This window comes from Pseudocercospora fijiensis (genome assembly GCF_000340215.1).
Source record: "Pseudocercospora fijiensis CIRAD86 unplaced genomic scaffold MYCFIscaffold_8, whole genome shotgun sequence".
NCBI lineage: Eukaryota > Fungi > Ascomycota > Dothideomycetes > Mycosphaerellales > Mycosphaerellaceae > Pseudocercospora > Pseudocercospora fijiensis.
In genome coordinates, this window is record NW_006921539.1 from 1,594,031 (window position 1) to 1,658,662 (window position 64,632).

Below are 64,632 nucleotides of genomic sequence, written 5' to 3' on the forward strand. Positions count from 1 at the left end.
AAGTTTATTAACTTCGCTCGGAAACACCGCATTCTAATCTTTACCCTTCTACTATATACCTTACACTTCCTATAGCTAGTAGATATAGTCTTATTCTAGGTCTATAAGCACTACTACCGCTAGGCAGTAATATAATATACTAGGCTCGGCATAGGCGAATTTAGGGTGACTTAGTTTATAGACGCTATTAACACTATCCGGCGGAAGACCTTTAAAAGCGATAACATTCGCTCGGCCTTCCGGAAGACTAGAATTGCCCCTATAAGCGCTTAACGAGCGCTCGACTTCCTCCGAGACGAGTACGGTACGTATATAGTCGCCTATATAAAGCGTAAAATTAACGAGAAGGCGGACCTCTTAGTATAGGACCTAGACAGGCTCTGCGAGGCCTACGAAATAGGCAAGCTGTTCGAGGTCTTACACCTACTAGATTTGCCGCCTCTAGTAGATACAAGCCTATTTAATCTAGCCTTAACTATCCGCACTATAAAGCGATAGGTTAACGCACTTAACGAGCGATTAAATAGGCATAGACCGCTATCGTTACTAATATAAGGTCTTCTCGACGGCGTAACGTCTTCGGTGCTATTCTATGCTAATACTAGAGTATAAGCCCTTTACGACCTCTTAGAGATAGAGATAGCTACTAAGGTACGTAAGGCACGGAAAGCTAATACCGGCAAATAGTAGAAGATTAGAATAGCCTATACTTATAAGGTCTAGTCGCGGATAGCTTACCGCGAGTTGTCAGCTATTAAGAAGGCTTAGAAGTTAGTTAATAGCAAGGCGGCGAAGATAAGGAAGCAGTAGAAGGTCTATTATAAGCGCTAGCGGAAGACAATCGGCACTATAGTAACTAGAAGAGGCCGCAATAAGGATAAGAAGAAGCCCCTTCTTAGGCGTACCTTATAGTTACTACTTAAGCCATTTCTACCGTTGCTTCTAGGTAGTGTCTATAAGACCGGACCGCTTACTAGTAAAGGACGGAAACCAAAACCACTACCACTACCTGCAGTAATAGTATAGGCTACCGAGGGTAACATGACCTATAGCAATATAGGCAGCTATGTTTAGTATAATAGGATAACAAGACGGTTGCTTAGGCTAATAACTAGAGCCCTGCAACATAGGCATTATAGAAGTGTGACATAAACAATATGCTGTACGAGGTTGGTGCTCTATCTATAATGTAGAAGGAGGCCTCTTATATAGGCTCAAAACTTAGCCCAGGTATATAGGGCCGGTTACTAGCCAATATCCCTCCCTTTCTTCGTATCTGACTAGACACGCTTCACATTGTGCGCTTAAAACAAACAGTTATACAGTAACCTTAGGCATCTTAGCTAAGGCTATCTTTTAGAGACTCCGCAATAACACCCCCGGGGTAGCATTGTTCCTAGATTCTATTAACATGTAAAAACAACTTCCTAAGCATCCAATCCACTACGCTAACTTACTACTACTTCAATGCACCGTAATCCTTACTAGCAATAACCTTATTAGCTAGTCGACTGTCCTAAACTCCTCCGTAGGTATTAAAGCTGTTAGCACTAAAGTACTCTACCTCGAAGCGAGCTTGATTAACGAGGAGATTAGTAGCCTTCTCCTATATAGCGTTCTCCTACTCGCGTAGATAGTCCTTAAGCTCCTCCTTACTAAACTAGAGGATTTATTCAACTTCGTTCTAAATAACGTAACTTGACTAAGGAATTCTACCGACTAGGGCATCGGAAATATAACTAAGGCCTTCGACTAAGATAGCGGTAGGGAAGGCGAACGGTACGAAGGTGTTAGAACCTAGAAGGGCGGTTAGATTGCGGTACGCCTTAGCAACCTTAGCGACGGTTAAGTTGTCGTAGCCCTTAATCTTAGTGCCGTCGATAATACGAGAGTAGCTAGGGTCGATTGATATACGGTCGCTCTTAGGCTTTAGATCGCTATACGGAAGGTATAGCATCTAAATAGAGACTTCGCATTCCTTAAGAGGGTTGAGGATCTACTAAGCTGCCTCGCCTTCGTTAGGCTAACTATCGAATATATAGCCGAGGTCGTCGTTAGTAAGGTGCTTGTTAGTAAGCTTGCTAATCTTGTTTAGTAGAACTAGGCTACGGGCATTGAGCTTCTCAACCTAGTTCTCGAAGACCTCTAGTTCGTATATGCCCTCGACAACAGTTAAACAGGCGGTCTTATCTTTAGACATAAGAGAAACCTTAATACGCAGATAGCTAGCACCCTTACTAGCTGCGAGCTTAACTATATCTTGTCCGAGACGAGAAGTCTCCTTAGTAGGGCAGTTCTTATAACCGCTATTACCTACCTTAAAGTACTTAGCAGGCTTAGGGACGGAGATAAGCTCGTATACGTAATCAGGTCGAAGGGCAACGGCTAAGAGCTACAAGGCGGGATACTAACGGACGATTTAGTTACTTACTCTATAGGTCTAAAGGGCATTACGGCCTTCCTGCTTAGATTTAGGCAGTTTACGCATATGCTAGAAGAATATGCGAAACTCCTCCTATATTAGGTCGACGACAAGAGGAAGGTGCGCTCTACGAGGCGACTATATCTAACCGAAGACTCGAGGGAAGATAGCATTGCTAGTCTAACGAAAGCGGTCGAAGGAGGTGCCTTATCCGAGAATGCTAGTAATTAACTTGTAGCGACGCTTAGTTAGTGTAAGATCGCGAGTAATAGTGCTAGTAGGGTTAAATACGTAGAGTCCTAGGGAGGTCGGGGCGGCAGTAGGACGTCTAGGAAACTAGTTAGCATAACTAGTCTTAAGGGTAGTAAAGGCATCCTAATTAGCAACCTCGCGACTAATCTTTAATAGGCGACCGACGAGGACACTCGCCTTAGTACTAGCATAGAGACTATAGACCTTGGTAGCCTTCTTGATATAGTTAGCATATATAGTGAACCGCTCTTTACCTAGCTTGCTAAGGTCGTCGAGCTGTTAACAGATAGATAGGGCGGCAGGAGCTTTGCCTATATCGGCTTTAGGAACTATATCGATGTTAGTAATAAGGTACGCAATAGAGTCGCCCTTATAAGAACTATAGATATTCTTAGTTAATAGGATCGGCGAGAGGCCTCTATCTCTACGCTCGCTAAAGGAGCCTTCGGAGGAGACATCTTCTAGTAGTGTATCTAGTATGTTAATATCCGAGTCACTATAGTTAGTACTATAGTTAGTACCCTAGTCGGTACTAGAAGGAGTGCTATACTTCTTAGTAGCCTTACGGAGGGCCTAGCGAGTATGCAATGCCTTCTTGCGCGCTGCTTCGGCCTTAGCGCGCTCGTCTTGAACTTCTTAAGGGACCTTGCGGTTACGGGTCGAGCGACGATCTTTAGCCTGTATTTCTATAGCGAGCGCAAGACTAGTAGCCGTATCGGCCTCGGTTTCTAGGCGAAGAGCCTTGCGTTTAAGGACATTAACGATAGGAGCCTCTTAACCCTTAACAATAAAGCCTATACTATTAATGCGACAGCCCTTCTCTTTTAGTAGATCTTTAGTTGTCTATACGTTAAGATCGACCTAGACAATCGCATCGTAGTACTTCTTCTAGTAGGCTGTCGTAAAGTCGTTAAGCGCAAAGGACAAGTTAAGTAGCTACTTGCCTACCTTCTTGCTAGCGGTAGATACGCGATAGATTATAGTACAGGAAAGATACTCGGCGCCTTAACGACGGACCTTATACTTATTAACGAACGAAGAGACCTGCTTAGTACGCTCTTATCTACCGTAGGCGAAGTTAATAAGGCTCTTAGGAAGACTGCTTAGTCCTCCCTAATGTTCGAAGGCCTAGTCGAGGGTCTTAAAGCGTAAGCGAATCTAGGTACCGGCAGTCTCGAGGCTATAGACGATAGGAAAGGCTTGTTTAATATCTATATCGTTAAGAACCTCGCGCTTAAAGATACGCTTACCGATAGACTAACGCAAGTTGTTTATACCGTACGTAACTAAGATAGCAGCCTTCTTAATGTTCCTATTAATAACGCGTAGCAGGGTACGAGCGTTCTAGATCTTCTCTTAAGGGTCTTTAAGGGCAGTAACGATCTAGAAGCAGTGCTCGAGGCTAGTTACAGTAGCTAAGGCGCTGTCGGATAGGGCTTCGATCGGAACTAGGGCGGCTAGGCTTAGGTTAATAGGGGTAGGTAGGTCGTTACTACTACTAGCGCCTAGCGGATTCGGGGCGCCGGAAGACATAGTCGACCGAAGCGGAAGTAGGTTGTAAACGAGTTTGCAAGTGTATTCGTTGCTTAACAATAATAATTAAAGGGTTCGGATAGAAGGGGGGTAGTTAGGCGATAGCGAGTTAGTTAGTAACCGAGTAGAAGAAGGAGCTTAGGAAGCTCGCTTTAAATATAGTACGAAGGTAACGTAGTCCGTATGTTCCGCGCTAGTAAAGCAAACGGATAACGGCTACATGTAAAAGTAAAGCTATATACGAGGCTTCTTTATTGTTAGGGTAGGCTAAAGTTTAACAATCGATCTAGCTAATTGCTAGTAGCGACTACGCGCCTTTATTAACCTTTAGCTATCGTAGATTCTCGCGCACTCGAAATGTAACTAGTCAGTTCGAGTCCTTAGTAGAAATCTATAGTAGTGAAGCTAGCGGGACTAATAACACCCCCGGGGTAGCATTGGCTTTTCTCTAGAGATGCTCGGTAACGAGGAGCAAGTCGCCTAGGCCTAGCGCAGCTAATTCGTTAGTGCGTTAGCCTATAGCACTGCCGTTATAGATGTAGCATCACCTTTTATATTAGCAAGCACGTAAAGGTAGTCTGTGCGTTTACCTTCTTCCTTCTTCCTTCTTCTAAACGCTAAGCTTAATAGCCTAAGGTCCCTATTCTTAGAGGCTATCGGCCTAGGTTGCTATATCTATCTAAGAGCTAGGAAGGGAGAGGGTTAGGTTCGGCCGTTTTCCTAATGCTACCCTTAGGGTGTTATTAGGAAAACACGCCTCGTATAGTTCTATCTAAGGAAACAAGAGCAAAGGAATAAGGTTATAGCAACATCTCGAAGGTTAAAGAGCAAAACAATAGACAAAGTAAAAGCAAAAGAGGGCAATAACTATAAGTATCAACACCGTAGGAACAAGTAGTAAGGACTAAAGCTATAGGGCGGCACTACATTAATAGCGCGGAGAACGATTGATAAGAGTAAGGAAGTAACGTAGCAGAGGTAGACAGAGGCAAGGAAGAGCAAGCAATTATTTAGTCTCGGGATCTAGCTATAATTCTAGGCGGTCTCTGTCGCTAGACTAGTCGAGCTCCTCCTCGGAGTTAGAGTTAGATAGCTAGAAGTCTAGTTTACTATCGGAATCAATATCGGAAATGCTCTGCGCGCAATTAATACGTATATAACCCTCCCTTTGTTTATAAGTCATTCCTAATAGCTTACTAAGATGTATCTAGGGATGCGTATAGTTGTCGGGCAGAATAGGATCTATAATCGCGGTAGGATCCTCCTCTCGATAGGCATCTAAGGTCGGTAGAGGGTCTATAGAGGTATTAACTTCCTCCTCGGTCGGGGGAGGACGGGTAGGCTCTCTCAACTCGACGACCTTCTTTAGGTTAGCCCAGGGGTGCGAGTGCTTTAAGGTAGCACTATTAAGTTCCTAAAGCCGGTACGCAGAACCATCGTAAAGGACCTCCTATACTCTATAAGGCCCTTTCTATTTAAAGGCTAGCTTATAGGAGTAACTGTACTCTAACTCGGACCGGTATAGGAGAACTATATCGCTAACCTTTAGAGGCTCCTAATTAATAGCATTATAGTTATCAAAATACTACTTAGCCTCTTTACGAAGGCGCCGTTGTCGAGCAAGTCCCTCCTAAGAAGTAGTAGTTATATCCTTAAGAGCCTTAGCGCGTAGGGTAAGGAGATCCGCTCTAGTACGAATAGACCCCTAATCGTAAACGCTATACGTGCGATAGTACAACTTAATAGGAAGAACGGCGTCCCTCCTAATTATAAGCTCTGCTAGCGTAAGTCTAGTCGTGTCGATAATAGTAGTTCGATCCGCTTAGAGAAGGGCCGGGACCCGGGTAGAGATAGGAACCGACCTGTCCCCTCTATTAGTTATCTTAGATAGGGCATCAATTAAAGACCGATAGCTACGTTTAACAATAGCATTCGACTAGGGATAGTACGGGGAGATGCGAACGTTTTTCGCCCTATACGAAACAAGCAGTGCTTAAACTTCTTTAGCTATGTTATTCGTAGCGTTGTCTAAGATAATCTCGTAGGGCGTTCCCTAGCGGCAAAAGAGATCTTTAAATAGGAAGGTAGCTATGTTACGAGCATTAATAGCGCCGTAGCCCTTATAGAAATAATAGGCTTTAGGCTATCGAGAAAGACCTTCCCGAATAATATAGAGGCTGTTGTTCCGGCTTAGATAAACCCTATTACCGTACTATCGCTTACTAACTAATTAGGCAGCGGGGATACGTAGCTCGCCTAGCCGACGGTAGCTATTCCTAAAATTGCACTTAGGACAGCTCTTATAGTAGCGAGAGACATCGGCCTATACGCTATCCTACTAGTAGCGCCGACGAAGGACATCGAAGGTGCCCTCCGCCGCCCGGTAGCCGAGCTTATCGTAAACGGAACGAAGGATCTCTTGTCGGGCTGCTAGGTCGTTAATAACACGCTAGAGAGGCGCATTAACTATCGCTTGTCGCTAAAGGATTCGATCTTTAACTAGGAATCGTCGAGAATAGCGAATAACCCGACGGTATTAACTCTTTAACAGGCTAGGCGCTTTCTTCGTATAGGTTAGGAAGTAGGCGATGTAATAGGAGTCGTCGGAGTAGACCCTATTAAGGATATCATCCCTCTCTAGTTTATCCGCCTTAGCTTTAGCCTAGTCGTTATCGTTAGCAGTAGGGCTCTCGTCGGGCTAGTTACTAGGTTAGTCGCTAGGTTAGTCGTCGGCAGTAGGCCTAGTAATCGCTAGCATAGCATTGATATAGAAGGTAGCGAAGAAGATGCGGTTAATAACCGCGTCGATATCTTCTTCTTCTATCATTTCGGCAATGTCCTCTTCTATAGCAGGCCTCCTAGAAAGGCTATCCGGTCTAGTATGCTTCTTCCTAGGAACGTAGAAGACGTCGAAGTTAAACAAATAGATCTAGGCAACCTACCGAGCTATCGTAGAGTTTGGTAGGTCGGAGGCTATACGGTTAAGCTAATAGACTAGCGTCTAAGCATCGATTTCTAGACGAAAGAATACACTAAAGAGCTATAGCCGGAACTTCTTTAGAGCCTTATAGACTCTAAGGCATTCTCGCTTGCTAGTATCGTATCGGGCCTCGATCGGTTTCTATAGTCCGGAGTCGTACCTAATAGGATAACGCAAGGATAGCTCCTTACGGTTACACTGCATTAGTATCTCGCTATAGCCTTCCCCGCTCGAGTCGATAGCAACAATTATCAAACCCGCACCCTCTAAGTAGTTAATAGATGTTAGTGCAGGTACGCTAACGAGCGCCTTAGTTACCGTGTCCTTAGCCGCTTAGTAAACGGAGGTCTATTCGAATTCAGCATCCTTCTTAAGTAAGGCGTATAAGGGCTTGTATACTAATGCAAAGTTCTCGACCTAGATACGGAAGTAGGAGACTACTCTAAGCTAGGTTCGGACATCCTTCTAATAGGTAGGATCCGGCTAGGACACTATCTTTAGGACCCGTATATTATTAGGATAGCGGCCGTTCTTATTAGTTATAAACCCGACAATGTTCATTCGTTTGTATAGGAGCTAAAGCTTTTCCCTATACACCGTTAGGTTAGCTCGCTCTAGGTCGTAGAGGATACCGTCGAGGTTCTAAATGTATTCGAGAAAGAACCTACGGATACTAGGCTCTACTTCTTTATTGTCGTATCTGGTTTTAGGGCCCTTAATGCCGATATCGTCGAGGAAAGGCATCGCTATATAGGAGATATAGGCCGCGAGGACTTAGTTTATAATGCGAACGAACTAGGCCACTAAGTTAGTTGCCCCTTAGGGGAGGGTAGTTTGTCTATACAGCCTAAGAGGTATCTCGAAACTAGTAAGGTCGCGGCTATTAGGATAGAGAGGGATCTGGTCGTAGCCCGAGAAAACATTAACTAGTAAGGCTACAATATAGTTAGTAAAAGCTTCCGAGAACCTATTAGTCTCTAGGGGAAGGTTAGCATCTCTAATCGTAACTACGTTGAACTTTTGTATAGCGTTAATTAGACGGTACTTCTTTAGTTCCCTAGGAGCTATCTTCTTTTAAACTAGGAAGTATGGATTGCGATACGAGGCATAGGAAGGTTCTAAGGTGCTAGCCTTTACACGCTGTCGTATTATGTCCTTAACTATACCTCGTAGGCTTAGGTTTAGCTTAAAACCTAGATAGGCCTAAGGCTTATGCTCGATCGTACGGATCTTCTGCGGAGGGGCAACCTCCGGATTTATTCTGCCTAGGTAAGTGAAGTTATATGCTAATACGGCCTCGCGATTGTACAGAAGCTCGTATAGCAAATCTAGCTTACGATCCGAAAGCTCGATGCTAGGTTTGATTTTCGCAAGCCTCTCCTCTATTAGCCTTAACCCCCTAGGGATAGTAGAGAACTTTTTGGTAATGTATTTCTAATCGTACGGACCATCCCTAGGTAGTAGTATCGCCTCCTAATCAAGGCACTTTTGTCGCTAGTTAGGATTTCCGCTAGGATTTAACCTATCGGTAATGTATACGCTACCCTTTACGGGCTTAATCTTATCGGCTACCCTCTTATATAGGGTATATATACTAATCGATTGTCGAACCCGAGCTCTCTCTCTTTGTCGCTAGGCCTAGAGATTAGCGTAACAAAATAGCGCGTAAACCTCTTTAGAAGTTTCCTTAAGTCGATAGGTATATAACTAGTAGTCCTAATTTATAACGCCGGCGAAAACGTTGGATTCGTAATAACACCCCCGGGGTAGCATTAGACTCGCGCTCTAATTGGTTAGTTCGGGTAGACCCGCGTCCGGTAGTAATGCCTCCGGCGACGACGTATAAGATAGCATTATTACCTTAACTCGTGCTTTAGGTAGTCGTTATATTATACTCGCTATCGCTTCGAGCACTCGTCTTCTTAGTATAGAGCCTAGAAACTTGCCTTAACGTACGGAGCGGCGCACTTCTAGAAATGACCTATTTAAGCTATACTAACTTATAGCGCAGATTGCCGGTCTTATAACCGCGCCGTAGCGTTTCCCGAAGACCGTCTAGAAGCAGTAAGGATATCCTCGTAGGATTTGTAGCTAGTATTGCCGATATAACTAGTGAATACGACTCGGTTGCCCTTCTAGTTAGCGATAGTTCCCTCCTAGGAACCATCGTCGCAGTTGCGCTAGACACCTCGAGTTATACGAGACTATAGTCGACCTAGAATAATCGGCGTGTTTAGGTCGGCGGCAATCTAGAAGGTAAAGGAAAAGCATATGCCGAAGGCGTCTACTATAACATTATAGCAAGCACCTACTAGCGCAACCTCCCTATTTACTCCCTATATACCTAGGGAAATGTCTCTGTTTATTAGCAGCCTAAGTTGTTTAGCCTAACGCTCACTTATAATAAGTAACTCCGAACTATTATTAAGCATTGCTAGCATCTGTTAACTATAGCTCCCGATAGTAACCTAAATATAGATAGTAGGGACGACGGCGAAGGAACGGGTAACTGCGGAAAGGTCTATATTATTAGGGATAGAGTAAAGTTCTTTAGGTCGAGGAGGTCCTACTCGACCGATTTATTAGCTAGTAAACCGGATAGCTTTAATAGAAACTGAAACCGGAGTAGGGTCGGGATTATTACTATCCCCTCGGCCTATCTCCTTAACTCCCTCTTCGTTAGTATTATCGATAGTCTCTTAGTTCTCGTAGGTCACCGATTCGCCTTCTGCTAACTCTTAGGCACCTGAAAATTCAGGAAGGAACTGCAGGGAAGAGACGTCGATATAGTCTTCTCGTCCCTATTTCCTTCGGAGGGTAGCGAGGTCTTTTATAAAGGTAGCATCGTTAGGGATTCGGCTCTAGAACAGGTTAGTAGGCAAACCGTATACTAGCAGCTCTCCTATAGATACATTAGACTTAAGGTCTAGGAACTATAAAGCCTAGAAGAGAGCGTTTGCCTTCGTGTCTAAGGAGTTAGCTAGGCTAGTACTATACTTTTTTATATACCTATTAAAGCGAAAGCTCTTTAGGTCGGATAACTTCCGTTTGTAGGCAGGTAGGTTAGCTAGGCCTAGGGTACCACTAATGTCGGTAGTAATATCCTCTATATCGACCTCTAGAGTCTCTAGGACGACTAGGCTTTCTATAGGTAGGGTGCTAGGGGCGGTACTAGGTACGGTGCTAGATCGGGCAGCGCGGTCTGCAGCTGTCTAGAGAGTCTTAGTTTTAGCGGTTAACTCTCGCTATTGCTTAGCCTTGTCGGCCGCCTTGTTCTTTAGTACCCTAGTAGGGGCTGCCGTACTAGGGCGAGTAGGGTTCTAAGGGCTCTTGCCCTTGCTTTAGGACTAGGTCTAAGACCGTATAGTAGCGTAGACATCTACACTATTCTTAGTAACCGCGTAAACATTAGTAACTGCGTCCGGATCCTAAGAAACAAAGTTGACTTTGACAGGCTTAGTAGTACCGTTACTGCTTCGCTCCTCAACCTGTTTTGCCCTAACCTTCTAAGTTTCTCGTTTAGTAATAGCGGCGAGGGTACTGTTCCTAGTGTCCTTAAACTCGATCTTGCCGCCGTACTTCTTTTCTAGAAGGGTCTTTAGCTAAGGCAGCTTCGGGGCTCTCCGATCCTATTCGAAATCAATCTTGTCGCCGGTATCTATATAGTAGAATCGGCCATTTACTTGCATAATAAGCTTCCTTTTAAGAAGCTCTTTCTAGATAGGGTAGGACGATTAGACATGTTTGAACCCGCTATATATCTAGCACTTACTATCTAAGTTAGAATAGATCTTCCGCATAGCGTAGACATCTACTAAAGGGGCTTTAGGGTAGTTAGGATCTAAAACCTAGTAGACTAGCGGTACATCGCCTAGTATAGTAGCATTAATAACCTCCCTAACTCGCTGCAATGCTTTCGCATTTAGGTTTAGTTAGGCTAGGGATTCAGCTAAGTCCGCAACGTCTTAAGAGTACTTAGTAATAGTGGGAGTTACGGTCTTAGGACCACTTTGCGATTTAGGAAGGAACTTAGGTCCCTTATTTCCTAAGGCCTCTTTCCTAACCTATGCGCTAGGTTATTCCGGTCTTCGCTATAGATGAACTTCCTCGCATCGGCTGTACTATTAATGTCGGCCTTAACACACACTAGGACCTCTTTGTATTTCCTAAAACTCTTAGGATCGGACTCGCTAAGCTTGCAGCGACGGAAGATACGCTAAGCTATAGGCTACGGCAATCCCTAGAGGAGCAGCCTTGTTCTCTAAGAGTTTTCGAGGTTACTCTATTCGATGCTATCCGCTAACTCGATAAACTCGCGGATATACCCCTTTAGGTCGTTATCCTTAGTGCGCCTTACTAAGTAGAGGGACTCGAGCTACGCACGACTACCTTTAATACGACGGCTATCGCGCTCCCGATACTCCCTTATAAAGGCTATCTTAAAGGTCTCCTAGTTGGTATCGGACTTGTCGTCCCTTTCTAGGTAGCTAACTAGGGTTTTAAGGGTTTAGTAAAGCTTAGAGGAGGTAGTCCTCGTAAAGGACCGAATCTTGTACTAGTCGGATTCTCTATCGAGCTCGTAATCAACTAAGCCTTCCTTAAAGCGCTCAATATGTGCTATAGCGTTCTACCCTTCAAATAGGGGATTTGTAGTGCTCCCTAGTTCTAGCGGGCGACGCTTACTTTAACGGAGAAGTTCAGTTTGCTTCTCTATTATCTTTATAATAATATTGTAGAGCGCCTCTAGCGTAGAGGGCGCAGGAGGCTTACTTATATTGACTAGTCGCTGCCTAATTTCTTCGTTGATAGGATTAGGGGCGTTTTCGGATTTAGAGGATTCCGCTAATTCTCGATGTTCGTTTTCGCTAGAGCTAGAGCTTATTCGATTGTTGTAAAATAGTTGAAATAGCTAAAATAGAATGCTATATAAAGTTGAAATGGAATGCTGTATGAATGTATTTTTAGTGTCTGTTTGGTTTGTTGTAATGTTGCTATACGAGAGAGTAGTGTATTAGGCGGTTTCTCCTAGTATTACCCCCGGGGTATTATTAGGATTTGGCCTCCTAGGGGTCGCCTAACTACCTCTAGGAGCTTAGTTTAGTAGATTTTGGACAAAAGCCGCTCGGAGGGAGAGACTACAATCTCTATTTATACCTAGATCCTAGAAACTAGCTCGTATCTCCTTTAGCTAGGCGGGGGGGGCGGTGGCCTTCTTTTTCTAGTAGAAGGCTAAGCACTGTCTAAGCGAGGCTGCGAATCTAGGATCGCCCTACCCGATTAATAGGGGGCTCCCCGGCTATCCGACCTGCAAGCCGTATTTGCTATTAATTGATGGTCTTAGCAAACTAAGCAAGGCCGATAGGTAATTAGTCTATCTCCTCCTTAGGCGGGGCTTATCTCGAGCAAGCGGTACTAAATAGGTCTTCGACCCGGAGCCGAGTCCTTAGAAGCTAGCTATAGCTATAGACTAGGCCCTAAGCTGTAACAGTCCTAAGGGTTTGCAGCTTTTCGGGGTTAAAGCGATGCCCTCGTTAAGAGGTTTCTCTGCTTGTCGTAATAGCCCCTTAAGATACTTCGGTATCGTCCGTATCGTAGGCTCTTATCGTACCCTCGCTTTAGTTATAGCTATTCGTGCCTAGAGACTACCTTCAACATACCCGAACCTGTTAGATATAAAGAGATAGCCCTACCTTCGGCTCTAATAAAGGACGGAAACTAAAACCACTACTACCACCTATAGTAATAGTATAGGCTACCGAGGGTAACATAACCTATAGCAATATAGGCAGCTATGTTTAGCATAATAGGATAACAAGACGGTTGCTTAGGCTGATAACTAGAGCCCTACAATATAGGCATTATAGAAGTGTGACATAAACAATGTGCTATACGAGGTTGGTGCTCTATCTACAATACAGAAGGAGGCCTCTTATGTAGGCTCAAAACTCAGCCTAGGTATGTAGGGCCGGTTACCAGCTAATACTAGTTGTTACAAACAAGGTCCGATTAAGAAGGTCTTCTAACCTAAGAGGCGCGAGTTAAGGCTAGTTAAATATAGCGCTAGTGCTAGCCGCTATTTGCCTAACAACTTAGAAGACAAGGCTCTATTGAAAGTGTTCAAATTAGCTAATTTAATAGGTAGCAACGAGTCTATACTGTCTATTAGTAATCTATATCCTTACTTCGCTACTACTATACCTTCGAAGCTACTACGCCGGAAGAAGGCCGCTCGGTTTAAACTAGTAGATACGTTGCTATTAGACTAACGAGTATTGCTAGAAGATAGCAATTAGGCTTAGTTATCTATAAAGGACAAGGGTATAGAAGAAGCTACTTTTAATAGAAGTTGTCGCTATAGCTAGTAGTTGTCCTTCTTCGAGAATAACGACTCGCTAATTAGTATAGAAGTGGACGACCGAGCGCTGTCTAATAAGGAAGACTTATTAGACTCGTAGTACTATAGGACCTTATTTCTATTAAGAATAAGGCTAAAGGACCTTGCCTTACTTGCTAAGGAGATATAGAGGCAACGCACGGCCGAAGACCTTATTAAAGAAGAGTCTAATAGCGACAATAAGGTGTTATATACACAGTCTATAGGTCTTGGCTCTTAGTCGCAGCTATACGAGATAGAAGGGGAGATAGGGTTAGGTTAGGTACTAGATCTATTACTCGAGGAGGATACGGAGCTGCCGGAAGTGTTAGATAATGATTAATAGGCCTTATAACTACGTTATTTAATGCTTCTTAATATATAGATATACTACTAGAACGAGCTAATCTCTCGTGTTAGTATAGGAAGTAGAAAGTAGTAGATTTATGCCTACTACGCCCGCTAAAGCCGCATATACCGACTTTCTACGTATCTACTAAACACTAGCTATATTAACACTATATAGATATATACGATATACAGTCTCAATCTACTTACTCCGGGCTTTTATATAATATAAAAATCATATATATACGATATATAGTTGTCTTATAAATAGGGGGTAAAGGGTCGACTCGGTAGGCTATAAAGCCGACCTAAAAGCGACTTTATACTACTATATAATAATACCCTTACTATATACAATTACAGAACGCTCTAGCACCGTTAGAATAACCTAGAATCGGGCAGATACTAAGATAACTATATAAAATGACTGCCTGCACGATCTGTAGGCATTTTATAGATAGGTGTTAGTTCTAGGGCTAGTTTTACAGATAGGTGTGGACTGCTTACGGAGTGAGCGGCGTTTGCCTCCAATTCAGCTGCGGATAAGTTGTGATTGCTTATCATTATGCTTTTACGTTCGACGCCCTTGCTGTTGCTAGTAGATCTAAGGCCCTTGTCGCTCCCTTAGATGCGTAATAGGTACTAGCGCAGTGCGTGCAGGCTCGCTGGTCTTACGGCCGTTTGCTTCCCTTGCAGAGCCCTGCGAGCTGAACTTGATCAACATTGCAGGAAAGCCTCTATTAGCCTCGTCGCAGGATGCGGAATCTCATTTAGTAGAAGTCCTGCACTATAATCTATCGACTCTTGCTTGTCTAGATCGAAGCTCTATTCTACTAAAAAAGAAACTCTACAAATACTACCTCCTTCCTATACCCTTTATAGTAGCTTAATAAAGAGCCTAAAAATAAATATCGCAACATTTAGTTAGGTCTATCTCTGTAGGTATATATTTCTGTTAAAAGTCATATTAGAGTTATATCTAGCTACAATTTAAGTAGGGTAATGTATTTATATAACGAAGACTATATTTTTAAAAATTTAACCACTCGGTGCAAATCTTTGCGATAGAGAAAAAACAAAGATTGCAAAGTGGTTTCGGACCGGCTTCCTGTACGCAGCTGACACTCTGTCGACAATGCATCGCAACGCAGGCTTGCCGCTACGAAGAACCTGGCCTGGAAGGTGAAGTCTTGCCCTTAAGATCGGCGCTCTATTGCTCGCCCGGATCTAGCCTACAGTCTTGCGGCGTCTTGCACTTGATGTCGATCGAGGAAAGTTCCAGGTTGCTGTCCTGGGCGAGGACCATGTCTGTGAGCCGTCAATTGCCTGATTCGATGAGATTCTGACGGTCAGAAAACAAGGCAGTTGATCTGTTTCCAATTGCATAGTTCTATCCTATCTGGTTCAGGCCAAAAATTTTGAACCAAGAGCCTTAAACTTTCTGCCTCAAGCGCAAGGCATGAGGTTAGAAGAAGGGAACGTAGCGCGCACGCGATAATAATGACGCAGGAGGAAAAAAAAAGAGTGCGGCTGAACGCCAAAGGGTACTGTAGTATATCTAGGCCGAAAGGAGAAGCAATAAACCAATAATGCAGGAAAAGGGTGGCTTGAAGGAGAGAAGTGGTCGGATAGGAAAATCCGGCAATTGATCTCATTCCAACTGCCGTGCTGCTCTCTCTCTCGTACAAGGAGAAATGCCATACGAGCTTCCCTTCCCATCAAGCAAGCAAGCAAGCCTCGGCCCTCACAGAATTTTCCAAGCATCCTATCGACCGGGCTTCACGTTTGGTTGACTTTCTTCTCCGGTCGTCCCAGCCAGATATGGAAGGGCAGGGCCTTGTGCCACTCATGTCGCTTCCCAGCTCTTTGAAACGCTAGCAAAGTGCACAAAAGCCGTTGGATCATGGATCTAATGAAGTCACAACCTGTTCTGCCAGATCGGCCACAATTCCTTCCTACACCGGTTCCCATCTCCGAGCTGGCGCTCCACTTCATCAGGCAGAATCAGACCGCTCCAAAATCCCGAGAATTCCCAGAGCCCGCGTGAGACATTGAGAGCTCGATTATTGCATCTGCCGGTCTGGTGAAGTAGTGTGCTGCTTCGGAGACAGACCCGACATGTCTGGCCAACTTTGATCGTGCTTTGACGCGTTTCAATTCCCCTCCATCTGCACTGTACGTTTGTGGATGGTGTTGGTGAAACTTGTGGCGTTTGCGTGGTCCAATGCTGGAGCTATCGAGTTTGGTTCGACATTGTTGCAGAAGTGCATTTATGCGGCATGGTCAGAGCCACGCTTGTCAGGCCTGATGAGTATACGAGCTGGCCACGAGGAGTCGTCGCAGTGAATATCGTTTGGTATTGCTTCATGTCCGATCACTGTCATTACTCAAGTCCATGGCTGTTCTGGGCTGGTTCCGTGCACCAAGGGGCTGACACTTCCCTCGATAGATTCTGTCCCTACGCTCTTCAAGTCGTCGGAGAATCCATGCTCGTCGATGTTGAGCGATCGGAATATACCACTCATGTTGCTTATGCCAGTACCCAAGGCGTCGGTGGGTCTCGTAGCTCTGTATTCAACAAAATCGCGAATCGTGCGGATGCTGGTTGGGTATCCTTCGTCGTTGGGAAGCCACCACCCAGTCACATCCTCCCCCCAGTGCTCGCTCATTCGACTGCGGAAGTTGCTTGGGTAGATATAGCTGTGAATATCGATTAGTACTTTGTCGCTGTGCAATGGATGTGAACGTACCCAAGCTGTTCGATGAGTGCGAACTTCCGCCGGCACCAGGTCATATAGGCAGGGTCCTTTGGAAGAAAGAGTGCCATGATTCCCAAGCTGGCCTGACAGCCCAGAACCGCTGTGTGTTGACTTGATACGCCATATTGTATCGCTTCAAACATCTTCGCCTTTTTCAGTGCGATGCTAGTCAGCTCCACTCCCGGTTCTCTGCCCATGGCAAGGCTAGTCTGGTATTTGAACATCAAATCTATGGCCCAGTGATCGATGAGGACGAAGTTCATGGTCGAAAGCTCGCCGGCATACAGGAAATCCGGTTCGCGAAAGTCGAACAAGTCATCGCTCTGCGGTTCGGGCGCGTCTGGAAAGGACTTGACAAAGCATTTCGAATCAGTGAAGGCATGCTCTAATTCTTCGCCAAAATCCGCGAATTGAGTCGACAGCTTTTGTATGCCCGTGACGAAATCCTCGTCGCTTATCGTGTTCTTGGTCTTGCCGGCAAACAGCAGCGCGACATCCGTTGCAAGTAACCGTGAAGTAGCAAAGTACTTCTCGAATCGTGCTCCCAGGTCCGTCGGCTTGTCTCGAGTCTGTCGTTCGTAGAATTCTGCAGATGCTGCGAACCACTCACGGCTCAGCTGCGTCTCTCCTCCTGCCATGATACCGGCAAAGAGATCGAAACGGATGTACCAGGTAATGATCTTACGCCGTGTTTCGTCCTGCATGATTGTTTGTGGAGTAAATAGATCTGTCAAAATCGAAGAAGCGGCTTTTTGGTGTCCCAGCAGATTCACCCAGTCTCCTAGAAACTCCTGCCGCATTATCAGCATGTCGCACGTACTCATGGCATGCAAGTTCATACCTCGATCGTAGCCAGCTGAAGAATGGATAAGAGTGTGGCTACACTATGCCGCTGCCGTTTCAGCGATTGTTGAAGGAATGCGATGGACTTGTTGTAGTATGACAGAAACACAGATATGTTGCCATCATCGTGTGCAATAGAGTGATGGTATGCCGCGAAAGCGACGATTGCATACAGCAGTGCTGCACTGCCATCGTTCATCGCAATCTCCAGGAACGTCGTTTTGAGAAAGTCACCCCCATCATACTTGAAGGCGTAATGGTGGTGCGACATATGCTCGTGGTGGAAACGAAGGTAGGTTTGCACTTCTTTTGGTAGACCTGCCCAACGTGGATTTTGAAATATCTCCGATCTCATCGATTGTCTGGAGCTGTTGCGTTGAGCCTGCGGCCTTCTCGAGGCAGAAGCCATATCTCGTGGCGGAGGGCTTGCGTTAGGTGCCTTTTGAGAATCTGAAGCAGAGGAGGCAGGTACGCTGTCATTGTCTTCCTCGTCGGGAATGCTCGGGAGAACCTCCTTCTCGTCGAAATCGTCCTCGCTTCCCGAGAGACTTGAAGCACCTGGTGAGTCCTTCAACCGACTGCTGTTCTTGGATGATTTTGACGTTGTTATGGGTGTCGCTGCGCTGCCTGGATAGGTGCACTCTCGCTTGCCCTTTCGACATCCTGCGACAGGAGTCAGCGATGATGGAGCGACGCATAAAGAACAATCACGTACTGTCGCATGTCGGATGCGTTTCGTCGCACTACAAAACGCGGGATCAGTCAAGTGCCTGTTGACATTGCGAAGGCACTCTCACCTTCACTCTCCGTTGTCGACAGGTATAACATCCGCTCCTCGTACGCCGGTGCTTCACATGTTCTGCGCCTTGCGGTTGCCTTCGCCGAGCTCGTGGTGGTGCTTGAGGTGGAAGCATTGTCCGGTTTGGGTCGTCATAATCCGAGTAACTACCAAGACTTTCCATGGACATAGTTTGGATCTGCTGCAATCTCTGTGGTTGTTGCAGGGCTTCGGGCGGCATCATTGGAGGGTAGGCAGAGGGATAATATGCTCCAAGTGGTGGTATCGCTGGTGGGTACTGGCCTTCCATATCGAATAGTGTTTCGCCGGTTCGATGGCAATATATTGGCGTGTATCGAAGTCATTCAGTCCGGCAACGTCCGTTTAGATGTCAATTGTCACGTCGTCAACCAAAGTGGAGGCGTTGGCAAGGGTCACGATAAAGCGTCTCGACGAAGGTTGCACGGAAGGCAGCAAATGTCAGCAAGTCGTGGCGGCAGGCTTCGACGGGGAATTTGTGGAGTCGTTGGTCTTCGATTGTTCGAGCGTGTAGCACTTGCGGCGATGATATGAAACTCGATACACTGACATTGGACAGTCGATAGCATGTTCATATGACTAGGCCGTGATCGACGACTACTCGGTAGGGAAGGGCATTCGCCGCCAACCAGTATTCACCCCTTTGCAGGCCAGAAGATGCAGCTGTTCGCTCGCGTGCAATCAGGGTAACGTGGTGGTAGCAAGGGCGCGGCGGGGCGGGGCGGTACTCAATCGGAGCTTCTGCCTTTTCGAACAGCATGAACAGATCGACGCCGGGAGTTGTGGGTGAGCATGTGTGCTTGGACTGCGGGTGGACTTGTACGCAGCAACGGTCTCTCACCGCGCAGCAACTGTCTCATGCATGTTGTTGCTGGATGAGCAGTGCATCTTCTTGGAATGGCCCGCTGATGCACGGAGGACAGTTGGTGCATCCTTCGCTTCGGGAATTTCTTGTCTCCCAGGCGTGCCGTCCCCGCTCACATGCGTGGAAGCGCGCATGTTTCACGCCTGCGTTAGCATATTTTCTTGCCTAGAAGAGCACCAAGGAAGAATTGCACTAGGGAATCAGATTGGCAGGCGTAAAAGCCGTATACTGTAGAACGGCCCTTACCGCCATGCCATTCCAAGGACAGCCGCCATGCGAGACAATACAATAGCGTTGGGAACGGCATAGCGTAGGGAAGCGTACATTCGGCGTGGTCGTGCTTCGTTCTTCGTTCTTCAGGATATCCGCCACCCAGGAGTTTGCCGCGCCGCCTATATCTCGGGGTGAGATGATTCCTGCTTGTATGTACCTGTGCCTTGTTTCCTTTCGGTGCCGAGGAGATTCGAATCATGCATCTCACACTCACACCGGACGCTTGCATGGTCGCTGGAGCAGAGACAACACGCTTGGCCCAGAGCTGAAGCCAGTGGCCATCATATGTACTACTACTGCATCAAGTAACCGGGAACCCATGTCGTCGGAGGCACGTGGGCTCAAGGATTGCTGCTGCGGGTTACATATGCACATACATATTACCAGCAGCGTCAGGAGGATACGGGATGCTCTCAGACGGAACGGATACCAGGGATGTACATAGGTATTCCAGAAGACTTGCCTGCCACTGCATGTGCACGACTCCATCGTGTGCCCTACGAGCCGCCGTGGATGTGGATGCTGTTCACCGTACAAAGGACTGTAGGCTACGGCGCGCAGGAGTCGAAGACGCAATACCGAGCCTCGCGTCGTACCGCACTTTGTCCCATGATCGGCACATCCTTTCCTTGGCAGCACATGGCTTCCGCACGCCACAAGCCTGAGAGGAACCTCACATGGCTGGATGGATTGGAAGGAAGAAGCACATGGTATGCACCTCTCGCTGCGTACATTAATAATTCGCTAGGCAGCTGGCATGATTTTCGCATTCAAACTGGCTAGTGATGAGACAGGAGTGCAGCGACGGCGCATCATGCACCGACCTTCACATTCATTGCTGCACACAGCACAGACCAACACTTTATGCGAAAGTGCGAAAGTGCGAACTCGCCAGACAGACAGCAGTGGAGTCTTGGTATGGCTTGAAAATGATTATCAGCTTTGCTTTGGCCGTCCTCGAATGGCTGCCTTGGCTATCAAGCATCAACAGACCGGTCGTGGAACACACAAGCTTAATAATTAGTTTCACTCATCATGCCATTTCCATATGCCGCGTTGACGTACGTATGCGCAGACAGAGGTCGGTCAAGCCAAATGCAGAAGTATGCCCGAACGAAATCTTCACCAAGTTGTCACCACGAATACCAGCTTCCTCCGCCCCGCAGAACACGTCCCGAACTGCGCCCGAGTCGGCGTTCCTGGTAGAAGGCTAGGAAAGAAGTCTTCACGCAGCCAGCATCACATAAATAACGTTATTACGCAAGGGGTAGAGTCTTAGGAGCTTAAACGGGGGTGTCGTAACAATACGAGTCCTATAATAACGAGCAACCGGAGGCTTTTATTAAGACACGCATCCCTTTAAGGCCCTATATACTTCTATAGATTGTAGATTGTAGATTATAGGTTAATAACCTGTCGCTATAATCTGTAGATTACGCGGTTATTAAGTAAACGGTTTTATAGTAGATTGTAGGTTATTACGGCTCTATTAGGTTATTAGTCTTAGCTCTTCTACGGACGTGTCCTATCGCGTTACTAGCACTATAGATTGCCTTGTCTATCTCTTATTTATTTAATTCAAGCTCTTATAATAGCTCCGAAGCGTAAACGTCGTCTAGCGAAGAAGAATAAAGCCTCGGAGGCGACGAAGTATCTAGAGCTTAAGCGCTATACGAATAAGCACCTCTAGTTCTATCTCGACTAGTTAATTAAAATTAAGGCGAAGTAGACCGATAGTAGAAACTTCTAGTTAAAGGACCTCCGGCCTATTACGGCGATAATAAGTAAGAAGTTTTAGCTCTAGTTTAAAGACATAGCTCTTAAGAATAAATAGGCTATAATAAAGCGAGAATAGGGTTTCTAGGTTATCTATTTAACTTATATTAGCGGCTAGAATAGACAGCCTCCTCGAGGGACTACCGAAGCTAAAGATACTTATAATAAGGCATATCTAGAGTATACTATCTTTCTCGAGTAGGAGCCGGCGTAGAAGATAGAAATAGAGGCGCTCGTAGGCGTAGATATTACGACAGGTAATAGCGCTAAGACGGCGGCTTCGTTAGCGGAAGATAAGCTAACTAATACGATAGGCAGTTAAGGGTCGGACGAAGAGGATAAGGACTCGAGCGATAGTAGTAGCGACGGCGGCGAAGAATCTAAGGACAACGATTAGCTAAGCGAGTACGAACGACAAGTAAAGCGCGTAGCGAAGAAGCAGAAAATAAATAAGAAGAAGTCTCTAAAGGCGAAGGCGGAAGGCAAGCGTATCTACTGCCGCTAGACAGCCGAGGCTACTACTAATAAGGATATTATTACGAAGGCGTTTAATCCGCTAAAGGATATACTAGCTAATTTCCTTTACAAGTCTAACGCTAGGTCTTCTATACTAACACTACGAGTTAAGGATCCTTTAGAGCTAGTATATAAGCGGCTGTTTAATCCGGAAGTGCTAAAGGAGTAGCCGTTTGCTATAAAGAACAATATAGCGAAGGAGGTTAGAAAGGTGCTATACCGCGCAAATATTGCTATCTTAATAATACGACCTAAACGGCAAGCGGACTTCGAAGCCTTCTTCGTAGAGCTTTAAAACGAGGTTAATAGCATACCTCGACTATAGGGATAGTATCTAGATATACCTGTATATAGCTAGCCGTCGCCCTTTACCCCTTTGCCTAGTTTAGGGTATCTATAGAGCTAGCGATAGGTTGTTGTTTATAGAAGAGTTAGTATAGACTAAAGGTTAGAGGTCAAATTTAGCTAATCCGAGTCCGAGTCTAATTTCTTAGTTTAGGAGGTCGGAGAGGTGCGTACTTATATATATAGTAACTCTGCATTAGTAATTAATTCGACTTTGTTAGTATTTTATTATATATCGACGAATCGTACGTAACTAGCTTTTATATAAAGTATAAGTTCTAAACTCTTTATATCCTAAACCCTACCCTGCTAAGACTGTACTAATATAACGTTAACTTACCTCGAGATATCGATATAGAGACGTAGAAAGGCAGTCTATATACCGTTGCTATAGCTAGAAGGGAAGAAACAGCGGAAACCTTACTAAAAACGCCCCCTATATCCCCTACTAGATAGCCTCCGGTAATAACTAAACTTTACCCTACTCCTATAGGCGCTAATCGAGCCGTTTCCGCTCTAAATACTCGAGATAGTCCTACTACATTTCCTCCGCTAGTTCATTACGAAACTTAATTATTACATCGTCTTTAATACTACCTTATATCTCGTTTACGGACCTATCGGGGTTTCTAATTATACTATTGCTTCTAGTAAGCTTAGGCTCGCTCTCGAGAGGCTGTCCGCTATAGCTAAGGATAAAGTTATAGAGTACGAAACAGGCTATTAAGATGCGCTTCTAATCGATAAGTTTATAACCTTAGTATAGACCTTAAGCGACGATTTCGAAGCGCTTCTTAATAATGCTAAATATCCGCTTTATATAGTTACGAAGCTACGCGTAGCGGAGGTTGAATAGCTCTTCCTTTGTCTCTAGTCGCCGAGAAGAAGCGTACTGCTTACAAAGATAATATCTTATTCTTTAGTATAGTACTAGAAGGCGCTTATCGAGTAGTAAATAGCTACCGTTAGCGAGATAATATCGACCTTTAGGTACGCTAAATCTACCGCTCTTAAAGGCGCGACCTAATACCGTTCTATCGTTTATAGAGCCTTTGTAACCGATAAACGCGTATAAGAACTTACAGTCGAAGTCGTACGCCGCTATTACATTCTACGCGATAAAATTCTTCCTATAACGCTAGGCGCTCTGTTCTTAGTATAGTATTTAAGCGTAGATATAGGTGCTATTAAGGGCGCCGAGCGCGCCTAAGAAGTACTTAAATAGAGGATCTTTTAGCTTCTCGTAGATCGAGTCCGCCTCTAGTAACGATATATATTTATCCGCTATCCTATAGAGCGCTTTGCTAACTCGCTTAATAATTAACTTAAAGGTGCTAAACGAGTGCTAATATTCCTTTCTTAGCTGCCTTATAGACAGGTTGTACGCTACGAAGTCTAAGAATATAACTACCTACTTCTCGACCGAGACCTTAATCGCGCTATATAAATCTAAATCGCCGCCTTCCTTTAGCTCCTATATTAACTTATACAGTACTAGCTATCTAAGACGTATTATATTATAACAATCCTACTCTAGACTATATAGCACTCGAAAGGTCTCCTTTATGCCTTTATTTAGCTCTATAAGGGTCTCGGTCTTACTAGATAGCTAGTACTACCGTCTACGCGTATTTCGTTAAAAGAGGGGGATCGAGGCGGCGAGGGTCGCTCCGGCGATAAGAACGACGACTGCGGCGACTTAGATAGAGTCTATATTAGATATATAATAATAGTTAGAAAGGAGAGCTACTTTAGAAGCGACGAGAAGTCTATTATTTAGGGGCTAAAAGCACCTCTCGAGGTGTTTAGCAGGTTATTCGTATATAACTGCCGCAATTAGTATCCCTAATAATCTCTTTACGATAACCTACAATCTATAATAGTCGTACGATTAAGAAGTATATAGTATTTAAGAAGCTATAGATTATAGATTATTGCTAATAATCTATAGGAAATAAGCCGATAATCTACAGAAGTATACAGGGCCTGAAAACTCGTAGGCTACGGAATTTAAACCCTTTCGAGTTAGCGCCCGCAGGCTGGCCGTACTGTCTCCGAGCGGTCTGTGAGCTCTACGGCGGGCGAAAGTTGCGAGACCCAAGAGGAGCCCCACTTTTCCACCGACCGGGCTGGTAAAGGGATGCTTTTCTCACATCATACAAGAATGGACACCTGGAGCCTACCGCATTCTAGAACGAAGCGCATCCTTGTCACCGGCCAGAAGATCAAGTCCCAGAAATTTAGAATCAAGTTCCACACCGGGCTTGGGCCATTGAAAGTAATGATTCGCGGAAGGACAGCATCTGGTCAGACCGGCTCCAGGTTGTCGACAACGTCGGTATATCTCCTGCCGCATGTTCGCGCGGGTGTCTGCTTAGCCGCGCCTTCGATCGGGCCTGCCTGTTCCGTGGCCAAAAGGCCCTTCGAATGCCTGCTGAAGATTTTGCTCCACAGGCATGAATACAGTAGTCGATGTGCCCATCTAATGCTTGCTCTCTGTCCGGTCCAGGTCCCGAACGCGAAGTCGTGCAAGCCTCCTGAACCACAAGGCTCCGTCGGCCCTTGCGCCTGGGCCCATCAGACCGGTAGCCTGTCAGCACACACGCATTGATCCTAGCAGCATTGTGCCATGATAATGATTGTCCTCTGGGATGCCTTCGCTGCAGAATGCGCCGGCCCAAGTCGTGGCCTTCGTCTTTGGATGCTATTGAATAGGTAATAATAAGTCACCCCCTTTCCACGGCTGACGCGGCTTGTTCATACCTCTTGGCTTGGTTTGTGACCCTGGCCCGCCAATATTCTCCAGCAGCTCCGAGTTCTGCTTAGCGCTCATAAGCTGCAACACGAACCCACCACAGAACTCATTTCGGTATCTGCAACGACGGTACTATGTACACCCTTCGGCGCCGTTGAGCCAGCCTTTCGGCGAGGGATCTGGTCGAAGCTGATGCCCGAGCAGCCCGACATTTCCGTTCTGTTCACACCTTGAGCAGTGGTTCCGTGCAATGGCGAAGTTCATCCATGCCGAAGACGAACCTTACGATCTCGGAGCAGCTCCCCGAAACTCTCAGATCTTGACCCGACCCCGACCTTTAGGATAACATCTTCCGAGCACCTTGCTCCTGCACGCCCCGGACTTGCGAGCACTATGTACGAGGCTTATCACATGCTATCGCCCTGCTCTACGGCCGGGTGTTCGTGCTGAGCGTTCGCTCTTACTCGCTGCCTTCTCATTCTGGAAATAGCGATCGAGATCTTCACGAACGACTCGACAAGCCGTACTCATTCGGCACGGTATTTCTCCGCAGAGTTGAGCAAGCCGTAACGGCTCAGGCCAGCACCTTTCAACAACACACGAGCCTGTCGAGGTTTCTGTCATGCCTTCATGCTTTTCACCAAGACCAATAGTGCTGTCAATAGTATGCTGTCGATCTCAGATGCGAATGGCTTGTGATTCGATGCCTCGTCGCTGTCTCGCGACTCAAGTCGAAGCGGCAATATATATCGAAGTCAACGGTACTAGCGAGCAATAGCTTTGCGTTCCGCTTGACGGTGCACTAAGATCGTAATTCGTCAGCACCATTAGACGCTGCAGAGTCCGCATCTAGTCTTATGAGTATTTGATATAGGCTATTCATGCACAATGAGGACGGATGTCTGATACTCTGTTGCCAGTTTTGCTCGGCGAGCAGGGCAGCATAGCATTCGTGAGGACTGTAAGCGAAAAAAGTAGACTGTGGCGCAGACAACGCCACACAGGTTTAAAGTTCTGCTCCACGTTCGCGAATTTCGATATTAGCTACACATTTTAACAGACACAACTAACACCACGCAGTTCTGGAGACGCAACTGACAAACACAACACCACATCGCACGCAAACATGGCAGCAGCAGCTGTACAGAACCCGCTAGGGCGCACCGACTGGGCGGAAGATGAAGAAGACTCCGGACTCACGCAAACTATTCCACCACCACAAATTACCAAGAACAAGGACGGCACAGAGACAATAGTGACGGTGTTCATCAACGAAGATGGCAAAAAGGTCAAGCGCACGCAGCGCATCCGGCGGACCGTCGTCAAGAAGCGAGAGAATCCGCGCGTCGCTGAGCGAAGAGCATGGCCAAAGATGGGCCCCGAAGCAGGCAAGCCACCAGGCCCACAAGCAGACACAACCACTCTCGGCGAGAACATCATCTTCAAGCCCGTCGTCGGCTTCAAGGCCAGTGGCGCTCAGCAGGAGAAGAACCCAGAGGAAGACAAGAAGGCAGATGCGCTGAAGAAGATGCAAATCAAGTGTCGTATCTGTCAGGGAGACCACTTCACCACCAAGTGTCCTTTCAAGGATACCATGAAGCCAGAGGGAGACGACGCAGCACCGGCGGATATGGACTCCATTGCAGGCGACACTGGAGGCGGTGGTGGAGGCATCGGTGGTAGCTACGTTCCGCCCCATCTGCGCAAGGGAGCAGGTGCGACTGGAGAGCGGATGGGAGGCAAATACGAGCGCGATGATCTTGCGACGCTCCGTGTCACGAACGTAGGTTTCAAATCTGCCCCGAAAGTGGCAACCCATAGCTGACATATTTTGTAGGTCTCCGAGTTCGCAGAAGAAGGCGACCTCCGCGACATGTTCGAGCGCTACGGTCGCGTCACACGCGTGTTCTTGGCCAAGGATCGGGAGACCGGCAGAGCGAAGGGCTTTGCGTTCGTTAGTTACGCGGATCGCTCTGATGCTGCCAGGGCGTGCGAGAAGATGGATGGATATGGTTTTGGTCACTTGATCTTGAAGGTAGAGTTTGCGAAGAAAAGCACTACTTAGACGGTAGTGGTAGTAATTGAGGCTACTGGCATGAAGCCGGCGCATCACGACAAGGTGCTAGATAGGGAATGATATACTCATTTCGGAAGCGCTTATGGACTGCACAGATTTCACACTTCACTGCTGGGTTTTGTCGACACCTTCTTGCGCGAGATAGCAATGCTCACACGTGAAGAGGCCGAGACCGAATTTGACACCCTCCCGGTCGATTGCTGGACTCCATGGAGCAGCTTAAGCACTGTGCTTTCATGTAGACGTTGACATCTCGGCTTCCTTGCAAGAACAAACTCCAGGAGGATAAGGTAACGAAGCACCGCCTGCGCATGGAAAGGAGGTGGGCGTTGGATGAGAAGAGTATATATAGAAGAGAGGCAGATAGAATCGAAGAAGATGTGAAATGGCACGCAATCCCACGTTCTGGTTCATCGAAAAGGAGCCCATTCATGTACCTCTTCACCCTCGTTTTCCAAGCTTGCTTCGACGTTGAGGGCATTGCTGTCATGTGCACGCAGTCACGAATCTGCCGCTTGCCGTTGAACTCATCCTGGCGAGACTCCAGCCCTGGATGAAGAAAGATGGCACATGCACGAGAGAATCTGCTTCCCAACTGCTTTTGTCTTCGGGTATACATAAACATAAAGCTTTCTATCACTGTTGGCCTCAAGACCTGACTTACTCAGCATCAATCTTCTCCGCCGTATCCGCAACCTCAGCAGCAACTTGGGCAGGCGCCTCCGCACCGTTCGTCGCAGGTTCGCTAACATCAATCAAATCCGCATGACTCCCACCCTCAGCCTCCAATTTCAAAACACTATCCCACTCAGGGAACATCTCCTCATCTTCGCCCGGAACACCAACCAATCTCGCGACCTTACCTTTGCCGCTCTTCTCCAGGCTGCCTTTCCATTGCTTCGTGATGTCTTGTGCTCTTGAGGGCTTGTAAGTGTGCGCTGTAAATGCGGCCTCCGCGAGACGTCCTGTCTTGATTTGGAGATCGAGACAGCCGTCCACGTCGCCGAGGAGAAGTAAGCAGTCGTATGCGATGTTGTAAAGGCCGGAGTCCTGGGCTTTCTCGGCCACCCATCTTAGGCCTTCTTCATTGAGCGAGGATGAGTAGAACATGAGTAAACTGCTCAGGTCCTTGGCGTTTCGGAAGCATTCCTCAGCGACGACGAAGTCCCAGCCGGTGAGTGCTGCGTCGCCGACAAGTTTCCACTTGTGCTCTGCGTTTGCGTCGCGTGCTAATTCGAGTGCCGTGTTGAGTTCATTGAGCGATAGTGCCAGTTCGAAGCGGTGCTCGTTGTCTGTGGATACCTCGAGAGCTTGTTCCTTGTAGCCTTGTCCTTCGAGGAACCTGGCGATCTTGGTCTTTTGGTCTTCAGGGATGTCGCCTTGTTCGAGCATTTCTAACGCACTTTCGAGCTCACCACGGAGTACAAGAGTCTGGAATTCGATGACGCTGACAGAGAGGGCGAAGGATGTGACGTTGACGTCCTTGTCACAGATGTATACTCTGCCATCTCTGGGCAGGTATCCGAGGACGTAGTAGGGCTGATCGAAGTGTGAGACCGTGTAGATTTGGTCACCGACGAGGTAATTGAGGCGGTTAGTGCTGTTGGTGTAGACGAAGCAGTCGCCAACCCATTGACCAGTGCGGACGCTAGACGAAACGTTAGTGATATGAACCGAAGGGTGTAGGCAAGCAAGCAAGCATACCTTTCGTTGATATCGCACACAACCTCGAAAGCATCTTCAACACCATCTTCGTCAACGCTGCCAGACTGCAGAGCAGCGACATACTGTTCTCGCGAGTATCGTAAGACATAATATGTGTCCTCGCAAGCCAAGCACACGAGCTCGCCAGATTCTGACCAGTAGACATTGCGAGGCTCGACCTCAATTCGGCGCACAAGCTTGCCAGTCTCCCAGTCGAAGAAGCCGACACCACCTTGACCTTTGACACCAAGCAGAACGCCGCCACTTAAGCCCTCAGCAGTGAAGCCAACATTCACAGTGCCATCTCCAGCTTTTGGCTTGAAGTTGCGGAAGATCTTCACCGAGTACTGTGATTCCCGGATAGCATAGTCCTTGTCATTCTCTTTCGATGCCCAGGCAAAGTCCAAAGCGGAGCCGAAAGCCTGGTTACGAAGGGCAAGAGCAGTGTAGATGATGTATTCTCCATCTCCACAGACTGCGACGAATCTGCCATTGGGCGAGTGGATGAGTGTTTGGGGGTATATTTCTGTGCTTCCAAGGTCTTTTGATGCGAGTGAGACGGGTTGGTTGTCCTTGAGATTCTTGTCACCACCCTTGATGACTGATGTGAGGATTTCGGAATGTCGTGCCCAGATAATCTTGCCAGATGCGTCCATGGAAACTGCCGGCTCCTCGCGACCCATCTTCACCACAACGGCACCATCGTCGAAACCCATGGCAATGCCCTGCTTGCCTCGCTGGTACGAAACACACCATGCTCGCTCCAGACCGTATGACAAAGACTGCTCGAGACGATACGTGTTCGCATGCCAGATTTTGACTGTGCCATCTTCTGAACCAGAAATGATAACTGGTAGTTCTGGGTGGTAGCATGCGAACGAGACATTCGATGTGTGTCCTTCCAGAGTCGCGATCAATGCTTTTGTGGTGTAATCCCAAATCTTGACTGTCCGATCATCTGAGGTAGTGAGGAGGTATGGCTTGTCGGATTGTGGGTAGTAGTCGACGTGGTTCACGCCTTTTGTCTCGTGTGCTTCGAGGGTGAAATTGGGAGTGCTTGATCCGAGACTCCAGATCTTGACTGTTCGATCTAGACATGCGGATGCAAATGTGTTGGTATCTTTTGGATTGATGGCCAGTCCCATGACATAGTGACTGTGTCCCTCAAAGACTTGCACACACTTCCAACCCTTCTCCCAATCCCACAGCTTGATGGTCATGTCATCGCTGGCAGTAAGCACGAAGGGCTGGGTCGGATGTACGACGATCGCTCGGATGTAGTCTGGGTGTGCTTCGAAGGAGGTGATCTTCTCGGACGTGTTGTAGTTGTATACTCGCAATTGGAAGTCATCGCTGCCACACACAATCCAGTTCTTGCGGGCGACGAATCGTCCGGCGCGCACAGGCACATCAGTCAATTCAAAGGTCTTGATAATGCTCTGTGTTTCGTAGGACCATATGTAGACGTGGCCGCTGTAGAGAGTGGTGAGGATCCATGGCTCCGAGGCGTGGAAGTCGATGCCCTTAACACGCTCACTGCGCGCAAACAGTTGGCGCTGCAAATCGAGGTTAGCCACGAACGTTGACATCTTCTCCTCCGCCATGGCATGGCTTTGTTCAGCATATACCTTTACGTCGAGCCTCATTGCGTCTGCCTGCTAATTCTGAATTGCTGTAATGCCGCTCGAAGCAAGGGACTGTCGAAGTGGAAGTGGAACAGCCCACTTGTCCCTTTCTGCCTTTCTCCCTGAACTCCTTCCCCTTCCCCTTCCCGATTCTTCCTGTATGCAGGTTCGTACAGAGCGACTCTGAGATGGAGCGGAAGAATCCGTCAAGGCAATGTAGAGGAAAAGCGTGGTGTAGAATGGCAGCAACTTCTTAACTTCTTGTTCTGTGCCCAGCTGTCCCGTCTGAGCTTCAATGTCTGCCTGAGACCCTTCCCGCGTCCGTCAGGCACGAACAGCGGATCTGCCCGCACATGGCACGTGAGACTGAAACATATCGTCATGAGGCTGAGGCTCTTCCATCCGCATTAGCGCCATTCCCTGGCCACCGCCATCACTACCACCACCTTCCAGCCACCACATCTCCTCCTTGCCGTGCACCATACCGCTCACAACAACCATCCTCCACCGCCCGAAGGTCCGGGCATTCACACAGCTGCAATTATGAAGTTTCTCAGCTTCGCCGCCTCGGCACTCCTCGCCGCAATCGTCGCTGCACACTCGACAATCGCAAAGCGCGAAGATCCACTCTCAGTACCAGGCGAGAACCCACTCCTGCACTGTGAAGATCCCAAAGACGATATCCTGGCATTGAAGAGCGTAGACCTCACCCCCAACCCACCCAAGGCGTAAGTTCCAGCTCTCATCCACTCTCTCGTGTCTTCCACTTACTCACATCTATTCCCAGTGGCAGCAAACTAGAAGTCGTCGCCTCCGGTGTCCTCGCCGACGATGTTGAAGACGGCGCCCAAGTCCATCTCACCGTGAAGTACGGCCTCATCACCATCATCCGACAGACCGCCAACCTGTGCGACACGGTCAAGAACGTCGACCTCGAATGTCCGATCAAGAAGGGTGATATCAAATTGTCTAAGGATGTGGATCTTCCCAAGGAAATCCCGCCTGGAAAATACACTGTGCTTGCGGATGTGAGGACGAAGGATGATGAGAGGATTACGTGCTTGACTGCGACTGTTCAATTCAGCAGAGGTGGAAGTATGCTGGGTGGCTTGTTTAAGCAGGAGCCGAAGCAGGATATTTAGGAGGACTGATGAAGCAACGAGGAGGTGTGATGAGAGAAGATTGCGAGCGTGCAGCATTTGATTATACCAAGCGAAGCGAAACGGCGAAGTAGGCGTCGGTCAAACCTTTCCTACCAGAATCTGTAATGTTTCTAGAGAAACTGTGCATAGCCTATCGTGAATGAATCCTAGGATACGATCATCGCCTTATTTCTTGTATCTCGTACATGCATATGGTATCTCGTCTGCCTCGCCGCATTTCCCTCCCCAGCCACCTCAACGTATCGCCCATGCCCTTGAACACCATGTCTCGCCTCTCGTTTCATGAGATGTCTGTCTACTCTCCAAACAACTTCCTAACCCTCTTCATAACACTATCCTTCTCAGGATCATACGGGTGATCTTTGCTCGGAATCTCCAACACCGAAGGAAATGCTTCTGCGAATCCGTCTACTTGTCCTCGTATTCTGTCCGCGATCTGCATGACACGAGCGTAAGCGAGTGTATCTTACCGAGCGCAATCCAGCAAGCAGACTCTTCCTTTCGAATAATTATATGGGTTCGCTGCGCTTACGGCTCGTGTCGATCGGACTTACATGTTGGTTTATTAGCAAAATCGCAATATCCTTCCTCTCTTTCGTAAAAGCCTTGAAAGCCGATTCGATTGTCGAATCTTCGGTTTTGGCGTCGACAACGAGGTAATTCTTTTGACTGTCGGGAGGTTCGGTGACGTGCTATATTCGAGCGTAAGCGAAGCTCAGCGAAGAGCATGGTTCGGCTGGACTTACGCCCACACCAGCGAGAAGGATACCGGTTACTGAGTCCTGAAGAGAAGACATTAGAAGAATTCAGGGAGGGGGGAAGGGATCGTTACTTCATCGCCTATCACTGCGAGGAATTCTCGATCTTTATACTCTGAGATTGGGGCGGCCATTGGTGGTGTTGGTGTGATGCTGCAGCTCAAATGGCGAAGCTCTGGATGCTTGCTTGATGCTGTTCCGCATTCGGGTTCGGGTTCGGCAGAACTGCCGAGATGCTATCCCACGCGTCTTCCGCCATCGCGAACCATTCAACTCCCATCTATTCCTCCATCAACTTCTCAACTCGAGATGACCACCCGTAATGGGCATCTCAGCGCTACCGCAGGCCACCGTGCGGACGCTGGGCGCGTCTCAAGTCTTGACTGACCCTGCTGCTCTTGTCAAAGAGCTGGTGGATAACGCTCTCGACGCGAACGCCACATCTATTTCGATCGAGATCAGCAACAACACTGTCGATGTCATCCAAGTCAGAGATAATGGCCATGGAGTTGCCCCTGAAGACCGATCATTAGTAGCGAGACGCTATTGCACAAGCAAGATATCTCATGACGACGATCTGAAAGACATTGGCGGCTCATCGCTAGGGTTTCGTGGTGAAGCGCTTGCGAGTGCAGCAGAGCTGAGTGGCACCTTGACCATCAGCACTCGAGTTGAGGGCGAAGCTGTCGCAGCAGCTTTGAAGATCAATCAGAAAGGCGAAGTTACAGGCCAAGACAAGGCATCTCTGCCTGTGGGCACTACTGTGCGAATCACTGACTTCACCAAGAACAATCCTGTCAGAAGGCAAGTAGTGTTGAAAAGTGCAGAGAACTGCTTGAAGAAGATCAAGCGCACCTTGCAAGCCTACGCTTTCGCTCGCTCCCATGTTCGATTATCCTTACGCGTGCTAAAGGCCAAAGACAACAAGGCCGGCTGGATATATGCACCAAAGCCGAAAGGCAATGCTGAAGACGTGGCTTTCAAGGTCGTCGGCGCTGCGTGCACTCAACAGTGCACCTGGTCCGTTCTTGAAGATTCAGGCTTCACAGTTCAAACCTTCTTGCCGCATTGCGATGCTGATGGAAGCAAGATTGCCAACCATGGAGCCTTTATCTCAGTCGACCATCGACCAGTCAATGCATCCAGAGGCACATTCAAGCAAATCTGCAAAATTTATCGCGAGAATTTGAAGAATAGCAGTCCTGCCTTGGCCGATGTCAAGGACCCATTCCTCTATCTGGAGCTCAGCTGTCCACCTGGAAGTTACGATGCAAACCTAGAGCCAAGCAAGGACGACTTGCTGTTTGAAGACTCTACTCTGATCACTGATGCTGCGAGAAAGCTCTTCTCGGCAGTATATGCAAAGGAGCTTCCTCGACATGAAGATCCTGAACAGCCCGTTGCAGAGCTTAATGCAATGCCATCCTGCAGTCTTGGTCTCGCGGCCGCTCCCGAGGCAGTAGCGCTGGACATGCCGCATAAACAGGCTAGAGTGTTGGAAGAGTCAGAAGATGAGATTGGACTGATGCGACCTGCCTCTCAGCTCATCGACGAAGAAGAATCCTCTCAGCCATCATATCGAAAGACTCGGTCAAACATGTATGGTTGTGACGAGGATGACCTAGACTTGCTGGATCAAAGGCCATCCACAGGCCGGACTGAAGACGATTTTGAAGAGCTGCGTCAGGCCAGAAAGGATGTCAATGTTTCCAATCCTTGGGTCATGGCAAAGCTGAACGCATCTGTTGGACGGCGTTTGCCCACACCAACGACATATGATCTCACGAATACTCCTCGCGATGAAACACTTCCCAATGTCCCGAGCTCTCCCATCAAGCATGGTCAGATCTATTTAGACTCCGAGATATTACCGACGCCTCGCCCTTCTTCGCCGACTCCTCCAGCGGAGACATTTCATCCTTCTGATCATGTGCCAAACTTGCGGCTGGCACGAGATGGTCGAGTCGTGCAATCTTCCGCCTTGCCGGAACCGCAACCATACATGCCCGGCGTGGCTCTCGATCTGAATAAGGCCTTCGCTGAAGCGCCGAGACAGCAACGGCCACAGTACAGCTACGAACCATCTTCTCAGCCCGAACCTGCTGCTGGCACTCCTCTTGAGGCGATTGCAGATGTCAGCACTCGGCCTCGGCGGAGTCCTAGAAAGCAGCCCCTGCAAAGCAGCTTGATGAAGCCTTTTGTGTCACCACTCATAAGTCAATCGCCCAGAGACAGAACATGGTTTGAGTTTCCACAGAATGCGGGCAGGTCTCGTGCCCGAGCACGAAATCGACAGCAAGAGGACTCCGACGGTCTGATTATGCAAGGCGAGCTCGGCGATTTGGACCAGCTACCACATCCGTTGACGCCTCCAAGACAGAACCGCGATATTCGAGAATTCGTAGGTCGCAGTAATGACAGCAATATTGCCGCCATGATTGAAAGCCGCAATTATGGCCGGACTACGAACGAGCAAAGTACACGCACGCAGCGAAAGGAGGACGCAGAGCAGGAGAACCTTGGAACAGCAGAGTCACGACCAGAACCAGAACAGCGCGGATTCATACCTGCTAGCGAGCTCGCTGGCTTCGGAGAACGAGTCGGCGCTTTCGAACAGCCAGAAAAACGCACAACGAAACGTCGTAAGACCAGTGAGCGTCGAGCACTTCGAGAAATGAGCACGAATGCTCACGCTGCCGAACCAGAACCAGATTTTATCAATCTTGCAGCAGAAGATGGAGATCGCCCGCCGACGAGCAGGAGACGCAAGAGTTCGAACAAGCTCGCGCGCACAAAGTCCTCGCGTCTGCCACTTGAGCGTATCCCGGCTGGACAAGGTACACATCATTTGATGTTACCTCTAACGACTGACTCGATCAAGACTTTGGCCGACAAGATTGATGACGCCTCCTTCCTTGGCTTCAATGAGCCAGCCCTTCCGGCACCAAAGGATCTGGATGCCGCGTCTTCGCATATTTTATCTTTGACGGCCAACTTGCACAAGTTACTTGTGACTGCTGGTGGTAATGTGGACGCGACAGGTCCTGGTGAGTTGCTGAAAGAGCTGAAAGCGGCTTTCGCTTCACGAAAGGATGTGTACGAAGAGGATGTCATGGCATTTTCACCATGATCGTGTACTTACCAACATCGCTCTTCTTACTGGCGCGGCGCGGGCGGGTGATTGCTTCTGATGATACCCAATTCGCTGGAACCAGGACTGCGAAAGCATCTCTTATCATGATAGATGTACAATTGCTACAAGTAGCTGATTACATCGAAAGTGATTTTCACGCATTCGTTGTCCATGGTTCTATCTATCTCTATTCCTTTCCTTTCTTACTAGCAGTCTCCTCATCCTCGGGACCATCTCCAGCATCAAAAGGATCTCGCTCCACAGCATCTTCTTCATCTGTAAACTCATCTCTATACCCAGTATCCAGATCATCCTCATAGACAGTGGTATGCAAGCTCATCATATCATCATCTCCCCTCTCCACCTCTCCATCATCAATATACTCTCCCGCACTACTATTCCTCCTCCTGGGTTGCCCCTCGTCAGCCGTCTCCAACTCCTTCGCCCTCGCCGCCGTCCTCGCATAAATCAAATACCCCGTCAAGCCCCCAACCACAATCCCAACAAGCGCACTCACATAACTCACAACTTTCGTCTTCGTATCCATCGAAGCCCCATTCTCCGCAATATCCCCTAATCGCGCGCCCACAAAAACATGCAACAACAACTTCGGACTCGCAATCGCCGTCGCAATCGCGAAATTGCGCCACGAAACCGTCGGAATCGTAGAAATGGCTCCATTCGCAAAAGAATACGGTAACGGACACAATCTTATCATCACCAAAAGTTTCAATCCATCGTGTTTCAACACCAGCGACAAAGCCGCGAAACGTTTATTCTTCTCCGTCATGCGACTCACGTATTTTTTCAAAACGGTTCGGCTGACGATGAAGGAGGTGGTCGAGCCGATCACCGTTGCGCTTGCCATGATGAACCAGCCTTGCATCCCGAAGACGAAGCCGGCGATTGTGACGCATGTGCTGTAGCCGATCATGGGTGGGAAGGAGACGAAGAATGCCATGACCCAGAGGATCAACCATCCGGCTGGGAGATTTCGCCATTTTTTCGCGGCGGGGGCGAAGTAGGCGAAGAATTTCTCGTTGTAGATTACTATGAGTAGGGTGATTGTCAGGGATGTGAGGCTGAAGAGGACGAGGAGAGATTTTTGGAGGAGCGTGAGTTTGGACCAGAGTCGTGATGCTTGACGGTTGTATTTCTCCGCGGTTTGTAGCCATCGGTCTTTTGTTGTGCGTGGGCGAGTGCTGCCGGAGTCGAGGGAGCGTCGCGACCATAGTGGACTGTTTATTCGGCGGGGGTGGGAGGTCGGGGTGATGGGCTCGTCGGAGGAGTCGTTGTAATCGAAGTCGGCGGCGAGCGCTCGCGCTGTGGAGTCGTAGTGCTCTGCGTCTCCCATTGCTCGAAGGAGATGCGGCTGCTAGGCAGCTATTGTGGGAGGACTATGCAGCAGGATAGTCGGGTGGTTAAAGAGCTGATGGTTGGTATGCGCTCCGGCTAGGCAGTAGGATTGGTTGTAGGATTGGTTGTAGGATGTTGGTAAGGATGCATTGGGAAGGTAGGACATAGTTCACACCGGATGTGTGAGGCTCATTGCTGACTTAAGATATGGTAACTAAGGCATGCGACGAGTCGTGCATCGTAATCGTAAAGTTGGGCGCAGCCTCATCGTGTCGCGCATAGGGCATCGTATCCAGGGTTCCGTCAGGACCGTCACACACTTCACGCCCGCTGATCGCGGGGTTTCTAGCCATACGTAAAATCGCACTTTGTTAGTAGACTATACGTAAAACTCGATAAATAGTAGTTTCCGGTCCTATTCGGATATCCAGTTATATATAGTATAAAACCGCGAGTCTAAATATTATATATATAACCGTATCTAAGTAGGTAGTAGTTATAGACCTCGCTGCCGCTATTTCCTTATATAATCGCTTAGCAGGCGCGTCTACCTCATTCTAAAACGCGTATTCCTCGTGCTCCCCCTGTTTCTCTTATTCCTTCTATTCTACTATACGTATTATATAGAAAATTCGGTATAGGGCGTAAGAAGGTCGAAAATGTAAAGAGGAGGATACGCGCCGAGCGGTTAACCGAGACAGAGAGGGCAGAGAGGGTAGTAGACCGCGTTATTGCGAAATACCGCGAGTTAGAGGCTATCTTATTAGTTAAAATTAGCCTTCGAGCGCTTTATAAGAGTAAGAAGGCAACTAACCTATATTTACATATATACTAGCGGATTAGGGGTCGTAGATTACTGCTAGATCGACCGGCAACTAATACTAAACTAGACTAGTCGCAGGAGCTAGCGCTAGCGGATTATTGTCGAGAAAGAGACGCAATAGGTATATTCTTACTAGTAGCGCTAATCGTTATAGTAGCGATAGATATACTAGCGAGTCTACTACTAGATTATATATTAAGAGACATAATCGCGCCGTTTAGAGTAGACTAGGCGGATAGGTTTCTTAAGCGCTATAGACTTAGCAAAGTTAAGTCTAAACCGATTAAGGTTTAGCGTAAGGAGGCTTACGACCCTTCTATAATAAGAGGCTAGTTTAACCGGTTTAAGGCGATATTATTGCGACTAAAGGTAAAGCCGCAGAACCTATAGAATTTCGATAAGACTAGTTTCCGAGTTAGAATTAGTAGCAACGAGTATATCGTTATAATAGACACTAAGCGCCGCGCCTAGACCGAGTATAATAGCAACCGGACGTATATAACCGTCGTCGAGACTATTAATGCCTATAGTGTAGTAATAGACTATTAGTTAATTATTAAGGCAGTAATAGTTTAAGAGAGGTAGATTCCTTCGTAAGGTTAGTCTCGTAGATTGCCTTAGGCAAGAATAACGTTACTGCTAGCAACGTTACCTACTAATAATAATAGGCAAAGACAACTTCTTAATTACTGTTAACGAGTCTAGCTATATAACAGATAATACTGCTATGTATTATATCCGCTAGTTTAAGCGTAAGATAAGGCCTAAGGATCTAAATAAATAGAGGGTGCTTCTATGCGACAATTACGGCTCTTACTGCTTTAAGGAATTCGCGGCCTTTACGAAGCGATATAGGATTCAATTATAGGGCCTATAACTATATACTTCGCACTTTATATAGCCTCTAGACGTTATATTATTCTAAGTATATAAGTTAAGGTATAGATAGGCGGTTTTAGAAGCTATATACCGTAGCGTTAGCGAGTTTAGTATACCTAAGTTTATAGAGGCGCTAGCATCTATTCGGGCGAAGACATTTACTAACTATAACGTATAGTCGGCATTCCGTAAGATAGGTATATTCCTAACGAATAGGGAGGTGCCTTGTAAGTATATTCGAGATTAGTATAGTACTATAGACTAGAATTAGAACTAGTAAGTAATTGAGGGCGAATTAGTATAGGAGGAAACCTAGTATATAGAATCGCTAGCGATAGCGGAGATTGCTTAGTAGGAATATATCGCCTCGGTCGAGTAAGGCTATTCCGCCGAGCCTACTATTATCGATCTAAATAGCCTATTTCGCGCTAATAATCGTTACTACCTAGGGGATCTCGAGAACATAATTGCTTAAGATATACCGTCGTTACCTCCTTAGCGAATCCGGACCCCTACCCCTGAATTGCCGTAATAGCTTCTAAATACTACGACTAGCCCTCGTACGATTAAGACGTCTCGTAGTACTATATAAGCTCGTAAGGACTTTCGACGCTCGTATCTAAAGCTAACCCTACTCGGTATCGACTATATATTTAACCTATTTTCCTCTTTACCTATAAAGGATACAAAGAGGGCATACGAGTTGTTAGTTAATATAGCTATTTATAAGGGCAAAGAATACAAGCGTAAATATTAGTCTATAAGTATCGTTAAACGCGTAAAGAAGCGATAGAAGGAGTAGCTAAATCGGCTTATAAGAGCAGGTGCTATCGAGGCCGATAAATTGCGCTCGCAACTTACCTAATAGGATAAGGACCTAGCTAATAACGACCGCCGGAAGATACTCTATAAGGTAGAGAATGCTTGTAATAAAGTACGCACCTATCGACTTAAGTATAGTAAAGCCTTCCGAGTAGTATTTAATAACAATAGCAAGACTAAGTAGATAGACGTTAAGCTCTAGTCTATCGATAAGCCGCTATAACGAGTCTTTAACCTACGACTTTTCGCTACCGATAACAACCTTATATTAAAGAAGACTAGCGATCCGTACGCTAACGTTATCTACTTCTATAGGCGGTATACTAATACTACCGAGAGCGGCGATATTACTTACACTTAGTTACTAATAAGCACGTTATTACTACTAACTCGTACCTACGACTATAAAGACGATATTATAGTATAGACCGTTAAGTCGAAGCGACGACTAAATAGCCTATTCGCGCAAGAACCTAACACTCGGTTAGACTAGCTACAATAAGACGAAGCGCTGCCTAATAAAGATACTATACACACCGCAATCTAGCCTTATTTAGTATCTCCTCGCCGCTGCTATAAGTCTATATAAAGCAAGCGCTACTTCTACGAGCCTCCGAAGAAATCTAGCCGTTATAATAGCGCTATTGCTAGTAGTAAGAACAACCTAATTAAGCTAGAAGAGGTAGATAGTATAGATAGTAGACATAATAGTAATAGGCTATTTACCTAGTAAGAAGAGGTAGCAGTTATATAATAGATATATAGGCCGACTAGTAAAGTAGTTGATTATATAGTAGACTCGAGGTTTGCTAAGAGGCCGGATTGAGGTCCTACGGTCGCAATTTAGTCGCTAATATACCGGAAATCTACTGTCTCTTAACCCTTATCGTACTTATATTTAGTTTCCTATCACATATGCTCTACAACATCGCCGTTATCGACTTTTACGTATAGCTTACTAGGAAAGTGCGATTTTACGTATAGTTTAATTCCCCGAGCTAGGGCGAGGGGTGAAGTAGGCTGACGCAACCCCGGATATTGGCACCAAACAACAACCGCAGCCAAGCATGAGATGAGGTCATTCAGTGGCTGGGATCGCACGTGCTCTGGCTAACGCGTGTGAATAAGTCGCGGTATATTTCAACCACAACACGTACATACAAAGCCCACTCATCATCAGACTCTCCTGCTTCTTCGTGTCGACCGCAACAATATCCAACCAGGCATTCCCATGCTATTGAGGAGTTGAAGAACTCCAATAGCACGGTCAGTACGATATCATCAGAGGTGTGGTGTTCTCTTCTTACTTATTTCTTGTCAAACTTCATTCTGCACGACCACCTCAAAATGCCCGTCAGTGCGATAGATTCCTTCCTTTTCAGAGATCTCTTCGGAACACAAGCAATCCGAGACATTTTCGAAGACCAGCAATACGTTCGATATTGTCTAGTAGTAGAAGCAGCGTTAGCTCGTGCACAGGCACAATGCGGTGTCATCCCAGAACAAGCAGCACGCGAAATCTCAAGAACTGCAGCCGAACTGGAACTAGACCACGATCGACTCGCCAAAGAAACAGAAATCGTAGGCTATCCCATCCTCCCTCTAGTCCGCCAGCTCTCAGCAGCATGTGGTGAAGAAGCCGGAGCATACGTGCACTGGGGAGCCACAACCCAAGACATCCAAGACACAGCATCAATGCTCCAGATAAAATCCGGTCTCGTCCTCATCGAAGAAAAACTCCGAACCATCATCAAAACCCTCTCCTCCCTATCCTCAAATCACAAAAACACCCCCATGCCAGGCCGAACCCATCTCCAACACGCCCTACCCGTGACTTTCGGCTACAAATGCGCCGTCTACCTCTCCTCCCTCCACCGCCACCTCGAACGCCTCGACCAACTCAAACCCCGCTGCCTCCTCGTCCAATTCGGCGGCGCAGCAGGAACCCTCGCATCTCTCGGCCCAGACCCCGAAACCTCACTATCCGTCCGCTCCTCTCTCGCCAAAATCCTAAATCTCAAAGATCCACATATAACCTGGCACAGCGCGCGCGACGGCATCGCAGAAATCCTCTCGTTCCTAGCGCTCGTGGGCGGAACGTTGGGAAAAATCGCCACAGATATGATTTTCATGTCCGCGAACGAAGTTTCGGAAATCAGGGAACCTTTCGTTCCTCACCGGGGAGCGAGTTCTACAATGCCTCAGAAACGGAACCCGATTTCTAGTGAGATCATCCTAGCTTCGGCGAAAATTTTAAGGAATACTGCGAGTCTGGGTTTCGATGCTATGCTGACGGATTTCGAGAGGGCGACGGGGCCTTGGCATTTGGAATGGGCTGCTGTGCCGGAAGCTTTTGTGGTTGCTGTGGGAGCTTTAGCGCAGACTGATTTTGCGCTTTCGGGACTTGTGGTTAATACTGATGCTATGAAGAGGAATTTGGAATCTACGCGCGGACTGATTGTGGCTGAGGCTGTGATGATGGAATTGGCGAAGTCGGTGGGGAGACAGAAGGCTCATGAGATTGTGTATGAGAGTTGTAAGGAGACGATTGAAGGGGAAGATGGCAAGAGGACGTTGTGTGATGTTTTGGTTGAGAAGGAGGAGGTTGTGAAGGTTTTGGAGAGGGAGAGGATTGAGGAGTTGTGTACGCCGACGAATTATTTGGGTGCAGCAGAGGCGATGGTTGAGCAGGTTTTGGCGTTGAATCAGAGGTTTGGGTTGTAGAATTGGAACATTTTGGGTATGGATAGAGTCTAGAGATACATATGTCATGATCATGGAATTCGTCTCTTTCGTGGTCTCTGACTGAGGGACTTCGACTCGACCTGCTTACGCTCGGTCCTGGTATGACGCATCCGAGTCAATGCTCTCCATTTTCCTATGCTGATGCTGCTGTGGCACGATGTCGTCCATCGTCTCATCAGTGAATCTCAAGTCATCTTCGAGTGAGACAGTATCACGGATCTTCCAGAACATCACTGGGGCAGCGATGACTAAGGATCCTGCAAGGAGGACCCAATTGCTGATGAACAGAGTCATATACTCTGGTGCATTGTCAAGACCATCCAATCGCCAGATGATGGCTGCTCCGGCTGACTGAATGCCTTTGTAGAAGCCGGCAAAATTCGCTAGCTTGCGGCCATTGTTTGTCATGGCACCCATGAACCTGTGATGTGTTAGTGCTGGACACATTGAATGTAGTGACGATGCTCACCAGTACACGCACGTCTGCCACGCAGCGTCGTAGAAGCCGTAGAAGATGTACAGGAACATAGGGCCAATATAGTCGCTGTCGGTCCAATCTCTTCTGCGCTCATCTGGAGTAGCCTTGACCTGAGCACGGGTGTAGCCCATTTGGAAGGCATACCCGCCGCCCCAGATCGCGAACGTTAGAACTAGAAGAGCTACCCATGCGAGAATTGCCCGCGTTGCTCTTCGAATCTTGTTGATATCGAGGGCAAATCCAAACATGCCTGAGCCGGCAATTTGTGCGAGCCAGTACAGGGTGTTGTTCAAAGACCTTGTTCGGATGTTGAATTGTGCAAGGTTGACATCGTTGAATTGATAGGTGTAGAACCAGTTACTCGCAAAGAACATGGGGAAAAGGCACAGGATATAGGGATCTGTAAAGATGGTCTCCCACAGCCCGAGCAATTCGGTCTTCCATGTTGGATTCTTCATGAGAATGACGCGAGAGCCATCCATCCTCACGACGTGCTTCGCATCGACAAGTGTCCAGGCCAGCAAGGCACCAGCAAAAGTCAAGCACAGGAAGCCGATGTAGGTTCCATCGCTCACTCTCTCACTTGAGGTGTTGTGAATATTCTGGGCCAAGGGCACAAGGCTACCAATCACGCCTCCAAGGTTGAAGATTGCCCAGAACCACGAGATGTATCGTCCTTTCGAGGCTTCGTTCGGGTAAGACATCATGATCTGACCTTGAGCGCTCCAGAGAACTCCCGCGCAACATCCTAAGAAGAATCCTGCGAATACAATATAGCCGTAGTTGAAAGTATGGTTGTAACAGAGATAGGCCGAGATGTAGACTGAGTATCCGATGCCACCGAAGCCCAGAGCAAACTTTATACCAAGGGTATTGGTGATGGTTCCGGCGAAGAAGCCGACGACTGCAAATGTGGCATACAGAGCGCTGTTGGAGTCAGAGCTTGCAGGAGACTGATCGAAGGCCTGACCACCGCCGCCTAAGCCATTGACGGCATTGAACATGCCTGTTTCTAGGTCAGTCGCGGTTCGTGAAATCATTAGACGCCAAGCCTACTGACCTGGGCATAGAAAGCAAATGAATGCCACGAGAACCAGCTGAAGCTGTGGAGAGGCATAATATGGCAGACCAAAGAACTGCTTGTACTTCCAGCCAAGCGGGATCAAGGCGTCGTCGCGCGGTGGCTCTCGTCCGCGTGGAGCAGTGTCGTGTGTTCTGAGCTGCAATGGCACCTTCTCTGGTTGATGAGCCATGGTCAGTAGAATAAGGCAATCGATGTCGTTGACTTTTGTGCAGCTGTGTGTGATGGGAATAAGATGAAGAGGACGATAGCGGTCAACAACAATGCTGGCTGAAAGTGAAGTACAACACGACCTCATCGCATGCTGTGCGAACGTTGAGCTGATCATGGATAGCGCTGCCCATAGCTCACAAGGCCCTGGCCTCCATGAGACTCAGGTACGTAAGGCAGCACAACGGCTGTGAGGGCTGCTGCCACCACATTGCTTGCGCCAGGACAATGCCGCCCGCGAGGGAGCTGAGATGTTCGGCGTCCAATCAATGAGCCGGCCTTACGCAAGGTCCAGGCGGGTGTGAAGCAAGGCGGCACCTTTGCCTGCTTCCGTGGAATGGAACATTAAGATTTCAGCCTTGCGGGCGCAGATGGAGAGCTCCATGTGCCAGGCATGCATGCTTGAGAGCTGTCAAGCCGTGCCGTATGTGCATTCAGACCAAGAATAAGTAGGACGAAGCTGTAGCTGCAGCTGTGTCTCTGCAAGGATCGCCGGGTGGCTGGACGGAAGCAGGGAATGGCAGAATGGTGCTCGACGATAAGCCAGTGATGTTGTGTAGCAGAGAGAGCATTGACGCCTAACGTTATGGACATGTGTTGTCGCCTACAAAATCCGTGGTGCAGATCCAACATGAAAGTCAGCCTCAGGGAACACAAGCCAAGACTCTGACAGCCACGTGATCTGCGGCTGTGATGGAACTAGCCTGATAGAGTCTAGTTCGATTGTGGTCAATGTTCTCACATGCCGTCCGCCTGCGGCAAGAGACAAGGTCCTGCATATGGATCAAGAATCGTTCTCAGACCCGCTCCATCAAAGAAATATGCTGACAGACCCCGGGATACTGCAGCAGCTTACTTTGCCATAGACGGGTCTGCTTCTGAAATACTGCAGACATTGCTGCATCGACTGGTCGCTCTCGTTTGACTTCACTTTGGCCCATCACTTGGGCAATCTTTGCCTGCAATGGATCCTATGTCAGCCGTCAACGATGTGCAGAACACGAAAGCCTTGGCGCATAAGCTGTACTGTCAATGTATGCCTCTCCTCCATATCACAGCTGTCAGAGCATGACGACTGACCGGATCCATCGACTAGGTCAGAGATCCACTAGTCCTTACCGACCATTAGCAAGAAGTGTTAGAATTCTGCGAAACAAGCTCGAAGAAGCTGATAATGTACTCAACGAAATCGCCCTCAGACCCGAGGAAATACGAGTGCTTTGTGCTGTCGATGCGAGCACCAACGTTCTGGATAAGCTGGATCAGCTTTTGCAAAGAGCAGACCTTCACACCATTGCACAGGACGACATTCCTATACACTAGTACGTGGATGCCTTTCCCAACTAGATAGATATAGCACTAAAGGAACTCTCTGACGCTATCGAGTCTCTCGAGCGTAGCACTAGCCGAATAGACATGCTATCGAATACTCTAATGCGCTCTTCTGTACAGCCAACGCCCGTCGATACACCCATATTTTTTGCAAGCACTCGTCATTCGCATATATCTGCGAGCCGTGATTTGCACGTTCGCTCTACAGGTCGGGAAGTTCAGCCTGGTCTGAACGATGTTCACAGGATGTCATCGAATACTTCCGACAGCTGGAGATCCCCGTTCGCATCGCCTGATCCCATGTCGATCGACATCGATGCGGCCTCTTCGATGATTCTCAGCGATATGCCAATCTTGCTGTCCAACAAGCAAGAGCGTGCTTCTCACCAAGCAAAGTCAACGCAATCCATCTCTCCACTAAATCAACAGGCGTCAACAAGGGCAAACGAAGCACCGGAAGCTGTATTGGCCCCTTTAGTGCGGACCAGTGTGGACGAGGTTCATGAAGCCAAGCAAACCGAGCTCCAACAATCACTAGCGATGTTCGTTGAAAATCCAATGCAGAGTAACGCAGAACAATCCACCACCTCTGCGGTCGAGAAGGACTCTTATGCAATACCTCTTCGTCGGCAAATATCTCACAAACGTGCTCAAGGTTGGCCGCCCCCTTCCACGAGCCATATGGAAACGCAGACACCAATATTCCGGCCTGGGAAGCATGCACCATCGTCCTCGCTTGTCGCCTCGCCAGTATCTGCAAGCAAGCAGCAGTCCACTCTTGGACGAGGAATATATCCTCGAGCCATACTGGAGTCATCGGCTAATGATAGTACTCATTCAAAATTCGGACAAAGGGACTCTGAGCTCATTACAACGAGCTTTCAACTGGGTCGAGAAAGCAATGATTCTCCAGGAATGGCCATTGCTCCGTCACAAGCTCCCTCAAGAACTTCCAGAGAGGCGCACGGATCGAGAGCCGGCCTGACTCAGATCCATCATGTTCCTCGTGCTGCGCCCAAATTAATTTCGGCCATCATACTGGCCTCGGAATATCCAGCATCACAAAACCTCAAATCATTACTGATCATAGCGGAAGCGGAAAATGCTCTCCACCGAACAACGATCGCTTGCCGTCTCCCTCACAGCAGCGTGCATCACAAGGACAAGTGATGACCAAAAGACCGGCCGCTCGATCACGGCCGTCAACGCGCAACTCAGATCTTGGATTCGAAATCGACAAAGAGGAAATAATAAAGGCTATCGTGAACTGTTGGAATGATGGTCGCTGGAACGAGGCCGACCTATGTATCAAATCTACCCTCAAGAAAATGCCGGTTCAAGCTGTACCTTGCACCATCACGAGACGGCTTCACCACCTCCGAGGAGTGATTCCCAGCTTGACTGGAGAATGGAACGAAGCGTTGACTAAATTCCTGTCCGTGCTGAAGACACCGCTGCGCGACTCAGCGCAGCTCGACGTGCCGCTGCGATATGGCTAGGCGATACTTATGCTGTTCTCGGTCGTAGCGCTGAAGCTCATCTATCCCACACGATTGCAGAGCAGGGCGCGATCTTCGACAGTGCCGACGCCTACCAGCTCCATCAACGCATTTCGGTGAGGAAAAATGGGAGCTTTATGTGATATATCTAGAACAACTAGTCTAGTCCCAACTCTCCACCGCCCTCTCAATAATCGGCCGTATAACCTTCCTCCCCGCATCCTCCCTCTCATGCCTCCACACCATCTGCCTCTTTCCCAACTCCCTCGCTCGATGCCAAGCTTTCGCCTTCAACGTCGGTTCCTTCTCAATCGCCTCACTCACAGTTTGGAAAAGCGCATCGGCCTGTACCTCATCAATCCTCACATCACTTCTCACCACAAGTACGATTTCTCGAATTTTGTGTTTCTTTCCAGTCTTCTTGTCTTTCACGTTGTACTTGTTGAGTGCGACGCTGATATCGGTGCCTTCTTGAGCCGTCCATGCGGCTTCGATGGCAAACCAGTCGAAAAGTTCTTCGAATTCTGTCTTGGCGATCTGCTCGTCTAAGGAATAAGGGATCGAAGAGAATCCCAGCATGACGGTGGGTGTGCGTGGGGATGGGGTGTCGACATAGTCTCCTTTCCAGTCTCGACGGAGGAGATCTCGGACGTTTAGATGATCAAGATCTTTTTTCGCGTCACTTAATTTTTCGTCGAGGTCGTGCATGGCCTTGTCGAGTTTGCGGCCAGACCAACGACTGCGTGCCAGAATGCGGGATGCGGTTTCGATGTCTTCGTCGGTGGTGTTTTCGTCTTCAAGACCTCCGGAGTCGATCGCGATGGCGCCGAGGATGAGTTCCAGCATTTCGTGGGGGAGGTGGTATTCTTCTGGAAGTTGCTCTAATTCATTGAGCATTTGGCGAGCTACGAGTGTAGTGCAGCTCGCCACTTTCTCAAAGACTCGCGGGTGGGCATCTTTTCCTGCGCCGGCGTCTTGATGATGGTCGAAGATGCTGAGGATTGGTGCCGAGCCCCATTTTCGTAATGGTTTTGGATGGTCGACAATTACGATGCCCTTCAAAACTCGGGCCAGAGTTTCCGGATCTTCAGGCAGTTCGTCCAGAGTCAGAAGATCCGAATGTCCAGTGCTCATCTTCGCATTTCGCAAAGCCAGCTTGTTCTCAGGTCGGAGATCGAGGGCATCCGTCGGAGTTTGTAGCAATGCTATAGCTTTGATCGGGTGGGACGTGTTCTGTGTTGAATGCTCGAGGTGGTAGGCCCAAGTAAGAGCAGCGATCATAGAATCCAGATCGCCTCCCTCGTTGCCTTGCACGATGGTCCATCCTGAGATGTTGCCCTCTTGCCAGTCGATGAGGAATTCTTTCTTGGTTGCTCGACTCCATTCGCTGAAATGGCCGACTCCTGTCTCGACTGCATTTGCTGCTTGGATTCGAGAAGGGTGAAGTGGAGCTTGTGCATCCTTCTGGTGCGTGGATGGAGCTGCATGCACCGACGTAAGGAGGAGCACTCCGGTGCTGATTCCGGCGAGAACATGCATACGCATAGCTTTCGATGTTATATCACGCGATGGTGGAGTGTAATGAATAAGTGAAGTGCTTCAGATGATATAGGTACCTACTGCCTCCGGAACCACGTTCTTGCATGTCGTGCGGTCCTTGGCTGGCGCCGACGATGCCTCGGAGTGATGTCAGCGGTTCAATAGACACCTTTTGCCGGCGGAAGGGGTGTTGTAGACTGCTTACTACTACCCTGCTTACTACTCTTAATATAGTATAGCGCTCTTGCCTTAGGCTCTTGCTAAGTTATCAAATCTTCTAAATTGCCCGTACGCGGCGCGTAGACGTATTCTTATCTCTTTCTCGTATTATTATCGCGATATATAGTCGTCGGTATAGCGGGTAACCTATTAGATAATATAACGTTAGTTGCTAGACTCGTACTCGCTATTTGCGAGGAAATAGGGCTTCTCGAGCGTACTAGGTTAAAGCCGCCGTCTATTCTATTTAGGCCGTTCGTATAAACGCTTAATATATAGCCGGATAAGTAGGTAGAGCGATATATAAGGTAAGTCGTATAGGAAGTGGATGTTAGTGTAGGAAGTTGGGTTATTAAAGCGAGGTTGCCGCCTTAATACTACTACTACTAGGTATATCCGCATATTAGCTTCTAGTATAGTACTAACTATTTCCTAGGTTTACGAAGGCAGAAATACGCTAACACTTAATGTAACTAATAATTGTATTTAGAAGAAGGGCTAATTATAGAAAGCCTAAAGATAAAGTATAGTAGTTATAGCCTTAGGCATTAGGCACGTAATAAACCCTAATACTATATACTCTAAGTTACCCTCTTAGTACGTATATATCGCTATAGAATAAAGGAAACACAATAGCTATTTAGTTAGCAAAGCAAACAAGGGGTATTAGGTAAGCAGGAACAACTAGACTAGGCTATTTAAACAAAGCAAACAAGAGCAAACAAGACCCTCCTTAGTACTTAGTAGCTAGCTTTATAGCGCTCTTAATAGTAGCCTTACAATCTACTAGGTTTAGTTGTTTAACAAAGCGGCTGTGCTTAATTTTATTAAGTAGCTTAGTAAAGCTATTAGCAATCTAATCGTGTATACTAACCTATTAAACGACAATAGAGCTATTAGCAATCTTCTCTCGGATATAGTAGATACGAGCATCTATATGCTTCGTACGGCTATTAATGCTAGTCGACTTAGTAATAGCGATAGCCGACTAATTGTCCTCGTAGAGCGTAACTAGAAAAATGTAGCCCTTATAGCCGATTTCCTTTAAGGAACGAGCTAAGGCAATCGCCTCCTTAGCGCCTATAGTAAGCTAGACATACTTAGCTTTAGTTAACGACAGTATAACAAGCGTCTAGCGTCTGGACTTATATAATAGAGGTCCGCCTATAATAGTAAAGTAGAATCCGCTAGTAGAACGTCGAGTAACTAGATTATTAGCCTACGAGGCGTTATAGTATCTAGCAAAGCTTAGCTTATCGTTCTATGTGCCTTAGAAACGCATACTACGACTAAGGGTACTAACTAGGTACTTAATTAGCTAAAGGAGTGCGGCATAATGTTCTTTAGTCGGGTTAGAGATAAATCGTAACAATAGGCCTATAGTATAGCAAGTATTAGGTCGTATAATTATAGCTAGCTATAGCGCCTCGCTAACACCTTCTTAATACTAAGTCTTAAAGGCGGCACTAGCTATATAGCCCTTAGGTGCGCGTTAAATAGACGTCTTAATATAGGGAGGTGCTATTAGAGTAGCTAGACCGATACGGCTACGTATACTATATTTCTTACTAAGCCTATTTAAATAGGCATCTTAAACGACGTAAATAGTACGCTAACCGCGGTTACGGATAATCCGTATACCGAGATAGTAGTATAGGTCGCCTAGTTCTCGTATATTAAAACGGTCCTTTAGTAACTAAGCAACGGCCTCTAGTGCTAATAGGCTATAGGCGATAATAATTATATCGTCGACGTAGATAACGATAATCGAGCCGCTAAGAACGTGTTTAAATATACACACGCTAGTTATTATTAGTATAAAGTCTAGGCTCTTTAAGTACTTCCGAAGCTCTTTATACTATAGTATTAGTAACTGCTTTAGACTATATAGTGCCTTTAGTAATAGGCAAACTATGCCCTTACTACTACGGTCCTTAAAGCTATATAGCTACTTAACGTAGATCTTATACTTGTCGCTAATTAGGGCATTAAGGAAGGCTATTAGAATGTCGTACTGCTTAGCTTCTAAGTTATAGTATACAATTAGGCTAAACAAGGCTCGAAGTATATACGGCTTAGCGACAGCCGTATAAGTCTCGTTATAATCCTGTCCTTTAACCTGTATAAAGCTACGGACGACCTAACGAGCCTTAAACCGGCTTACTTTGCTATTAGCGTCTCGCTTAATAGTAAAGACCTATCGGCTACGAACTACCTTACGACCTCTAGGCACTTCTAGCCGAGAAACGTGTACCTATATATAGTTGTCGATTAGTAACTTGTATTTAGCCTTATAGGCCTCTTTCTACTATAGCTAATATAGCGACTAAGTAGCCTCCTTGTAGCTCTTCGGAATAGGAATAGCTTCCTTAGGCTTATTAGACTGTTTAGCAATATAATAGGAAGCTATAAAACCCTTAATATAGGCTATCGGTATGTTAGCTATTATACGTCGAGTCGACCGCTTAATACTATAATCGGCTAGATAGCTACGCAACAGCTTACGAGCGCTCTTGTTGCTTCGTGTCTTGCGTATAGAACGACTACTAACGTTGTCTAGTCGCTTAAATTCAGGCAGCTAGCTAGGCTCGCCCTTCTTAGCGTTTAGATTATATACTAGCTCTTTCTCGGCTAACTAAAAGCTATCTTTATTACTTAAAGCTAGTAGTTGAACGTCTAGAAGGTCGTTATCGATAGGCAATAGACTAGCGACCTTATTAGCTATTTCCTATACAGGTCCTTATATAGGCTATTCTTCCTACTAAGCTAGAAGCCGCTAGACTATACTAGTAGCCTCGGTAGGCGACGGAGCCTTGTTGCTTATAGAATTGAACAAAGCCGGTATAATAGACTTAAGGGTAACAAACTCGTTCTTAGACAAGTCGTTAGTGTTAGTATATAGCTTTATGCTATCTAGAAGTAGGAGGTTAAGGTTACCCTCTAACTTAATAAACTAGACGTCCTTAGAAGCGATAACCTTATACTAATTAGGTAGGTAAATTATGTATTTTCTAGAGTCTATAGAGCCCTTAGCATAGCTAACTAGCTTGCTAACTAGGCCTCTGCTATCTATCTTCTTTCTACGAGCAACACTATAATCGTAGGCAATTAACGTATAGCTATACGCTCGAAGGTGCTAAAGACGCGGCTATATTCGTAGCTAATTAAGCTCCTTAGCGACAATAGTGTATAGGCTTCCTCCGTTAGCGGTTAGCGTAATATTAAGGACCTATATAGCGGAGGCAATAGTATATAGCTATAGGAACTTAGGAAGGTTAGCCTATAGCATTATCTTTCTCGTAGTCGTGTATACGATGTGATTACTAACCTTAGTAAGGCTATTCCAAGTCGAAGAGTAAGGTGCTATAACTTGTAGTATAATGCCCTAATTACGAGCCTAACTTAACAACTAATTTCCGCCGTATTTACCCCCTCTATCGAGTCGGTAGATCGGGATCGAGCAACTAGTCTATATACGGACGTATATACGATGTTCCTTAATAGCTACTATAGCCCCTAACTTAAGTAAGCTAGTATACTCGTAACGATAGCCTAACTTAGCGTATATAAACAGCGTAAAGTAGCGTTCCTATAATAGACTAGAGTTAGTAATAGTAACTACATCTATATAGACAATATAATAGATCGTAGATAGTTATACGCGCGGTAGCCGATTGTATTCCTTATATAATATAGCTATACGACAGGCAATGCAGTTGCGGAAGTCCTTCTTAGTACTAGTAATAACAATTTGACCCTTAGATTCTATTCTTAGCAGTTTGCGGTAATAAATATAGCTATATCGCAGATGCTATTTATCTATAGTGCCTATAGGCACCCCCTTCTTCGACAAAAGGGCAACTACCTTACTATCTAGACTAGAGGTTAGTATATAGAGGTAGGGGAGACTATTCTTATAGTACGTCTAAGCGATAGTAACCTTATTGCCCTCTACTATCGTAAACAGTACACGCTTATTATTACGGTAGAAACAACCCTTATCGGCAAGCTTCTTAGTAGATAGAAGGTTAGCTGCTAGACTAGGCATATATAGTGTATTAGACAACTTTATATTGCTTACACTACGCTTATTAACAACCTCTATCTAAGCTATACTAACTATCGTAGCGTGCTTCGTATTGCCTCTAAACCGGATAGGGATATAGCAGCCTTTATATTTAATAAGTAGCGAGGGGTCGTTAACTATATATATACTAGTACCTAAGTCGACAACCTAATTAGTAGTCCGAGTACTAGCAGTAAGAGCCGTAGATACCTAGTCGCTAATAGTAACTATAGTATTTGTAGTAAAGGCGTAATTGTCGCTTAGGCCTAATAACACCCCCGGGGTAGCATTAGCCGTATACAGCCCCTAAGTACTATTCTAACTAGATAGCGGCTGCTACTGTTGCTAAGCAGTTAGTCTACGCTACTGCTATTGCTGTACCCCCTTCTTCTTAGCCTTCTGCTATTTACAACGCAGTCGGTCTTCCTCCTTTAGGTAAGGGTACTTAGTATAGTAGCGGTTAGAAGGGTGTAATCCCTAATAATAGGCGCACTTCTTACGGTTAGACTAATAACTATTCTAGTTGCTTCTACCGCGGCCTCGACCGTTGTTATTGTTTCCGCGGCTACTACGACCGCTACGGTTCGAGTTACCTCGACTATTGCTATTACTATTGCTACCTTGCTATTGTAGTTAGCGTTAAAGACTAAAGAATCTACTATATTAGGCCTAGTTTAATTAAGCTACATTCTTATTAAGCAACGCGCTAATAATGTTATTAAAGGTGCTATTATTAATAGTGTATTCTAAGGCGCGCATCTGCTTACGGCGCATTTGTATAAAAGCCTCGTAGAATAGAGAGATCTATATAATAAATATATAGATAGCCTAATACTAGCTAATAGCTAACTTAGTATCCTTTAAGGCACTAAGCTTCTTTTTGTACTTGTTATAGAACTTCTTAACGTCCTTGCTATCGTAGCAAAGGGTAATATATTCCTAGTAGAGTATGAATTTAGTAGACCTACCTTTACTAGTATATTTCTTCTTAAGGAAGTCCTACACTTCCTAGGATATAGACAGACTAAGCAGTAATTGTTAAATGTTACTAACACAATTAGCAAAGATCTAGGTACGCGCCGTTTAATCTTTAGAGTCCTATTTATCTTAGCGGTCTTTAAACTCCTTAGAAGACTTACTAGAGGCCTTAGAAAGGGGTCGCTAGCGGGTGCCTTATATATAGCGCTAGACCGACATACCTTTAAGGGCGCCTTTAGCGGTATACGACTATAATAGGTAATTCTCCTTATTCTTTAGCTTAGGAATATTGCTTATATAAGCGCTAGAGGTTATAGGAGGAGCTATTGCGGACAGCGACGGCGATAATATAGAAAGAGACTATTATAGACTCGTCTTAAGAGGTGTAATAGGGGTTATATTAGCAGGTAGATAGGGTAGTAGTAGGTATAGGTAGTATTCGATAAGGAGCTAGGAGGAGAGGGAGGAAGGTAGGCAAGTTAGCCTATTACTAAGCGCTAAGCCCTACCTAAGGTACTAAGACCCTAGCTTTACTTAGCCTAGTTACATACCAATTACGTATAGCCTCTTTAGCCCTAATACACGCTTCCCTTCTAAAGGCCGCGCCCTCGTAGCCTATCTATATTCTACGACCTCTATTGCCGCTAACTTAGCAAGTCTAATAAGCTGCTTAGCCCGCGCTAAATTGAATACTTAACTACCTAATTATATAACTATATTAAACCTCACCTTCCGACACAATATCTAACTCTAACTGCGCTATTCCTATATATAATAACCTATAAAGTGATATATATCTATAAGAATTAAGGGCCTTCGACTAATTATAATACGAGCGCGTCTTTCTTGCTATAATAGGTAGACGTACGAGGTATTGTAGCCCTGCCTCCGTTCTAAGTAATGTCGTACCGAGTTCTTTGCGTCTACTCTTAAAAGACCTAGCAATGTCCGCTTCCGAGGGTTTGTCCGCTTCCGAGGGTTATTGTTCTTATTATTATAAGGACTATTATTTACTATCGTAGTTTTACTAGCCCTAATTGGTTAGGTTTGGCAGCCTTTAAGTATTAAACAATTATATCTTTTCAAAAAACTTAGTTCTTCTAGTTTCTATAGGTAAAGGCTATTATAAGTGCAATAGTTAAGGTTCGCTTCGCTTAAAGGGTCGGAAAGATCGAGGAGTAACCTATTGTCCGCAAGATCGACCTTAGCTAGCTTAGCTCTATAGTTTTTGCCCTTAGTTAGTCTATTAGTCGCTTAATCTTTTGAGCGGCTTAAAGTTTTAATTAAACCTTTAATATAGCTATTCTTTTAACTTAGTTAGTATAGTGCGCTTCCGGCCTTAGGTCGTAGTATAGGTAAGGTTGTCTTTGTAAGTGCAGTAGTAACAGTAGGTAATGTTAACAATAGCGGCGCTAGTCGTCTTAGTACTAACTTTACCTTCTTCTAATTTCCTTCTTTAACTAATAACAACTCGGCAATACTGTTACTAATATAGCTATGTCCTTCCTTTCTTAATTAGCAACATACTCCGCAATACTATTACTAATATAGCCGCGCCGGCTGCGCCGTCGTTATTATTATTATTACTATTTATGCGTAAGCGCGCCGCCCTCGCCGATCGCCTAGGCCTTAAGATCTCGATAGAAGGAAGGAATAAGAGGGGGACCTATAGGGCGCGTTAGTAAAGAGGTAGAGTCCTTAAAAGAGTAGGCGATTAGTTAACGCGTTATAGTGCGCTTGTTAACACTCGGTGCGCGTTTACTATAGTAGTATAGTCTTATTGTCCTAGTTTACCGGCCTCTAATTAGTTAGCTAATAACACCCCGGGGGTGCTATTAATCCTAGGCCTTAATAGTAACATTATAGGCCCTTAGCCTTCTTCTTATTCTTTATACTAGTCTAATACTTATCTAATAACTTAGTTATATCTTTAAAAGAAGCTTTAGCTTCCTACGAGTCCTATTTAGGTAAATAGCCTTACTATCTTAATAGGTACTCCTTCTTGCCTTTCCTAGTCCGGTGCTATAGGATACGTTCTATAGACTATAGCTCTTTACTATCCGCTAGTATGTCTTTGTATTTAGTAGGGGCTTTATCCCCCTCTCGTAGGTAATATAGCTTAAGGAGGGATATATAGAAGGTGTTATAGATAGTGTAATAAGGAGGAAGCTATAACTAATAGGCCTATACGGAGGAGCCCTTAACTTCTCGAATACGGAATAGACTAATGTATCTTAGTGCGAGCTTAGGCCTTGTTTTGCCGTTAGGTAATAGGTGCTTACGGATGCGGAGGTTCTTAGTACTTAGCATAACTATATCGCCTTGCTTAAAGGTTATCGGTATATAGTGTTTATTATAATAGGCCTTCTAATAGGTCTAGGCCTTTGCTAGTTTGTTAGCTATCTTAGCATAAATCTCTCGCATCTTTTAAACCCTCTTAATAGCTACTAGTGTCTTAGGTATTAGTACTTAACGCGCTTCCCTTTCCTTACGCTCGGCCTCGAGCGATAGGGGGTCTTATAGCATCGCAGCGTTCTAGCCTATTATAGCTATATATAGTAACACCTTAGTTAATAAGTAGACACTGTTATTATATACGAATTTAGCTAGTTATAGGAGGTCGACCTAGTCGTTAGGATTCTCGTTAATATAGCTACGCAGGTATTGCTATAGGGTAGCATTCTACCTCTCTGTTTAACCGTTAGTCTATAGGTAGAAGGCTATTAATAGCCGATGCTTTAGTCTTAGCTATAGGCATATTTCGCTCTAATAATAGGATATAAATATTAAGCCTCGGTTAGAGACTATCCCCTTAGGGGTTCCCTAATAGCTGTAGAAGATGTTATCCTATAGTAACTTAGCTAAGTTAATAGCCGTCTAGTCCTTTCAAGCGGGGATATAGCGAGCGCCCTTAGTAAACCGGTCTACGATAACTAGGATAGCATTATATATATCCTTACTGCCTCTACGCTTAGTAGGCGGAAGGCCTATAATAAAATCTATTATAAGCTTAGCAAATGGCTTCTTTAGAACAGGGAGTAAAGACAACTCGCTAAATAGTAAGTGTTTCGGTGCTTTAACTCGTTAATATACGGTATACGTAGTTACGTAGTCCTTTATGTCCCGCTTACTATTTAGCTAGTAGTATATACGCGATAGTAGCTCGTGCGACCTCTCTATACTATAGTAACTAGCAAGCTTACTATTATAGTGTCGCTTAAGAAGTTCTTGTCTAATCGATTGTTTAGCAGGGATATAGTATCTGCCCTTAAACCTTAAGTAACCTTTGTCGTCGATCGACTAATTACTCTTACTAGATCGGGTCTTTCGTTTACTTATAAGCTTATCGATACGTTTAGTAGTAAAGGCGTCCCTCTACTAAGCCCGTAATAGCTTATCTATAAACGATTAACTATCCCTATTTGTAAGGTTATTTAATAGTACCCTTGCTATTAAACGAGATACGTATTATATATATCTAATAGCACTAGTAGCCGGATTAACTATAGCAGTGCTTTGATCGCTATTACTGTATATAGCGATATCGACTAGGGAGTTATTATAACTTCTCCTATCTGTGTCCTTAATACGCACTGTTAATATAGTAAGAGTATTAATATGCTTCGAGCCGTCGCGGAGTCCGGTAAGCCGCTTATCCTACGCTTACTTATTAACGATACGGGCTATAGCAATCTTATACTATAGGGTTAGAAACAATAAATTGATAGATTGCTAAGTCTCGCTGTTATAATTAGGTCGCCTCGATAGGCTATTAGTAGGGTTACTTACGCCTAGCCGATATAATATATTAAAATCGAACCCGGCGAGGTAGACGGCCTATCTAGCCTATCGACCTATAACCCTAGTAACCTTTGTAATTCTACGGAGGTTGTTATAGTCCGTATAGACCTAAATAGGGTGCTAAGTACTATCGAGATAATAGCGCTAGTGCTTAAAGGCTTCTACGATTGCTAAGAGCTCTTACTCGTAGGTCTCGTAACGACGCTTAGCATTAATTATCTTCCTTAAGAAGAAGGCAATCGGGTGCTAGTAATTGTTATTAGCCTGTTATAATATAATAGCTAATATAGCAAACTATAAAGCGTTAGTCTCAATACGGATCTGCTTGCTTAGTACGAAATAGTACAATAAGGGGACTTTAGTAAAGCGCCTCTTTAAGCCGTTAAAAGCGGCTTATGCTCTATTAGTCTATTTAAACTCTCTAGTTAGGTTAGCCTTGGTTTTAGTAAGCTTAGTTAGGGGCATTATATGCCGTAAATAGCCCTTAATAAAGCGACGATAGAAATTAGCGAAGCCGAGGAACGACTATAGCTCCTTAATTAACGTAGGAACAGGCTATTTAGTAATAGTTTTAATCCGATTAGGATCAGCCTTAACACCCTTAGTTAATATAAGGAAGCCGAGGAATAATACCTCTTTAGTAGCAAAGGTGTATTTAGAAGGCTTGCAATATAAGCTATAGGCCCGTAGGCGGTCGAGTACCTTACGTATAGCGGCCTAATATTCCGCAATGTTAGGTAAGTGTATATAGACTAGGATATCGTCTAGATAGACTACGTAGAGGTAGTCTAATAGGCCTAATAGGGCCCGATTGATATAGGACTAGAAGGTCGTAGAGGCATTAGCTAGCCTAAATAGCATAACTAAATACTTAAAATAGCTATAACGAGTGCGGAAGGCTGTCTTCTGTTCGTTACCCTTACGAATACAGATACGATAGTACGCATCCTTAATATCTAGTATAGTATAGAAGTAGGCCCTAGAAAGGCGATCGAGGGTCTTATTAATAAGAGGGAGTAGACAGCGGTCTTTAATAGTAATAGCATTAAGCCTACGGTAATTAATATATAGGCGTAGGCTACTATCCTCCTTTAGAACAAACAGGATTAGTGCACTAGCAGGGCTGTTACTATACCGAATTCGACTATTAGCTAGGTTTTCCTCTAGGTACTTACGTAATATAGCAAGCTCTCGTTTACTAAGGTTATAGAGGGGACTAAAAGGAACCTCTTTGCCCTCTATAATATTAATCTTGTAATCCGTCTCTTTAAATATAAGCAATGTTAATGCTAAGTAGTGTTTAAACACATTAATATAGGTCTCTCGAATAGGCTCTAGTATATACTCGAGCTAATTAGGGTCTATACTATTAGGGGGCATAGGCTTATTATCGTCGCCTAATAGGTCGACTATTAGGTCGGCTAAGGTAGAGGCTAGTGTTAGGTTGCTAATAAACAGGACCCTAATATCGTTAGGACACTCGCTAATATTAATGTATTTAATGTCCTCTCTCCTAGGGATTCTAAATCGCTACTGTTAAAGGCCTAAGTCTATAACTATAGCATAGTGCTTAAGAATAGGGTTGCTAATAACAATAGTAGCTCCCCTATATAGGTTGTCTATATCTACCGCGTAGGCAGTAAAGTCTAGTAGGCGTTTATTTCCGAGGTCGTCCTTTAGAACTATAGGAATATAGTAGGCCCTATAGGTTAAGTACCGAGCGTTATTAAACTAAGCAAGGGTTGGCATATTAGTTCTAGGCAATTGTCGGAGGTCTAATTGCTTAACTAGGCGATAGCTAATAAGGGCACTAACTAAATTCCCTAGGTCTAGTATAACCTTAGTCTTATAGTTGTCTCTATATGTGTCCTATATAAGATAGGTGCGTATAATAGCTAGTATAATGTCGATAGTTTTACGCCGTATAAGGCTAATAGTTAGTACGGCGCTTACTCTTTTTTCGAAGGTTAGCCTATAGGGGTAGCGTTAGCCGCTAAGAGGTGCTTTCGGTGTTTAGCGGAAGCATAGTCAATTCGGGCCTAGTCCTTAGGTTTGTCGTATTAGCCTAGTAGATAGCTAGTACTATTATAATTGAAGCACTTCAATCCGGTTAGAACATTGCTATAGCTACTATTACTACTATTGTTAGTTAATCGATTAGTATTATAGGGATACGAGCCCCTTCTACGGCCCCTATTACGGCCTCCTCTATATAGCCGTCGGCTACGGCCCCTTCTACGGTCGTTATTACTGTTCCTATTGTTAGCATTGTTGTTCTAGTAGGAACCTTAGTTTCCTCCGCGGCTACGATAGGTAGCTAGGCGTATCTTAGATTCTAACCGTTATTAGAGCTAAATAGCTCGTTTAGCTGTCTCTACTTCGACTATAAATTAAATGCGTATAAGATTAGCCTGTTCGAATACACGGCGGCGGTCTAATTCAAGGACTAGTTCCTATCTTAGTTTAGGTCGTATCTTAGATATCTAGATAGAGTCGGTCTTAGGTAGCAAGTCGTCCTTAAGGGTCTTTAGATAGGCCTCGAAGGATCGAGAGGTTTAGTCGGCCTTTTGTTTAGTACGTAGGTATTAGTCTTAGGCGTGCTACTAGCGTAATATAGGGTTGCTAAGGGTGTTTAGTATAATAGTCTTGTAATCCTGCTATTAAACAGCGGTCTAATCGTAAAGGGAATCAAAATGGTTATCCTATATACGCTTAGGGTTACCGTTAATATACTATATAGCATAGACGACTAACGAATAGTCGTCTAGAAGGGCCCTCGGTACGTTTCGCTAGTTAAGCTTATAGTTACGAATATAGTCGTTATATTGCTTTCGACTAGAGCTATTAAATACGGTACAGTCCTTAAGTTTAGCATCCTTCTTCTAGACTAGGACTAATAGTAAGGAAGGCCCTACTATCGGCTTAGTGTTAGTTGTTAGGGCTCCCTAAAGGCGGCGAATTTCGAGGAGGTTGTCCTTTAGCTATTGTTCTTAACGTAGAGTAGCGAGCCTATTTTAGGTAGCTTCTTAAAGTCTCGCTACTAGCTAGGGGCTAAAGGCTAGTTAGCTATATCGTCGATTAACAATGTTGTTAAGTATATCGTTAATAGGCAACTCTAGGTCGTTACCTAGAACTATAGGTTCTTCGGTAGGCCTAGTAGTAGGCTCTTTAGTAGGCACCTTAGCAGGTGCTTTAGTAGGCACTTTAGTAGGTACTATGCTACTAGCGTTGTCGTTGCTAGCGCTACTAGCGGTAGCACGGTTGTTGTTGCTTCGTAATAAGCCGGCTATTATAAGGGGTAACACCGATAATGTATTATAGGCCCCTAAGATACGGATATAGCGGAATTAGTAGATATCGGCTTAGTGCGATTAATTCAGTGTAATAGGCCGTATAGAAGGCCTTGCTTAATGATTGGTACGGTTGTTTTAATAGAATAGTACGTATAAGTCCCGTTCTTCGGGCGCAATATAGTTAGATTAACGGTTTTCGGGGCTATACCGCTAAAAGCTTAAAATACGGACTATCTAGCTACTGCCCTTAAAGGGTAGATCGAATACTATATAATAGGGGTTATATTAGCAGGTAGATAGGGTAGTAGTAGGTATAGGTAGTATTCGATAAGGAGCTAGGAGGAGAGGGAGGAAGGCAGGCAAGTTAGCCTATTACTAAGCGCTAAGCCCTGCCTAAGGCACTAAGACCCTAGCTTTACTTAGCCTAGTTACATGCCAATTACGTATAGCCTCTTTAGCCCTAACAAGAGGCGGCCGATAGGCGCGTCTATGTTCTAGTATAGCGGATAGCTAATACTATTGTTAGGAACCGGTATAGCGGACAGCTAATACTAATAGTAACCGACTCGAGTCGGACTAGCACCTACTAGAATACTCGAGGGTGGCGGCGGCGATAGTATTAGTATCGGCGCAATTTTTAGTAACGAGCGCTAACTACGTAGCAGTCGGATTGACTATTAGAATACGTATAGAATGCGTTAGAAACGCAGGGGGCTTATAACTACTTAATATAACTAATAATTATATTTAGAAGAAGGGCTAATTATAGAAAGCCTAAAGATAAAGTGTAGCAGTTATAGCCTTAGGCATTAGGTACGTAATGAACCCTAATACTATATACTCTAAGTCTAACTAGTAGTCGCTTTAGATATTAAGGGTTGTGAATAGCGGAATAGCAATAAACCTAACCCGGAGCTAGTATTAGGACTCGTTCTATAGCGGATATCGTTTCTAAGTCGCTAGTTTAATACTTCTACTAAATTCGGCAAATGCGAGAGCTACTATAGCCTCGTATTTAACGATCTTGTTCTATAGATTTACAAGCAGTTTGCTAGCCTTATTGCCTAGCATCTACGACTTAATAGCTACCGGCGGTTAAAGATATTCGTACTAGCTACTTAGAAGCGTAGAACCTATAGTTTTATATAGGGATTTATCGATAGATACTTCTTAGGCTTCTATCGACCGTAGAAGAACTAACAGAGGTTATATAGTAGTTACTATAGTAAACACGGGTATAAATTCTAGGCTATTATTATACCGGATAGCCTAATATCTTTACTTGTTAGACTATTTAATAGACGAGATAACGACTAGCGAATATAGCAATTGTCGGGTATTAAACGTCGCCTATAAAGGATTATAAGAAATAGGCGTATTCTATATCTCTATAGTAACCTAGTATACTATAGCAACTTTGGCATTATAGCTCCTTATAAGCACTACCTTAGACGGTCTTATTTAACGCCTTAGCAATAGGCGTTTAATAAGAAGCTATCTAGTATCCGGATCGAGGTTAAGTACTTATTTAGCTATATAATAAAGCTATAGTCCTATAACGTATTCTTAAAGCAATTAAGGTTAAGATAATAGCCTATTAGAGCCTACTTTATAGTAGTAGCACTGCTAACTAACTGTTATATCTGTCTTCGTAGATATAACTAGACAAGTAAGCGATTTAGCTTTAATCCTCTAAATTTATAGGAGTACCTCTAGCGGCCGGAACTAGACTACTCGGACGATAATAGCGAGAGCTCGGAGGGCTTAAATTATTATAGTATAGGCGGCTTCTAAGCTTAATCGACTATTTCTAAAGTAGTCCGAGTACTACTAATAGAGGGGGTAGCCGATAGAGAGAGAACGGCTATATCTCGGAGGTTCGGCGTTCTCCGCTAAGCCTCCGTATATACTTCGAGCTAGATTTACCTACGCCCCTACCCCCCCTAAATAGTACTACTATATACTTGCTATATATAAACGCATTATATAAGGTTGTTTACCTAGTTAGTAGCTATAATAGTATATAGAAAGTTTATAATTTAGATAAGAATTAGTATTGTAATAGGCGCCGACGCTATAACCTAAATCTTACTCGAAGCTACTAATTAGGCTAATCGAAGAACGCTATTTCTAGGTCCGGAAACTCTAGGTCTACTACCGTATTATTAGTACCTCTACCCGTAAGAATACCCGGTATCGCTAGAGCTACGGAAGGATTGAATTATATACTCTACGCTAATAAAAGCGTCTTTAGTATACTATTAGTATTATCGCTAGTACTCTAGACCGAAGATACGGTTATAGATAATAAAGAGACCTCGTTCTTAACTATACTTAGCTCTACCTATACCTCCTTCTTAAAGGCCTCGAAGTCCTCTTATATCCTATTAATATCTTCTTCTATTACGAGCCTTCGTCGCTTTACTACCCTATTTTCTACGTCTACTTCTAGTTTATTAGAAGCGGCGTCTTCTCGTACTATATCTCGCTCTAACTTCTATACTATTATAGTAAACAACTCGCTAGCTTATAAGCGTATATTATAGTCTTATTATCTTAAGGTATCGTTAGAAGCTCTACCGCGAGACTTACCTTAAGTACGTCTACTTTATATAGCCGAGTCTCGTTGTTTACGGCCGCCGGATAGAGTTATAGAGCTACGAGAACCTAGTATTACTAGAGTTAATAACCGCCGAGAGGCTGTACGTAATACTAGTATAGTACTTCGACTAGTACTATTAGTACTATAGTTTAAATTTAGACCTTTAGTCGACGGTCTTCTACTTCTATTACGCGGCGGCGGTATAGCTATAAGGTCTCGTATACGTTAGCGCTCTCGTTCTATCTTTTTATTAACCTCTAGCTCTTCTTCCTCGTAACTAGGCGCGTCTTTATTATTATTTCTACCCTTACTAGTTATACTATTACTAGTACTAACCTCGTTACTACTATTATCCTACTCCGGGCCCTTATCTTTACTAATTACTAGACTATTAGGTATCTCCTACTACTTAATAAAGTACCGGTTAGCGTCCGGTATATACTACTTCTTCGACTATAAACTTAGTATATTATACTTATTACGATAGCTCGTAGCGGCGTCTATTTCTACCTAGCGCGCGATACCTATTACCTCTACCTTTACGGCCTCTTAAGCGACTCGTATTTCGTACTAGGTACGTATCTCCGCCTATATAGAACTAGGCTCGTCTTCTTCCTTACTAGTACCGTTACCGCTCTCTTTAACGTTAAATATAGGCTACTACTTATCTTCTAGCTTCTTTATTATACGGTCGAGCGATATATACTATATTTTAACGTTTAAATAGTATTTAGCCGTTATTAAGTCCTACTAGCTAGTAGTACTATACGAGGCCTCGAAGTTAGCCGCTATCCTTACTAAGGCGATCTTATTCTTCTTACTTTAACTACGCTTCTATCGCTTCGTCGCCGCCTCGATTACTACTTCCGATATATCGACCGCTCTACCTATATCGGTTATACGAGTACGAAGAATCGCTTTTACTACTACTATACGCCGCTCCGAGTTATTAGTCCGCCTAGTTCTACTCTTATCTTTTACCGAAAGCCTTAGTACCTCCGAAGACGCTATAGAAGCTCGGAAACTCGGTATTTACTACGAGAAGTTAGGTACGGTTAATAGCGCTCGAGAGGCCTATTTTAGCGGTATTATTTACTATAAAAGAAGGCTATAAGAAGGCTATAAAGAAGCGATAGAATAGCCTAATTCTACGCGCTATAGAAGACGCGATTTAGCCTTAGACGAGGTCTTAATAACCTTCTTATTTAGCAAACTATAACTACCGCTATACTAAATTCGACTGTTTATAAGACTAGTGCGCTATATACTATATATAGTATATAGCGCACTAGTATAGTAAGCAGAGTGCTTATGATAGGCGAAATTAGGAGTTGGCTAATCCTGAAGGTTATCAGGACCCCCGCTCAGGGAATAGCTTCGTCTCCTAGATCGGAAGCCTCCAGCTATTATGGCGTCGCATCAGGCCGACATATCCTGGTTTTTCCAGGAAATCACTCAGCAGGAATATGTCCCCGCCGGCGCATAACCGGTTTTCAAAATGCTCCGCCCACCTGACAGTATTCACAAAATCCGACGCCTCATTCCAGGGGTGCTGGTCCCCGGCAGGAACATAGACATACCGGGGGTTCCCC

General features: G+C 45.6%; 16 protein-coding genes across 16 annotated transcripts; 7 read left to right on the top strand and 9 right to left on the bottom strand.

Annotated features, from left to right (window-relative positions):
- Nucleotides 1-16,295: 16,295 nt before the first annotated feature.
- MYCFIDRAFT_34745 (uncharacterized protein) lies at nt 16,296-18,424 on the bottom strand (the record flags this gene model as incomplete). The annotated part of the gene is made up of 5 exons (XM_007931456.1): nt 16,296-16,608; nt 16,659-17,458; nt 17,509-18,173; nt 18,226-18,253; nt 18,308-18,424. 5 exons carry the CDS (start codon nt 18,422-18,424, stop codon nt 16,296-16,298), a joined length of 1,923 nt encoding a protein of 640 aa, XP_007929647.1.
- A 270-nt stretch (nt 18,425-18,694) lies between these two features.
- On the bottom strand, nt 18,695-20,705 carry MYCFIDRAFT_177966 (uncharacterized protein; the record flags this gene model as incomplete). Its single annotated transcript, XM_007931902.1, has 15 exons — nt 18,695-18,819; nt 18,845-18,872; nt 18,908-19,143; nt 19,169-19,282; nt 19,309-19,357; nt 19,386-19,755; nt 19,783-19,805; nt 19,839-19,923; nt 19,947-20,013; nt 20,067-20,209; nt 20,242-20,289; nt 20,327-20,439; nt 20,475-20,494; nt 20,531-20,664; nt 20,695-20,705. The coding sequence occupies 15 exons, from the start codon at nt 20,703-20,705 to the stop codon at nt 18,695-18,697; spliced, it is 1,566 nt and encodes a 521-aa protein (XP_007930093.1).
- Nucleotides 20,706-23,021: 2,316 nt separating this feature from the next.
- MYCFIDRAFT_34810 (uncharacterized protein) lies at nt 23,022-23,213 on the bottom strand (the record flags this gene model as incomplete). The annotated part of the gene is made up of 1 exon (XM_007931463.1): nt 23,022-23,213. A coding segment is annotated over one exon (192 nt), but the record flags the coding sequence as incomplete, so codon positions are not given.
- Nucleotides 23,214-24,127: 914 nt separating this feature from the next.
- On the bottom strand, nt 24,128-25,706 carry MYCFIDRAFT_177967 (uncharacterized protein; the record flags this gene model as incomplete). Its single annotated transcript, XM_007931903.1, has 13 exons — nt 24,128-24,245; nt 24,275-24,281; nt 24,317-24,405; nt 24,437-24,797; nt 24,833-24,962; nt 24,998-25,046; nt 25,085-25,168; nt 25,218-25,260; nt 25,289-25,369; nt 25,396-25,474; nt 25,499-25,582; nt 25,618-25,647; nt 25,683-25,706. 13 exons carry the CDS (start codon nt 25,704-25,706, stop codon nt 24,128-24,130), a joined length of 1,179 nt encoding a protein of 392 aa, XP_007930094.1.
- A 215-nt stretch (nt 25,707-25,921) lies between these two features.
- Nucleotides 25,922-27,013, top strand: MYCFIDRAFT_212200 (uncharacterized protein). Its single transcript, XM_007931904.1, has 2 exons — nt 25,922-26,640; nt 26,695-27,013. The coding sequence occupies exons 1-2, from the start codon at nt 25,984-25,986 to the stop codon at nt 26,920-26,922; spliced, it is 885 nt and encodes a 294-aa protein (XP_007930095.1). The 5' UTR covers nt 25,922-25,983; the 3' UTR covers nt 26,923-27,013.
- Nucleotides 27,014-27,520: 507 nt separating this feature from the next.
- MYCFIDRAFT_167247 (uncharacterized protein) lies at nt 27,521-30,475 on the bottom strand. Its single transcript, XM_007931905.1, has 3 exons — nt 30,267-30,475; nt 28,639-30,194; nt 27,521-28,582 (listed from the first exon to the last, which is right to left on the bottom strand). The coding sequence occupies exons 1-3, from the start codon at nt 30,282-30,284 to the stop codon at nt 27,595-27,597; spliced, it is 2,562 nt and encodes an 853-aa protein (XP_007930096.1). The 5' UTR covers nt 30,285-30,475; the 3' UTR covers nt 27,521-27,594.
- A 406-nt stretch (nt 30,476-30,881) lies between these two features.
- Nucleotides 30,882-31,351, top strand: MYCFIDRAFT_112427 (uncharacterized protein; the record flags this gene model as incomplete). The annotated part of the gene is made up of 2 exons (XM_007931906.1): nt 30,882-30,991; nt 31,051-31,351. Coding segments are annotated over 2 exons (411 nt in total), but the record flags the coding sequence as incomplete, so codon positions are not given.
- A 209-nt stretch (nt 31,352-31,560) lies between these two features.
- On the bottom strand, nt 31,561-32,339 carry MYCFIDRAFT_71916 (uncharacterized protein). Its single transcript, XM_007931613.1, has 4 exons — nt 32,259-32,339; nt 32,173-32,208; nt 31,981-32,118; nt 31,561-31,862 (listed from the first exon to the last, which is right to left on the bottom strand). Exons 1-4 carry the CDS (start codon nt 32,316-32,318, stop codon nt 31,722-31,724), a joined length of 375 nt encoding a protein of 124 aa, XP_007929804.1. The 5' UTR covers nt 32,319-32,339; the 3' UTR covers nt 31,561-31,721.
- A 167-nt stretch (nt 32,340-32,506) lies between these two features.
- MYCFIDRAFT_8837 (uncharacterized protein) lies at nt 32,507-32,908 on the top strand (the record flags this gene model as incomplete). Its single annotated transcript, XM_007931398.1, has 1 exon — nt 32,507-32,908. A coding segment is annotated over one exon (402 nt), but the record flags the coding sequence as incomplete, so codon positions are not given.
- A 2,596-nt stretch (nt 32,909-35,504) lies between these two features.
- MYCFIDRAFT_34540 (uncharacterized protein) lies at nt 35,505-36,671 on the bottom strand (the record flags this gene model as incomplete). Its single annotated transcript, XM_007931444.1, has 1 exon — nt 35,505-36,671. The coding sequence occupies one exon, from the start codon at nt 36,669-36,671 to the stop codon at nt 35,505-35,507; it is 1,167 nt and encodes a 388-aa protein (XP_007929635.1).
- A 45-nt stretch (nt 36,672-36,716) lies between these two features.
- Nucleotides 36,717-37,032, top strand: MYCFIDRAFT_177972 (uncharacterized protein; the record flags this gene model as incomplete). Its single annotated transcript, XM_007931907.1, has 4 exons — nt 36,717-36,752; nt 36,805-36,830; nt 36,861-36,883; nt 36,926-37,032. 4 exons carry the CDS (start codon nt 36,717-36,719, stop codon nt 37,030-37,032), a joined length of 192 nt encoding a protein of 63 aa, XP_007930098.1.
- A 3,512-nt stretch (nt 37,033-40,544) lies between these two features.
- Nucleotides 40,545-41,921, top strand: MYCFIDRAFT_34751 (uncharacterized protein; the record flags this gene model as incomplete). The annotated part of the gene is made up of 1 exon (XM_007931457.1): nt 40,545-41,921. The coding sequence occupies one exon, from the start codon at nt 40,545-40,547 to the stop codon at nt 41,919-41,921; it is 1,377 nt and encodes a 458-aa protein (XP_007929648.1).
- On the bottom strand, nt 41,903-44,287 carry MYCFIDRAFT_204797 (uncharacterized protein; the record flags this gene model as incomplete). Its single annotated transcript, XM_007931908.1, has 4 exons — nt 43,481-44,287; nt 42,424-43,426; nt 42,099-42,363; nt 41,903-41,950 (listed from the first exon to the last, which is right to left on the bottom strand). Exons 1-4 carry the CDS (start codon nt 43,827-43,829, stop codon nt 41,903-41,905), a joined length of 1,665 nt encoding a protein of 554 aa, XP_007930099.1. The 5' UTR covers nt 43,830-44,287.
- An 858-nt stretch (nt 44,288-45,145) lies between these two features.
- MYCFIDRAFT_177976 (uncharacterized protein) lies at nt 45,146-46,662 on the top strand (the record flags this gene model as incomplete). The annotated part of the gene is made up of 3 exons (XM_007931909.1): nt 45,146-46,175; nt 46,205-46,521; nt 46,543-46,662. 3 exons carry the CDS (start codon nt 45,146-45,148, stop codon nt 46,660-46,662), a joined length of 1,467 nt encoding a protein of 488 aa, XP_007930100.1.
- On the bottom strand, nt 46,661-57,357 carry MYCFIDRAFT_208769 (uncharacterized protein; the record flags this gene model as incomplete). The annotated part of the gene is made up of 3 exons (XM_007931910.1): nt 46,661-48,058; nt 48,108-48,250; nt 57,349-57,357. 3 exons carry the CDS (start codon nt 57,355-57,357, stop codon nt 46,705-46,707), a joined length of 1,506 nt encoding a protein of 501 aa, XP_007930101.1. The 3' UTR covers nt 46,661-46,704.
- Nucleotides 57,358-64,351: 6,994 nt separating this feature from the next.
- On the top strand, nt 64,352-64,614 carry MYCFIDRAFT_177978 (uncharacterized protein; the record flags this gene model as incomplete). The annotated part of the gene is made up of 2 exons (XM_007931911.1): nt 64,352-64,529; nt 64,559-64,614. 2 exons carry the CDS (start codon nt 64,352-64,354, stop codon nt 64,612-64,614), a joined length of 234 nt encoding a protein of 77 aa, XP_007930102.1.
- Between the last annotated feature and the right edge of the window lie 18 nt (nt 64,615-64,632).

What these genes read in the sequence shown, in the direction of transcription:
- MYCFIDRAFT_212200 (XM_007931904.1), top strand. Translation starts at nt 25,984, where the DNA reads ATGGCAGCAGCAGCTGTACAGAACCCGCTAGGGCGCACCGACTGGGCG. An exon ending in CGACGCTCCGTGTCACGAAC is followed by an intron (nt 26,641 to 26,694) that starts GTAGGTTTCAAA and finishes CATATTTTGTAG; the next exon opens with GTCTCCGAGTTCGCAGAAGA.
- MYCFIDRAFT_167247 (XM_007931905.1), bottom strand. An exon ending in GTGTGCGATATCAACGAAAG is followed by an intron (nt 28,583 to 28,638) that starts GTATGCTTGCTT and finishes CGTTTCGTCTAG; the next exon opens with CGTCCGCACTGGTCAATGGG.
- MYCFIDRAFT_71916 (XM_007931613.1), bottom strand. Translation starts at nt 32,318, where the DNA reads ATGGCCGCCCCAATCTCAGAGTATAAAGATCGAGAATTCCTCGCAGTG. An exon ending in TCGCAGTGATAGGCGATGAA is followed by an intron (nt 32,209 to 32,258) that starts GTAACGATCCCT and finishes TCTTCTCTTCAG; the next exon opens with GACTCAGTAACCGGTATCCT. An exon ending in TCCTTCTCGCTGGTGTGGGC is followed by an intron (nt 32,119 to 32,172) that starts GTAAGTCCAGCC and finishes GCTCGAATATAG; the next exon opens with CACGTCACCGAACCTCCCGA.